Source organism: Peromyscus eremicus, chromosome 17 (genome assembly GCF_949786415.1).
Source record: "Peromyscus eremicus chromosome 17, PerEre_H2_v1, whole genome shotgun sequence".
NCBI lineage: Eukaryota > Metazoa > Chordata > Mammalia > Rodentia > Cricetidae > Peromyscus > Peromyscus eremicus.
In genome coordinates, this window is record NC_081433.1 from 5,836,350 (window position 1) to 5,908,438 (window position 72,089).

Here is a 72,089-nt window from a genome sequence, read left to right on the forward strand (position 1 = left end):
CACATCATGCACTACACACACACACCATACACCACACACACATGCACACACACACACACCACACACACATGCACACACACACACACCACACACATGCACACACACACACCACATACACATGCACACACACACACCACACACACATGCACACACACACACACACCACACACTCCCACAGAGCCAAGGCAGGGCGGCTGCTCTGCAGGTGTCACACAAGCCACTCAGCACCAGCCCCTGTCCTTAGGTCGCAGACTCTCGATGAATATTCATGAACACCTGAAGGAGAAACAGCTAGTTAGAATGTGTATTTTATCCTGAGTAAATGAATAAACGAAATCAGGGGCAGAACTTGACAAGTAAGATTTCACAGGAAGCTGACTCTCAGTAATTAGCTTGTTATCAAATTCACTTGTATAAAAATAACAGCAAATGCACACTGCTGGCTGGCGGCGTGCCAGGCATTCATGCCAGAGCCTTGCTCACCGGGAAGCGCGGCAGGCCGCACACCCCATTTCACAGATGAGGAAACATAGCCGGAGGAGGTTGGCTGTGTGCCTGGGACCTAGCGGGAGTCTGGCTCCCAGCAATCTGAGGGGACTGCCCTCCACGCCTCTGCTGGGAGTCTGCTGTCAGCACAACCTCATTAGAAACCTGGTGTTTTCTCGGCTGCCTCAGTTGCTCTGCACCTCATCCTGGCTGAATTCTGCAGGTTCGGTTTTCAGTGATCTGGCTAAGAGCTTCCCCAAAGACGCCTGGCTGTGATTTCTCTATTGCTCTCAGTGCCTCATTGCAAGGATGGATGATAACCCCCATCTCCTCATCCCTCAGTAACAGAATAGCTGAGATCGGAAACGTCCTACCTCAATGTATCTGATTGAGGAGGGGGATCGAACCCTCAGATGCCTGTCGGGGCCTTGAAACACAAGAATCCTGCCATTTGAGGTCTTAAAGATGTTTTTTAAAGGGGCTGGAGAGATACTCAATGGTAAAGAACACTAGCTGCTCTTCAAGATGATACAGATGATCCTAAGCTTAGGAGTTGTGGCCTTACTAGAAGCCTGTCTCTGGGGGTAGACTTTGAGGTTTCAAAAGCCACACACCATTCCCAGTTCACTCTTTGTTTCCTGTCTGTGGTTCCAGATGTGAGCTCTCAGCTCCCAGATGTTCCTGCTGCCGGGTTTCCCTACCTTGATGGTGATGGACTCCTATCCCTCTAGAACTATAAGCTCAAATAAACCCTTCTTTCTATAAATTGCCTTAGTCATGGTGCTTTATCATAGCAATAGAAAAGTAACTAAGACATGGTCTTCCCACATCAATTAAAGCAATCAAGACAATTCCTAAGTTGAGGCTCCCTGCTCAGGTAATTATAAATTATGGCATGTCGACATTTAAAACCAACCATCACATAGTCCTGTGCCATTCTCCGCAGACTGAGAGAACGGGATGCACTGGCCTTGTGTCCTCCACAACGCCTGATAGGGATGCTGCTCAATATGTACTTAATAAATCAGTGAACGAGCTGGTCTTCAGGAACCAGCCTGTAATCAGCATACAGGATACAGAGGCAGAGGGACCTTAAGTTCAAGGCCATCTGGAGATACATAAAGAAATGTAGTCTCAAAACAAAAGAGAGAAGGGGGGAAGAAGGGGAAAGTATAACCTAAAAGAATGGACTCTGTGGCTCACCTCAGGTGACCTGGAGTGACCAGACCCAGGTTCACTGTGAAGCTGTCACCACCAGCCAGTCCTGAACACATACTATTCATCCCACAGTGACAGCCATCTGGAGATAGTGACTTCCAGAGAACCAACTATAATTTTCTGTTTACATATGGCCATCTGATACCTTGCCAATACACACATGAAGTCATTCAATTTAAAAGCAAGACAAAGGATGGGATGTTCAGGACATACACAGATGTTACTATTTCAAGGAGCTACATGCAGTCCTACATGTTAGAAAAGCAAGCTCTCCTACAGAACTCTCTCTCTCTCTCTCTCTCTCTCTCTCTCTCTCTCTCTCTCACACACACACACACACACACACACACACACACACACCAACAAGACTGGCCTTGTTCTCCCAGACACTTCACTTACCCCCTCTAACTCTGGGTGGGAGATAATGTATGAAATGGAACTGACAGAGAATTTGTTATTGCCAGGGGTAGGTGATGGTGTGTCTCTTTACACTGTGCTATTTGCTTTTGTGTGTTACTACCCATTAAAAATGTTTTTAAATTAAAGGCTAATATCCACTGGGAAGTGAACATGCCCCTCAAAGTTGTTTAGAAGACAGTTGCCCCAAAATAGGTGAGTTTTCTTAGAAGAGTTTCCTACAAGGCATGCAAAACTGGGTAGGAAAGTGGCTAAATGTGCAGGCAGCTTGGGGGGGGTCACCTCCTAAACCAGAATAGGGGCCTCTGCCTTCCTTTCACCAACTGTAAAACATAGCACCAAAGGGGAACCTCCTTATTGCTTCTGGGAAAAGTAAGTTTCTTAACCCACAGGACAATGTATTATTCAGATGAAAGGTAAGGATTACATGACAGTGAAATTGGTGGTGTGTGCCTATAATCCAACACTGGGGAGACAGAGCAGAAGGTCAAGAGTTAGGGGTCAGTCCAAGCTCTACAACAAGACCCTGACTCAAAATCAGTCAATCAAAAATAAATAGAAGAAAATATCAGGCCAGTTCTATCCCTAGCACTACAAATTAAGATGATGATAGGGTGGTGGTGGTGATGGTGGTGGTGGGGTGGTGATAGTGATGATGGTGATGATGGTGGTGATGGTGGTGATGGTGATGATGTGATGGTGGTGGTGATGGTGGTGATGGTGATGATGGTGGTGGGGTGGTGATGGTGATGATGGTGGTGGTGGTGATGATGTGGTGATGATGGTGATGATGTGGTGATGACAATGGTGGTGGTGGTGATGGTGGTGATGGTGATGATGGTGATGATGGTGGTGATGGTGATGGTGGTGATGATGTGATGGTGGTGGTGGTGATGGTGATGATGGTGGTGGTGGTGATAGAGGTGATGGTCATAATGGTGGTGGCGATGAGGAGGATAATTATAGTGATGATCATAGTGATAATTGTGGCAAAGATAATGATGGTGATAACAGTGGTGATGATGATGGCAATGCTGCTGCTAATGATGATGATGATGATGGTGATGATGATGGTGAAGGTGATATTGAAAGAAAACCTAGCAACCATCAGTCATTCACCAAAGTTTTACAAGTTCAAGAGGACTGATACTATTTCTGCTTCCTATCAAAGTAGACCCCATACCCTGGGACGAAGATGGCTGCCAAGAATTAGCAGGGATGCTGGGCATTAACTGCTACATGTCCCTCCCCTGGGGCAGTGTGCAGTCCCACCCAGGGGACTTTGAGGTCTATCTTCTTTAACTGGTGGGGGACCAGCCCCACCTTTACCTAGGTACTTCTGAGGAGTGAGGGATAAGAGATTTAGATAGAAATATAGAAGGGAGAGAAACAGAAACACAGGATAGCTCGGGAGGGCCTGGATCCTTATCCACCAGCCCAGAACTTTATTCAAAAGGGCTTTTTATAACAATACCATGGGGCGAGGCAAAAGACCTCCCCCTTGCTAGATATAACCAAGTGCAGACCCTTCCAAACACCTGGTACCCAGGTCCACGGTCCAATCATCCTCTTATGCAGCCCTGCTGGGTAGGGAAAGCTCAGATCTCACTAGGAAACCTCTGTGGGCTCCCACATGAGCTAAAACACAGGGCAAAGCCTCTTTCAAGAGAACACTATCATTATGTTAGGTGTGGTGTAGGCCAAACCAAGTCCAAACCAGACATCATCACCTTGGAAGCAAAAGGAGCCTGTACAAAGCCTGTTTCCCACAGGGTGAGTGTATGCTGATGCCCCTGACTGGGGTGTTAAGAAGACTGAAACGGGAGACAGAGAAGAAAAACCCCTCTCACTGGAGCATCTGTGGCTACATTCCCAGGTGTGGTGTCAGATAACTGGAGAAACAACCCCGGAAACATTTGATTTTGAACTCATCAATCAATGTTATTATAATCCTCCTGACATTCATAACGGATTGAAAAGACTGACATGGCATACATGCACATCTATAGTGATACATTACAAGTACTATTGGCAACATAAAACCACTGTGAGTCAAGCCTGGTAGGCTGGTGGCTCCTCCCCAAAGCATGACAGATACCTGAGCAAACAGGTAACAGATGCTGCAATAGTATTTTAAGCTCAAAGCATAAGATACAACCTTCTTTTTTCAACGGCATGGTCCACCTGCACGTGGGAACAGGGAGCCCACAGATGTAGTTCCCACACTCACGCTGCCAAGGCAGCAAGCAGTGGCAGTCTCCAAGATTCTGCTCTAGACGAAATCGACGCCATTTGTAGCCAAGACACAGGTAGATAAACCAGATTTTAGGCTGAAATTACCGTGGTGAACTATGTTCCAGGGAGGAAGGTACTGAGGGCTCTTGGGGATGGAGGGCGCTGTCATGTCCATGGGGGCAGGCTTCCCTGGGCTCTAGCTGGATGGGAATGCAATGATCTGAAACTCAGTGTGTGATCAGGTTAAAATATAACAGCCCCCTCCCCTCCTCCAGCTCCTCTCATGGAGGTATTTTCTATCTTGGAGGCCCCTTGTGAAATGCAATCCTCCTGGGAGTGACCACACTTTAAATTATCAGCTAGCACTTGGGGAGAGATTAGCAGGCCAGGGCAGAGAATGAGATGGGATTGAGACGGAATGTTTGCGGTGTAGCCGAGGCTACTGCCGGGTAGACAGGACAGCCGGTCTACATAGCTTGATGATACCTTGATGGGTGGATGAGTTTCACCCACTCTACAGCTTTGGGGTCTGTAGTGGCAACGCAAACCTCCACATCCTGTGAGCCAGGGCATGACTCCCGGAGGTCTGCTTCATTCCTCAGTCTGCAGCTCCCACGTCATCTGGGAAACAATTTCCGTCAGCTCGGAAAAACAAATAAAACAAGGGCTCGCCTATGTATAGCTGGAAAGTAGTGGCTTTGTGCTTAGAACACATTCAGACCGTCACAGAGCAGGGTTTGTGTCGAAGATCTGAATTTTAAAGCCATAAATGCGTCATTTTTTTTTTTATAAATGCACAAGGCAGAGGGGGCAGACAGCAGCTCACGATCTCCACAGGAAAGATTCCTCAGATTCCTGAACGGTGCAAGGAAGAGGCTAAAAGAACAGGGATGTGGGACTTCTGTTGCAGGAATGTTCACAATCATTCTTGGTACCCTGAACACAATGAACTGTGCCCACATGGCCTGACGACATTACTTGCAAAGGCCTGCTTCTTGCGGGGTATTGCTCTAGGAGACGGGGGGGGGGGGGGGGGGGGGGGGGGGGGCCCTGTTACACTGCCCTGAGTTCACACAGTATCTCCCCCCTCAGATCATCTCTGGGTTGAAAAGCTAATGCTGCGCCCAGACTGTGCAAGTGTAGCTATACTGTGTGCTGTCAATTTGGTTTTGATTGTGCAGTTAATTTTAATGATCTAGTGTTTCTGTCTTCAGCCCACAGTTGTCTGGATCCACAGGAGCTGAGTGAGTATGCAGATGGCAGCACCTACCACGGTGGTTGGGACCTCAGTACCTGGAGGCGGCATAGCTCAACAATCCCTGAAAACTTTAATTGACCTCTATGGATCTACGACTGTGCTGGGGGACCCAGTGGCCTTAAATATCACCAAGAGCTATTGAGTAAGGATTTCATTAACATGCCCTTTGTTCAGATCATTTCACTGTGGCTCCTCTTGTGATGATGCAAACTCCTGGAGCCTACACAGAAGGTTCATGGGGATTCTGCCATGAATTCCCCTGTTTTCCTGGAGGTTGTCGTTTTCTGTTCCCATAAGGGTTTACAATCATTAGCTACAGGTAGCAAAATAAAAGTGAATTTCATTCCGACTGCAGCGGTGTGACTCAAGGGCTGAGGGTGTCTGTATACTTGAGTGAATATTAGACTCACTTTAAAGTGACCATGGGGACAAAGAGGCTTTTGTCCCGTGGTGCTTTAAGGACACACAGTTGAGCTCTGGGCTCCAGGCTCTATCCTAGGCCCTCAGGGGTCAAGGGGTAAAAACCGGCAACGGCCATCCACCACACAGCAACACTACTCTAATTGACAAGCGACTGCTGGAAACGGCCAAGTCCACAGCTTCCGGTGTGGCTGTGTGCTTGTGTGTGACCTTGGACAAGTCCACATGTCCCTCAACTGGAAGTCTGTCTCCTGTAAAAACTGTCAGGGGTCCACAAGGATATAAATCCTTTCTGTTCTTAAATTGTGTAGGTCCTAGTTGAGCAGGGCAGAAAAAGAGTAGGTAAAGGGTTGCTGCCTAGGTGATGGGTAATGTCTCTTGCAGCATTTAAAACCCTCCTTCGAGGAGTCCCAGTCCACACAACTCTCTCTCTCTCTCTCTCTCTCTCTCTCTCTCTCTCTCTCTCTCTCTCTCTCTGCCTTGGCCTCTCACTGCCCACTGAGGTATGGGGTGGCCTGTTTCTCACCTGGACTATTGAAAAAGCACAATTGTGTAAGTGAAGGGTGTGCATGGTAAAGTCAGACGTGTTTTCAAAGTGGGGTGGACGTGGAGGCTTCAAGTTCTTATGTTGTAACTCCTCCAGAAAGGAAGTCCTACAGGAGCAGTGTAGCACACAGCCTCCAGATCCACGGTTCAGTCACCCTTTGCAGCAAGAACCTCGCAGATACACAAGAGCAGTGGTTCAGGAAGGGTAATTAGAGCAATCCCTGGCTTGAAGATTTGCATTAAGGGGAGAACTTTGACCTTGTTTGTGCATGCTAGGCGAGGGCTCCACCCGGGTACTACATTCCAGCCCTCTTTTCTTTTGAGGCAGGGTCTCACTAAGTTACCCAGGCTGGCCCTCAACTCACTCTGTAGCCCAGGCAGGCCTTAAACTTCATTTTTTTTTAAGATTTATTTAGTTTCATTTTATGTGTATGAACTTTTTGCCCGCCTATCTGTGTGTGCACCACATATGCACCCGGTGCCTCCAGAGGCCAGAAGAGATGTCAGATCTCCCGAGACTGGAGTTATGGGTGGCCCAGTCTCCGTGTGGGTGCCGAGAATTGAACCTGAGTCTTTTGGAGGAGAAGTCAAATGCTCTTAACCACTGAGCCATCTCTACAGCCCCGGATCTTAAACTTTTGACTCTTCTATGCTTCAGCATCGAGAGTGCCTGGTATGGCAGACCTGAGACACCAGACTTGGGAAGACTTTTTACTTCAGGTGATGTTTGGGGAAAGTTCTGTTTGTTCACTTAGAAACACTAAACACCTACCATGGTGTCTCTAATAATTTAGTATGGTAATCTATGTATACATAAGGTCAGCCTTGCCAGGCGATGATGGTGCACACCTTTAATCCTAGCACTTGGGAGGCAGAGGCAGGCGGATCCCTGTGAGTTAGAGGCCAGCCTGGTCTACAGAGTGAGTTCTAGGACAGCCAGGGCTACACAGAGAAACCCTACCACAAAGAAAGAAAGAAAGAAAGAAAGAAAGAAAGAAAGAAAGAAAGAAAGAAAGAAAGAAAGAGAGAAAGAAAGAAAGAAAGAAAGAAAGGAAAAGAAAAGAAAGAAGGAAGGAAAGAAAGAGGAAAGGAAAAGAAAAGAAAAAAAGAAAAGGTCAGTCTCTGGAAAAAGCAATGCATATCAAATAAAAGAAATAGTAGCTCAGGGAAACTCACTCGCAAAGACCAAAGATTAGAATGTGAATCCATCACTATAGTAAAACAGCTACAGAATCGACGTCTCAAAGCCCCCAGCGAGGCCTGCCCAATGGGAAGACCCGTAGTTACCTGAGGGATGAGGTCAGGAAGGAGCTGAAATGTCCCATCCTCATAGAAACCCTCAGACCCACCCTCCACCAGTTTGCTGCCACTACCCATGACCCACACGACAAGGAGCCAGGCTGGCGCTGAAGCCACGCTCAGCCATGCACTGTGAACAGTGATCTATTCATAAACGGCCTGCACACAGCACCAGGCTGGCTTTGTTCAGATCACACTCATCGGCTGCCAGAAGTAACAACAGCGTATGTGCTTCCGATCTGAGGCCGTGGCTTGCCTGGGAGATCACCTTCTCCATTCAGCACAGCCTGGGCTTCGGGAGACTGAGATCTTGAGAGCCACAGGCCTCAACATCAAGACGCCTGACTTGGAGAACTTCCAGTTGTGGTGTGCTGCTGCTGGTGCTGCTGCTGCTGCTGCTGCTGCTGCTGCTGCTGCTGCTGCTGGTGCTGCTGCTGCTGCTGCTGCTGCTGACATTTGAGACACAAGAACAATTCACAGTGGGGACAGGCAGGGAGAAAGTAACACGCCATGACAGCAAAACCGGGAGGCCCTGGTGTCTCAGTGCTGCTGTGCCCATCCCCGGGCAGGTTCAGGCCCCAGCCCCAGATCTACAGGTCCCATTAAAGTGGGGGAGGGTTAACTCAGATGCCATGTTCAAAGCATTTTGCTGTTAAAGGCAGATAGCGCAGAGGTACTGGGCTATTTATTGCTGGGTTTATTGCGCTGTTGGGGCCACCTCAGAAGCCACCGGAAGTGCTACGGATTGGGTCAATTCTCTTATTGCTCACAGGACGTTGAGGTGTAGCTGGGGAGTCTGGTGTTCTGTCTTCTCCGTCACCACTTCCTCCCTGCCTTCTGTTTTCCCTCTGCACCTCTACACGTGTAATGTCCCTCTTTCAGTAAGGGTCCCCATCACATTGAGTTAGACCGGCAAGACCCTAGCTCCCAAATACGGCACTGGGGGTCCTTCAGTTTAGCACGTGAACACGGAGGAGACACAGTTCCATCGGTAGCACAGCTTCTGTGAACAGTAACCCAGGCAGTGGTGGCTGTACTTTCTAGAGCAGAGGACATTCACCTGGGATCTTTGGAAGTGAGAAGTTCTGCTTTGCTACCTTGAGTGTCCTGAAGGAGAAGTCACGCAAATAAAGAAAATGAGTGAATGGATGGGGAGCAGTACATGAGTCTTAATAGAGATCTCAACCCAACAATCCATGGTATACATGACCGACAGACCTCCAAACATCCAAGGGGAGCAACAGATGGGAGTGAGGGACCCAGAAGGAATCCGGAACGCCGTGATGGTAGCAGGAGTGGGAAAAAGCAAGCCGCAAGAGCAGAACTGAGGCCAGAGGACAGTGCCACAGGGCAGGTCCACATCCACCACCCACCTGCCACCTGGGCCACAGCAAATACTTCACCTCTGCAGCAAGGCCTACGAGCACACACTCAGGACGGAAGGCAGAGGGAGGTGAGGCACACAGCTCACAGCCCACACATTCCAGGCACACACAAATGTCAGAGGTACCTTTGCCCTCTAGGGAAGTCTAAGCTTCTGGACTCTTCCAATTGCCTGCAGCCAGCCAGGGTGGGGGCAGAGTCCTAGAGAGGCTTCTCTCCCCATGAATGTGTTTGTAGGCATGCAGACACCAAAGCTGGCCAAGTAGGGACCCAGGCCACCACCTCTTTCCGGGGGACCTCCTGAGTGAGGCCACCTGGGGGATGGATCCAGAAAACCACCCTGAGGTCAGATTGTCCTGAAACCTAATTAACTGGACAGCAGAAGAAACTGACTCCTGAGAGGAAATGGAGGCAGGGTGGATGTCGGCTAATACTTGGAGACTTTGATGTTCCGTCTGTTTTGTGTATGTTTACTGCCAGAGAAAATTAACTTTACTTTGAAGACCAAACCTTTTCCTAGGAAGTCATAATGCCAGTTAACACACACCCTCTGAAAAGCAAAGACTGAGTTATAACTCCCAGGTAAGACGGGAGAATGTCCTCTGAGGTCAGTGGGCACACAGCTCCTAAATCTAGCCACAGCTCCTGGCTGATTGTTGCAGGCAGGGCCTCTGGGCCACTTGTGAGTCCTACCAGGAAATCTCATGTTCTTTCTTTAAAGGAATTCTTGGAATTCCTCTGGGCCACTGCAGGTCCGGGGAACAGATGAAGAGCGGGGCTGATTAATGGAAAAGGGCTCCGGGCCAGCAGAGAGAGTGAAGGCAGCTTAGTGGGAGGGGACAGCCATAAAACTCTCCGGGGCGGATGGAGCAGAGCAGGCTCCTTGTCCTGTTGCTGCATGTGGCCTGGGTTACAGAAAGGACAACGATATCAATTTTTTTAAACACGGTTCTTGCTCTGTTTTAGAAATAGGGCTTTTTTAATCAGCACACGCAGTACAGTGGTCCCTGTGGCATTTTCTTACACACTCTATTTTGCTGATCATCCTCCCTGCATCCTCCCTGTGTACAGCCACCTTTTCCCTTCTCATGCTCTCGTTTATGGTTTCATGACCTGTATACATACACAGCTACACACACTATATGCACAGATAGGAAGCATTGCCATCTGAAGCAGGATTTATGACATCCCACTGCTGACCACTTTCCGCCTGATAAATTTCAATATGACCTCGGGTATACAGTTGTATAAGACAGGTATACACATCAGATACTTGTGGATAATAAATCATAATTTTAAGACAAGTCTTTGGTACATTTATTTTTACCATTTGTTAAAAGTGAAAAGCACATTTGCATGTTAATAAGATGGATATGCTTGTTCATTTTTACATAAAGACTTAAAACTTGGCTAAATATTTGACAAGACCTCATTGTGTAACCCTGACTGGCCTGGAATTTGCTATGTAGACCAAGCTGGCCTCAAACTCACAGAGCTCCCTGCCTCTGTCTCCCGAGTGCTAGGATTAAATGGTCACCACTCTGAGTTGATGGATACTTTGCTTTTATAAATGACAGTGCTGAGGGCACCACTTCATATAAATGTGTAGTGCAGACAGGGAGGGGTATGTTGGGACCACTTAGAAGTTATTAGAAATTCTGTCCTAATTTCAATGCACTGAACAATTTTTTCATGAAATTCAAGTCAACATCGCAAGCAGCAAGTTTTAAGATCTAACATTCTAGTACAATGTAGTCCAAAGGTATAGTAACCTGATGCTTACGTGACGGTAGGAAAATAGAAAAACCCTTTGTTTCCCATAATTAAAGTGTCACGTTTCTCTAAGGACAGAAAACGCAGTCAAAGCACGAAAATTCATAGCATGGAAGAGCTGTGAGAATGAACTGAGGCATTTCGGGAGCATTCTTTGGCACTGTGGGGTGTGAGGGCTTGCACTACAGAAGGTACACTTGCAGTGTGCTTAGAGCCAAGGCTGTAGTGAAGTTGATACAGGAGTAGGTATCATGAGAATCACCTCAGATGTGCTGTATGGTTGATTCTGAATGAACTTTTGGGCATTGCGTGTCCAAAGGTTTTTTGCTTTGTCAAAATTTTGCAATCCCAATGTTTACATTCATGCCCCATGCAGGTTCATGATCCCCAGTTTAAGGAGCTGGGCTTTGGAGTGTAGAAGGCCTCAAACAGTTCTATGGGCCTGAAAATATCTTAATTGTTTGTCTGTTTTCCCAGGGAGAAATCTCTGGAATCAACAGCCTAAACATGTCAAATATATTTTTGTTAGACAAATATTTTATTGAGATGAAAGGAAAGAAGTGTTTAAAGAAATGATATATCAATGGGTGTGCATGGGTATATATGCACACTCACAAAGTACTACAAGCCATGTCACATACATGTGCCACACATGTTAATAATCATTTTCTATACCAAATGTGTTTCTGATGCCCATGATCCCAACCTCAGGCCATGACCACTGAAGTGGAAACAGATCACGGTGTCAACTGCCACGGCCAAAGATGACACTCAAGTCATGGAAACGTTAGCTAGTCTCTCAAACACAGCATCCGATGGATGCTGAACAGTTCTCAATGAATGTTTACCCAGTGAGAGGGATAGTACCCTTTCTTAGAAGCTACTCGGTCCTTTGTATTACATTTGCAGGAACTTCTGATGGAGTCCAAAGCAAGAATTCATCGTTAGTGTTAAAGGAACTTGGTGCCGTCTATGTTAACTGGGCATCCTTACAATCTGCAGTGGGTTCTGTTTAAAAACCCGTGAAAAGAGACTTGCCCCAGGGTTCTGAAGGACCAGTGAGTTCATGGGAACAACAGCTGCCCTGCTGACCCTACTCCATCTTTAGGGGCTCCTGTTAGGGTGCTCATAGCTTGTTAGGCACAGAGCAACCTCACCAGGGTTGTCGGGCATCGGTGAGCCCAGGGGAAGGCTGCCAACGTGTGCACAGGGCTGCGGGTGTCTCTTTGGGGTCATCTCACAGCCCATCATGTTCTCCTTCCACACTGGCTAAAGCAGAGTTTTGCTATCTCTTTTAACCCAAAGTGCAACCACTTGGGCCCATTTCCACATCTGTTCATCAATCATTCACAATTTAGTCATTCACGCATCATGTTCAGGCTGTGGGAGAAAAGGAGGCAGACAGAGCACCCTGCCCCAGGGGGAGCTTCCTGCGCCATGGTGTGTCCGGAACTACAGATATCAGAGCACAGCAGAGGCATGTTCCCTTTTGCTATTTGATCTCCCAAACTTGAGTCCTGGACAGAGCCCACTTCCTGTCCCCAGTGTCAATGTGAGAGAAGTCGCTGAAGTTGGTGCCCTGTGCTGTGGTGGAGATAAGACTACTGTGTAGATTTTCAGAACCACGGAAGAGGTGAGCGAGAATTGGTGTGGGAGTGGGGCAGTGAGGCGGGGTCTCTGCAGGACTCTGAAGAAGAAGCAGTCCAAGCCTGCTAAAAGAAGGGGAGGACAGATCTGTGTCGCTCTCAGCTCTTCCCCACCCGGTCCACGGAACAATCTTGTTTTCCGACCTGTGCTTCTCAGCATCATTTGCTCCAAACATTTGTGCAAACGGGAAGAATTAAACGAGGCTCCTGGGTCGGTAATTAAAGACAATGATTTCAGTGGATAGAGAGTTTTGTTTTCATAATCTCCTCTTTGTCTGCACAGAGCCAGCTCTTGGCTGCATCTGCCACCGCTGGCCTTTGCTCTGTTTACTCTGAAGAATGAGGCACTGTTCTGTTTGCTTCTCGTTTTCAGTCTGTAAAACTCTGTTCTCTGGGTTCTCTATTCCAGGAAGGAAAAAAAAAAAATAAAAGAACAAAGCTCTTTAAATATCACAGCAGTGACTACTTACCCATACGCACAGCCTCGATATTATCGATGACAGACACTTAGGAGAATGTGCAAGAATTTCCCAGCTGCCAGCCTTGGCTGGCAGCTGGACCTCAATTGAGAAAACTACTTTTTATTCAGCTGTCAATCATTTGGTGTACCTGGCTGCATTGCACCACAGTGTGTGTGTGTGTGTATTTCAAAAGGTCATTCACCTGTCTCAGGGTTCAAAGGGATTGTTCTGTTCTCTGTAAGAGTCACTGTGGTGACATATTAAGACACAGCTAAGGAAGGTGAAATGCTGTGGATAAGCTTAGGAGTATATACACAAGATGCCAATAATGAAGAAAGGGAGGGAGGGAGGTAAAGAGGAAGGGAAGGAGGGAGGAAGGGAGGGAGAGAGGGAAGAGAAAAAAGAAAAGGAAGGAAAGATATAAGAAAGAAAGGGAGAGAAAGAAAGAAGGAAGGAAGAACATTTTTGTTTTTGAGTTCCAATTATTGTTGAAAATCAAGTAAGAGGAAACTAGGGTGTGTGGCATACTGGCAGAATGCTTACCTTGAATGTGCAAGGCATTGAGTTCCTACTCAAACTCCATTTTTAAAAAGACTCCCCTCCCTCCAAAAAAAAAAAAAAAAAAATTCACATAAGAACCACACTGAGGGAGCCTCACTGAAAATGAATCAGGCAGCTGCTGTCACTGGCTGGTTCGTTCAGTGCATGTCACCCCTCTGACGGTGTGCTTCAGCTGCCTGCTCAGATCACTGAGGGCGAGGCCAAGGCAAGCAGAGAGTCACGCCAACTTCATGGCCTGTGTGGGTCGTACACCATGATGGACTCCAAACTGACCTTCAGGATTTAGCTTGCTGGCTGGGTGGCCGTGTGTGAGGGTGAGTGTCCCCTCGCTTGGCAAAATCTACAGTCATCTGTGGATGGGTCTCTGAGCACACCTGTGAAAGACTCCCTTTGTTGTGTCCACTGATGTGAGAAGATTCAGCTTAACCTTGGGCAGGACCATTCCCGGGGCAATGGGAGCTGAGTGGCAGGCACCTGGAGCTCATCTCTCTGGTTCCTGGTTGTGGATACAGTGCGATCAGCTCCCTCAAGCATCCCTGCCTTGACCTCCTTGCCATGATGGACTGTGCCTTGAACTGTGAGCTGAAATCAACCCTTTACCCTCTCAGTTTGCTTCTGTCTCTGAATTCTAGCCCAGTAACAGAAAACCAAGGAATACTCCTCCCAGCACGGCTTATCTACACCTGGAATGAGGGGGCCCATGAAACAGTCCCGAGGGTCACCTCCCCCATCCCCACATCAGCTCACTTCTGGTGAAGAGAGAAACAAGAGGGCGGCTCCACAGCATGTTGCAGTCCAGGGAAAGCCAGCAGTACGGAGGGTAAGAGAGAGTGCTTACGAAAATGACAAGCTAGCTCTGTGTAATGACTGCGTGTGAGGAGGCGGGAGCTGCTGACCCTGTAATAAGCCTGCATTCAGATGAAGGGAGCTGCTGTCTGCTGCCGTATTAAAATATTTATACTTACGTGGGATTTTTATAATTATACAACCACGTTCACGCTGACGTTTATACTATTAAAATGCTGAAGTTTACAGTTGCCATGTCTCGACTACCTGGATGTTTAGAGGTTAGAGTTGGGGAGCCAGAAAGCCTTCAGCTCGCCTTCAACTCTCACAGGACAAGATTCCCAAATCCCAGTCCTTCCTCAAGGGTAAAAGTGGGGCCATCCTTCCCTGTCCCAACAGAGACACAAGCATGCAAAATAGGCTGCTCCCTCTGGTCCCTTCAGCCGGTGTGTGAGGGCAGGACACGGAAGTCAGACTCCTTGGTGTGTGCCATGACTGGCCACCCCTTGGCTGACTGTCCTAAGAGCTCTTTCTGGCCCCCAAGGCTGGCGCCTGCAGCAGCTCTTCACCTCCAGGACAATGCAGATGGAAGGGGTACAGGGCAGCCAGCCAGCCCAGCTTTTCCTGTCATTGACAGGCTCCGATAGAAGCAGATCTTGTTCACAAACACACATGGGCACCAGGACCCAGACCAAACAGAATCTCAGATAAAACCAGGAGAAAAGAAAAAAACAAAAACAAAAACAAAACCACCAACTCACACTAATTTGCAGAGCTCCAAACAGAGCCAAATTCAAAGGTTTTACTGTTGAAACTACAAACAGAACCTTGGATTCAAAAACACCAGGAAATCATTCTAAGCCATTCTAGTGGCTTTCCTTCTGCTTCTGAAACCATCAAGTTTGTTATGAAAACAATGGCCTACATAAGCTGGATAATTTTATTTAACTTCAAGTCTCTTCATCAAACAGAGATAGGATCAGGGTGATCACTCCAGGTATCACTTGGGCATCTGGTCCTGCAACATGGTAGATCTATGTCAGAGACAAGTGCATTGATTTTTCCACAGCAGAAAGTTTTTTTTTTTTTTTTTTTCCGGATCCGAGAATAGCTGAAGCCTGCAAAACCGAGCAGATGCCGCATGGACGAGTAGTCTGGCTGATAAGATAGTGGAAAAGAAAAATCACCCCTTTGCACATCCCGAATTCCTGTCGGAGTAGGTCACAGACGCTGTTTGATTGGACTCAGCCAAGGCGGTGAATGGATGGAATCCTCTGGAACTCACCAGAGGACTCACACCTCTCAGCCTCTCTCAGGCCTGAGCAATGGACACAGGAACTCTAGACTGTGTGATTGTGTGGTCTTGGGGGAGACCTATCAGTTCCACTCGGGTCCTTGCAGTTCTTATTTGACTGGGAAAACTGAAGACAGCACCGTGATTCTGTTTTTACTTTATTTTGCTTTTTATTGGTGGGAATTCTGTGTGTTTTGCGGCATGTGGATGTGCACCTGTCTGCACACATGTGTGTGCATGTGAGTGTGGAGGCCTGACACTGATGTCGGGAGTCTTCCTCAGTCACCTCCCGTCATATTTTTAAGACTATTCTTACTACATCCATTTACTTACTTTGTGTGGGGGAGGGATGACAGCTTGTGGGAGTCGATTCTCTCCGTCCACCACGGAGGCCCGAAGGCTTGAACTGAGGCCATTATGCCGGGCAGCACTAAACCATCTTGCCAACTCACGCACCTTATTTTTGAGACGGAGCCTCAGTGGGCCTGGAGCCCTCTAATTTGACAAGACTAGGTGGGCAGTGTGTGTGTGTTCCAGGGATCCATCTGTGTACATTTGCTTGTGCTGGGACTATAGATAGACACATGCTACTGTGCCCAGCTTTTACATGTGGGTGCTAGAGGTTAAACTGGGGGCCTTCTTGTATGTCAGGCTCTTTACCAACAGAGCAACACTCCCTGCTCTGTGGTTCTAAACAACAGAACGTGGGATGGCAATCCTCATTCCTCCCACCAGGTCTGAATGCACCCAAGTCATTTTGCGGGTGGTACAAAAAGTGAAGTCACATGTTTATCAGAAAAAAATTTAATATACCTTATTACAAAAAAAAAAAAACAAAAACAAAAACAAAGAAGGTGGGTGTGGTGGTGCACGCCTTTAATCCCAGCACTGGGGAGGCAGGTGGATCTCTGTGAGTTTGAGGTCAACTTGGTTTACAGAGTGAATTCCAGAAAAGTCCCTGACTCAAGAGAGAGGGGGCGGGGCTGGAGAGATGGCTCAGTGGTAAAGAGCACTGACTGCTCTTCCAGAGGACCTAGGCTCAATTCCCAGCACCGACATGGCAGCTCACAACTGTAACTCCAGTCTCAAGGGATCTAACACCTTCCCACAGACATACATGCAGGCAAAATAGGAATGCACATGAGCCTGACCTTGGAAAGCACTCATGTGCTGGTGATCTATGGTCGCTCCCAGTAAGCACAGACCCTCATGTCCTCCACGTCCATCACTGCAGGTAGATTTTCACTCTAAGAAGAGAGTATGTGGGTCTCACCTTGCCCAATGCCCATTAACGAGCACAATCCATGGGGTGTCCTCTGTCCCCAAATGTTCCTTTAGTCCTCACCCAGGTATTCCTCTGGGCTCCTCCCAGGTAAGGCTCACCTAATCATCGAGAGAGGAAGGGCAGTAAGTCAGAACCGGGCTGGACAGGGCAGGTTGTGCCTCTTTCGTCCAGATGCGGCCGGCATTGCTCACACACCCAAACTTGGCCCCCAGGGTTGAAGATCTAGCTGTCCCCAAACAGAAAGGAGATCTGACTTTGTCGTGGCTCTCGTTCTCGAGTCTGGGTTGAAGGACTCAAGTCAGAGCAGTGGTTCCTTGGATCGTCAGGCTGACTCACTTGGTCGTAAGCAAGAGGCAGGTGGCAAGCTGTTAAGGCAGGGAGCTTACACGAGGCCTGCAAAACCACGAAGGTGCTGAGTTTGTATACCCTTGACGTGTAAATCACATCCTGAGTATCTGTGCTAAGACAGGAAGCGGTATGGACAGGTTTCCCCTCAGACCACAGGGACTCACACCCTGAGACTTGAAGCACAGTTTCGATCTTCAGGCTAAGCCACCTGCTTGCCAAAGCAGCAGGACTCTCCAGTGGCCCATCTCAGATTCAGAAAGCAGGACAGGGCAGATGGGAACCAAGGGGCCTGCTTCTGAAGCTCAGCTGATTGCCCGCTGCTCCCAAGGAAAATGAGAAGGACGGTCCCGTCTCCCTTACTCAAATTCCAGCAGGAATTTAGTGCCAAAATCAGAGGTGCATTAGGCAGGGTTACCTGAGGCTTCCTCAGCGCTAACAGAGGCTGTGAACTGGATGATGGCCCCAGGCTCAGAGCAGTAGTTTGGGAAAATCACCCATGGTAACAGCTAGGGAATGAGTCTTCTCTAGCTGCCAAAACCTCACTGCGTGTTGGAGGGAGAGAACTTGTAAGTAATCCACTTTAGAAAAACATCCACAACCTCGTGTTCACGGTGGTTCTTGGTGGAGAAATCCAGACCAGGTCTGAGTAAACAATGAGTGAGATGTGGAGATGCAGGCAAGCCGGATACCCCCATTCCCAGGCGACATCATATATCCACCATGTGGCCCCCTGAGAAAACCTTTATCCTGTGGGAGCTTTGGTTTCCTGAACTGTAAAACTCAGCATTGACTTCACCGGCTTTATGGAGCTTTCCATAAAAAAAATTTAAACAGTCTCCCTCAGCACGGAATACATGTCCAGTGACAAAAGCTGTGGTGGCCAGCACCCTCCAGGTGGCTGTGCTCACAAGCTCCTGCAGCAAAGGATGCTGAGGGTAGAGGACTCCCTCCACAGACACACTCACCCTAAGGCCCCTGGATAAGCTTCAGCAGGAATGCTCACGAATGGAGTTCGGAGGGGTCCTGGAAGGGAGAACCCTGGGACTGCAATGATCAGCTAAGAGACAAGAAATGTTCTGTTTTGTTTGTCAACTTTTATATTTTATTGGACTGGAATTACGTGGCCCCTTTTTGTGTGTGAGTATATGATGTTCTTTGAGCATTCCCCCCCATACTCTCCCCTCCCCTCCCCTTCCCCTCTGGTTAGTCTCCTTTGTTCTCCCAGGCAGCTTCCTTTCTGCCTTTATGCCATCTGTACTATAAGATAAATGCAACCAGAGGAAGTGAATTTTACTCTCACATCATCCTGGAGATCGGGGAGAATGTGAAGCTTGGACAGAGACCATCGACCAGGGCAGATGGTGAAAGCCAGCCCTAATGTACCTCCTCAGCAGGAATGCTGGCACCCAGGCTGCCCGCACATCTCCAGCCACAAGGATGCAAGTATCTGATGGGAGGAGCTGCTTTGATGGATGGTCCTGGAATGTGTGCTTCATTTTCCCATGCAGAGCCTCTGCGCTCACGGAAATGGGTGGAAAGGGTTTGGCAGGCGCACTGGAGGCAGCAAGAGATGCAGAGCTCAGCGCGATCTGATCTCCACGCCAGTGTCTGCAGTGTCTGATGTAACTGGTGCCTTAGGGATAGATGGGGGACAACTCTGGCCGACAGGATGGAGAAGACAGCAGCTAGTGACTGGGAGCTCACAGCGACTCCCCGGACCAGAACCAGTGGCAGACAAGAGGCCAGAGAAAATGGAACTATGGAACTAAGGTACAGACAGTTCCTGGGTAGAAACCTCTGAAGAAGTATGAAGAAGCTTGCATATTTGTCAAATGGTTTGCTGTGCTGGGGATCGAACACAAGGCCTTGAACATGCTAGGCTAATGCTCCACCACAGAAATTCCCTAGGAAGTTTGATTCTCCAAGGAGTGTGTGACCTGGGGTAGATTCCTGCCTGTCTTAGGGCCTTAAGGGTGGTGAGTGGATAAGTTGGGGCTTTCCTGGCAATTAAGGGGGTGAGGTGGGCACAGGCTATTCTGAATTTCAGGATCTCAGACACACACGCTGCACGGAGGAGCCAGGAAGCTCACACAGGAAGCTGTAGGAGTGTTTTCATGGTGCTCACTGCCAGTACAGCGTAGAGGTTATCTGGCCAAGGGAAGAAAGCATTGTCCCTCGGGGTCCTCTATCTGAACTTGAACACTCCAGGATCTCAGGCAGATGTTGGCCCTGGGCACTGTACGCATCTCATGCCCTCAGCTCACGTCATTTCTGGACCTTAGCCCAATAGGTAAGCTGAAGGCTTAGCGTAGACGTGCGCAGAAGAGTTTTGCGGGGAGCCGAAAGGAGCCCCTGGTCACCCAGGCCAAAGATGACTGCCCTAGAGATGGGGTAAGCAGCAAGAAATGAGAGGAGAAACTGCCCCGGCTGCTACGTCCCCAACAAAACAGAGGGCACACTGGGAATGAAAGACATCAGCCTGCCGGTCAACGGGATGTCTTTAAGCACAGAGAAAGGAATGCACGGTGGGGGGCAGATCAAAGGGCCTTTGGGAAGCTGCTCTCACACAAAAGCACCTCTGTGGCTTCAAACAAGACGGCCTGCCTGCCTCTAAGTCTCCAAGGTTTCCTAACCCGAATGTGCCCTTACTGATGTGGTTTGGAAATTAACCTGGCTTTTCTTCCCACTGCTGTTTTACATATTAATTAAAGTGTTTTCTTCGGGACTGCCTGCAGGCTGCCTGGATTCTGCACAGACACTCGCTTTCTGTGGCTCTCAAGCATGCATATGTGTGTGTGTGTGTGTGTGTGTGTGTGTGTGTGTGTGTGTGTGTGTGTGTAGCTCACTCTGAAATCCCCATCCGCTCAGACACCTTACCTCTACGAACAGTCTTAGGCTTAATTGTGGCCTCTCCCCTAGGGATGCATGATACAGAGAGTTGAGCATGTGGTGGGGGTCGGAGGCTGGGGGGGGGGGGCACTGCTCCAGCCCTGCTTTCCTCAATGTTAGGCCTAGTTCTTTCTAGTTTTTTGTTTTTCTCATCCCCCAGCCCCCCAGCCCACCCCCGTAGTGCTTGGGGAAGGTGTGTGCAGGACTCACGCTGCAGGAATACTTGGGTGGACTTGTTTTATCTCCTGATTTTTGAGGGAGTCCTGGTGGCTTCATACTCGAAGGGCACAAAAGATCCGGCCAAGGGATGTGTGCAGTCACTCGGTCACCCGAGCAACCATCAGACTATGTCCCAGGTTGAAACTCAGCTTATTGTTCGGTAATGGAAGATTTGCTGTGGTGGTGAGGATGTAAACCATCTCCCACAATTAGCCCTCCTCTGAGGTCTACACAGGAAATGCTTCTGTGACCTAAGGAAGTAGTATCACGTCACAGTGATGTCCTCAGGTGTTGGGGTCATGATTTGGACCCTGTCATGGTCCCCTTGGGTTATCTTAAGTAACCATTTATTTAGAACTAAGGGATCCCGTTCTCTGTAAAACCAAGGGAAAGCCAGCAATGGTTTGTACCGGAAACCCCAGCTCTTGGAAGGCTGAGACAGGAGGATCATCAGAAGGTGAAGCTATACAGTAAGTTCCAAGCTAGCCTGAGATACAGAATAGAAGCCGGTTTAAAACAGCAACACAGAATAAACAACAAAACCCAAGTTCAAACGATAAAATGCAGTAATACAGTAATCTGCAGCAAAGGCAGGCTGACTTCATACGCCTAAGAAGAGATGAGTCTAAAATGTAAGCAACAGAGTCAGTCCCAGCACGTGGAGATAGTTGTCTGTGTAGCAGAGGGCATGGGACTCAAACTGAACTGAAGCCTCCAGCCTAAGACTGAAGACTGTAGACGGCTACACAAACGTAATGCTCCACCTTTTCACTGCATGAGGCTAGCAGAGTATTCAGTGAGTGTCTACTGTGTGCATGAAACAAGAGTGAACATAGCTTCCTCAACCAGTCAGGTCAAATTCTGATAGGCAAGAGACAACAAAGCTAGCCAGGCAAACATCTATGGTATGAGGAGTGGCCTATGTTCAACAGAATCAAATTCTAGCTTTGCTGGAAGTAAAACCAAAGGGCTGTTTTCTTCCTGTATTTACCTGTATGTCCTCGAAAGGCTTAATTATAACCTAAACTCCCCATGAGAGGAGTGTGGGGAAAGGAGGCCTCCTGCTTACCACATACCAGCCTGCCCTGAGGAATGTGTCTGTCACATGTCCACGTCCAGTATGCCGTCCTTTGACCTTTTCAGGCTCCTCTGAAAAGGAGATTAGTGAGGACACGTGATGGGCTTCATATGGAAGCCCAGAGTGCAGCCTGCAGTGGATGGAGGAGTTGAGAGATCCCATGTGTCTACACACAGCCTGGGCTTCATCCTCAGACATGCCCTTCCTGTGACACACACATACACACACACACACACACACACACACACACACACACACACACACACAGAGGCATGCACATGCGCGCGCACACTCGCACACGAATCATCTCCCCCACCCCACACCCCCAGCCAAACTGACTGCTGGCAGAAATCGAGCTGTGAGGAATGCACAACAGCCTGAATACGGAAGACCTCCCAGTCAGGCCGTGAAACCCTTCCCTGGGCCCCAGCATACCCCTCCCCATCACTGAGGCCCAAAAGAACAACAGGATGTCCAGGGCAGCACCTCCCTCCTCAGCAAGCGAGCTGCCTGCCTGCCTGCTTGCCTGCTTGGATGCAAAGTCTAAGGACTGAGCAGGATTAAGTCATCATAGAAAAAAACGTCATGAACTGAGTTAACTGACTCCTCTAACAGAGGGGTTGGCTCTATGGAAGAGCAAACCCCCACCCACAGAATAGCTGGGAGGAAAAGCGGGTCATGTGTCCGGTGTGCCTTCCCAGAATTCTGTACTCCAGAGGGCATGGGACTCCCCAACCCCAAGACTATTCACTATGACACCCGATGGAAAAGAAATGCCCAAGTTTTTTGTAACATGAAGCTAGCAAAGTCTTCAATGAGCGCCCACCGTGTGGAGAAACAGAAGGGAATCAAGTTTGTCCAACCGCTCAGGTCAAATTCTGATAGGAAAGAGACACGACCGATAGCCAGGCAAACATCCAGGACATTAGCAAGTGACAGATGTCCAACAGGAAAGGAGTCTGTGAAACAGAGGTGGTGGCTGGAGGTTCCACTGTTAATGAGTTATGAGGTTTTATTCCGAAAGAGCCATCTCCGTGTTACCCGCAATCATCCTCGTAAGTCACGTGGGAGGTGATTCCATTAAGCAACTGGGAAAGTGAGGCCAGAAGGAGACTTCTATGGAGGGAGGGTGTGCGCATGAGGGAGTTAGTCCAGCAGCAGTGGAATCTGCACCTTGCTGAGGAGTCTCCAGGGGGCTAGGAGGGGATGGAGAAAGTAAGCCCAGCTCTATAGCATGCTGGCCCATGACAGAAGGCCACAGAGCACAGCCCTGAAGGAGGAAGCTCATCCCTAGGACAGGAGCAACAATGACCCTGGTGGAAGTAGAGAGACCAAGGATGGAGAGCATGACAGGTGGCTACCGGTAGTCATGGAGACAGCAGCGCTGGCCAGAGGCATGATCAGGGTACGAGCAGGGACGAATTAGGATAGTCCGCAGGACCCGGTCAACTGTCACATCTGTCCTGTTGGCCCCGCTGCTGAAAGCAGTGAAGAGGGGAGCAGGGTCCCAGTGTGGAGCACATGGAGGAAGGGAGTTGGATTCATGGGTACACCGAAGCTGCTGTTAGTTCATCTCACGTTCTCCTCCATATCCTGTTGGCCTCAGCAAGCTGCAAGGCTGCTGAAAGGGACGTGCGTGCGTGCGTGCGTGCGTGCGTGCGTGCGTGCGTGCGTGCTACAGCTTCTCAGAGGGGCAGCAGCATTGCTGTGGGGGGATCCGTGGCAGGACCAGGAGAACAGGAAGCAGAGCTGTTCTCAGCAATTCGTCTGCTCACAGCTGAGGAAGGGCTGGGGATCCGTATGCAGTGATGGGGTGGGGGGACCCCTAGGCTCGGGATTTAGGGATTCTTCACTTCCAGCTCCTGCGAAGCCTCCCACAGGCTCCCAGCTGCTGTTTGATTCTGTCATCTGTCATGGAGCATGTCATTTAGTGAATTTGTGAAGGGCCTTCAGGGTTCCTTTACAGGATTATTTGAAAGCTTGTCACTTATCATAAAATCAATGACTTCTACGGAAGACCTCTACCTAATGTAGACGGGTGATCAAGGAGGACGTCTGCCAGAGACCGAGTTTCATTCCTGGGGAGATCGTTCATGTAGAAGAGAGGCCCTCCTGTGCCTGTTGCCACACAAAAGAACCTTCAGCCTTGCCTCCGCTTACCTTGTTTCAGTCTTTATCAATTAGGCTTTTGCAAGTGATAAAAAGAAAAGAAACCCCCAGCTACTCTGGAGGCTGAGGCAGGAGGATCACGAGTTCAAGATCATTCTGGGCGACACAGCGAGGCTCCATCTGGAAATAAAAAGTCAAAAGAGGGCTGGACAGGTGGCTCAGTGGTGGAGTGCTTGTCTAGCTTTTGTGAGGCCCTGAGCTAAACCCTAGCACTGTTGGGGGAGCAGGGAAGAGAGCACAGAGAAACGAGGCAGATTATGAGGCACTGCAGCCCGATTTTTGAGGGCTTCATCTTGACACACAGACAGACTGAGGGACCTCACTCCTCTGCCTGCTGATCACAGAGCCTGGGAACTTCATAAACAACTTTCTGCCTGGGTGTCTCTCCCTCAGTCCCTGTATCATCAATGTCCCCAAGGTTCAAAAGCAACATGCTCTGTCCCTCACTGGCCACTAGTTTTGAGTCTCATATAGATGGCTCTTCTTAGCTTCCTCCATATACAAGGTGGTATTTTACAAATAAAAATGAGACGTTCTTATCGTCTAGAAAACAACACAAAGGGGCTTAGGGAGATGGCTCACTAAGTGACGTCATAGAAGTATGAACCCCCCAGCACCCACATAAAAGTCGGGTGCAGCCGTACTGTCAGTAATCCCAGCACTAGGGAAGCAAAGACAGACAGATCCTTGGGGCTGGCAGGCTGACCAACCAGCCTAGCTGAATTGTGAGCCCCAAGTTCATTAAAAAATCCTGTCTCAAAAGAGTAAGAGGGTTAGCAATTGACACACACGGAGGAAAGGAGAGAGAGAGCGGAGACAGAGACAAGACAGAGACAAGACAGAGGCAGGAGGCAGAGACTAACTTGTAGTATGTACCACACTGCAATTGAAAGTCTCACTTATGCACCTGTTCTTGACCACAAAGGAAACAATGTTTTTTCCCCTTCTCCAAGATAGCTGGTAAAGGCCCTTAACAAAAGGCTGGAGCTCCAGAATGGAAGTGGCCATGTGAGGCCCCTTGTGGGTGGGAGCTTTCCTGAAACAGCCAAGAAGCTAACCATCTGGCCCCGCATCCTGACTGAGTCACCAGAGGAACAGCTGTGAGTGGAGGTGCTGTGAGGGAGCTGCCTAAAGCTGCTTATCCAGAGGCCTCGAGGCCTCAGGTGTGGCTGTTGACTCAGGCTTGCGCAGGCCGTTAGCCGCGCCTGGGTGCCTCCAGGTAACTTTCTAGGGAGCAGTGGGATGTCGGTGCAGGGTGGGGTGAACAGGAGGGATGGGCCACCATCCTGAGCCTGGTGGCTTTGCAGCCTTGCTTTGGAGAGTGCCACGCAAAGAGGCGGTGTTTGCCGTTTCTAATGTAACTGGTGCCTTAGGGATAGATGGGGGCAACTCTGGTCAACACCATTCGGAGAGAAGACAACAGCTAGTGACTGGGAGCTTCTGCCAGCTGCCTACTGACTTCCATCGGCCTGCCAGGGATGCCAGGAGGCAAGTTCAATTCCAGAGGAAGGCTGGGCTTTACATCGTGGAGGGCAAACCCAGGCACCTGTTGTCACTCCGACAAGTTGGGAGGCACACACTTGACTCACACCAAAGGCGTTATTCAAGCTTGACACTTCCCTGGGGGGAGGGGGGGAGCTTCATGTGCCCACCCTGCCTTCAGAGCCTTGGGGAGTGCACCCACCTTAATAACTCACAGGAGGAAAGCAGCACAAAGGGAGGAGCCCTGGCCAGAGGACCCAACGCTGGCCTGGCTGTGGCCCGCTGTGCTCCTGTGCTCGGAGGACAGAGGAACTCAGAGCTGGCTCGGCCGCTTGACCGGACGTGGTTGTGCCAGGCAGCGCAGCCGGAAGCAGGAGGCAAGGACAGTGAGCCAAGAGCTTAATGTCTTCAGAAAATGGCCCAGGCGGGAGGAAGGAGAATGTCTGCTCTGAGAGCAGTAAACAAAAGCCTGGCCGCTGGCCAGGGAGCTGCCGCAGACATGGACCGGACGACTCTGAGCCGATCCTAGAAAGCCCAAGAGCATCCATGCCGCCTCCCTCTGGGTCTGGAGAAGCAGTGGCGTGAGCCTGCTTCTGTCTGTGAGACCCCAGCAAGTCCAGCAGTAGGGCCAGACTCTGCCCAGGCCTGGCTGAGAGGGCAGGGCAGGGGACAGAGAGCCAGTGATGGATGGCTTGGATCAGTGGTGGAGGAGAAAAGAAAAAAAGCCAAGGACTTCACCCAGGAGTCATGGCAAGCCTACAGCCCCTGCTTACCCATGGGGTGGTTGTGATCCCACAGAAGTCATGGCCACAGACTCCTGAAGACTTTTCTCCTTCTGTCTCAGGGGCAAAAGGGCTGAACCAGGTTCGTTCTTACACACACAAGAAGTTCAGGAAGACGGGGCAGTGGCATCAGCCACCACCTAGTCTCTGTGTGTTCCAGGGAAGCTGCTCACCCACCGCCAGTGCCACAGCTCCGGGGCAGGTCTCAGCCATGTAGCACCAAGCAAGCATGGCAGTGGGTGGTAAAGATAAGCTGGGTTCTAACTTGAACCTTTGCTTTGGTTATTGTGACAGGAGGAGGCCACCTCCTCCTGACTCGGCTAATCATGTGTTCAGCATTCAATACCGAGACCAGGGAGCCGTCACTGGCTTCCCCTTCTCTGAGCATTATGGACCTTTCTAGAAATGTGACAGATGAGAGAATGGCTAACATGTACGTCAGTAGATAACAAAAAATGCAGCCTGGTACTTGGGCCATTGAAAGCATGGGGCCATGGTCCCATCAACATCCTGTTCCATTAGCATAGGTCCAGCTCCTTCGCTCCCAGTGACAGGTACACACACGGCGTCCTGCAACAGAAACCAGACTGGCCGTACACAGTACACAGGCACCAGGGCTGAAGTGCAGCAGGTCATCCCTGGGGGACCAGCAAGGCCAGCCTTCCTGCACACTGTCCTTGGGCATGCAAAGATGAGAGGCACCGGGGTCCTGCCTCCGGGTCTCTGCAGCAGTGCGGGGTCACCAAGGTAACCAAACCCTTTACCCAGGAGCAGAGAAAACTGGTCCCTAGGATTTTACCAATGCCTGGCCCTCAACCTGCTGTGGAACACACTGTCTACTCAAAGGTCAGTCCATCTGTGGCCTGCCCTCAGCCATGAAACAGACCCACCTCCACAGAGAACCCTCAGAAGAAGGGGCTCCTGCTTTCTGCCGAAGGCTGACCTTTCACCTCTAGCACCCCACACCGAGTTACAAAGTAGAGGAGAGGGAGGGCCAGCCACACAGAGGGCCAACTGTGATCAATTGCGTCTGTAATTGCTTCTCACCGGAACACAGAGGCTCTGGCCGGACAGCTGCGAAGAGTGGTGTGGCAGAGCAGAACTTGGTCCTTGATCTCCTTCCTGCCTCTTTGATTTGTTGAGCATGTCCCTGCCTCAGGGCCTTGGCACTTCCTGGACCACTCAATGAACCTTTCCCATCCTCTCATGCACACAACGGACCGAGCAAGCATGCCATGCCCTCTCCCTGTCCTCCACTCAAGCCTGGTCCGAATTCTCTGACTTGTGGCCCAGTTGACAAGACCCCAGCTCTGCCACGCCCTCTCCAGGGCCAGGGAGGCTGCACAAGGAGGAGGAGGAGGGTGAGGAGGGGCCTCTCTGATGCACACCAAGTACCCTGTCTCACCTGTCTGCATCCAAAGGCAGCCACCATTCACAGCCGGGAGCCCACGGCACACTTCTTTTCCTCGTGTCTCCTCAGCGGGAGAGCCTGAAAGGCCTCCAGAGTCTCGTGAATTTTCATTAACCAATCGCTCCATTGACCCAAGGCACCTGCGTAGAGCACCAAGCTAGGAGTTGCCTGCCAGAACCAAGGTGACTGTACCATATCTGTGCCCTCTCACTGAAAAAAGAGAGACGTCCCATAGCAGTTCTTTTTTTTTTTTTTTTTTAAAGATTTATTTAGTTATTATATATACAGTGTTCTGCCTGCATGCCAGAAGAGGGCACTGGATCTCATTACAGATGGTTGTGAGCCATCATATGGGTGCTGGGAATTGAACTCAGGACCTCTGGAAGAGCAACCAGTGCTCTTAACCTCTGAGCCATCTCTCCAGCCCGGACTATGCAGTTCTAACAAGACAAACCTCATGAGTCTCCTCGCCAGCAGTTAACTGTGCCAGGATGGTTATTATTTGGCCTCTTCTGTAACATGTCAAGTGCGATTCCCACGCATGTAAGACACTAATGGGTCACTAGGACTCAGTGGTGTTTATTTAGGACGATTCAGGGCTTTATTCCCTGAGTGAGGTCATCCTTCCCCAAAGCCAACAGATGAGATAAATGCTTATGCAAGGATGTATGGAGATGGAGCTCGGTTGGTAGAGTGCTTGTAGCAGGTATGAAGAAAGCTCCGGTTCCACCGTCAGCACCACATAAACCTGGCGTGAGTCTGAAGCCAGTCTGGGCTACAGGAGACCCGGTCTCAGAGCAAGCAGGGGTGGGGTGGGGCTGAGTGTGAGCACTGCAGCAGGACGGCGTGTCACAGACTGCACTCCGTCTCTGACGACAGTGAGGAAGAGCTGCGACTGCTTTCAGTCCTGAACCCATCACTAGCAGAACACGGGACAGGTCGAGACCCTCCTCACCCAGGTTTATTATCAGGGGTTTTCAAGTTTGAGACGGGAGAGGGGGGTGGTGTCTCTGCACAGTGGCAATGTGACAGGGATACGGTGTTGCCAGCTGCTGTGTCTCACGGTTGGTTCCTTCTCCCTCGAGGGCACTCACACCGTAAACCCAAAGATGGAGGTGGCACTCTGGAACCAGCTGGTGAGTTACCAGGTCTGCACTGAAGACCAGGGGTTGTGTGGATGTTAAAATCGTCGGCTTGCGGAACAGCCTAGTTTTCCTCCTCCAGGTGCACAGTAAGGCTGCTTCCTACTGCTTTTGAAGCTGTCTCCAAGGGCTCCACACTGGCCAATGAAAACAGCAGGTATGACAGAAGTCCCTTGAGTGTAACTCATAGGGTGTGCTAGTCAACTATGATTCCCACTCATGGCAGGGATCATGGAGCTAATGACGGTGTCTTCCTCCCTCCTAGGAGTCTAGAAGACTGTAAAGCAGAACGCTTTGCCGTGGCCAGCAACCACTGGGTGTGCTGTTTTGAGTTAAGCTTCTGGGATCAGGGGGTTGCACGTGTGGCAGCCTTGCCTGCCCATCCTGACTCATACGCCTGAGTGACTAGTTCTCTAGAACAAAAAACTTTCGATACACTAGGACAGCGCACGGTTGTAAAATGATTTTTATGCAAAGCACAGAGCTGTAAAGAGATTCAAATTTGGTGACATTAAAATAAAGAGCCACTTTACTACCACTGGGTCCTGGGGTGAGAGGCAAAGGTTGAGTCTGAAGAGACGGGAAAGGGAGAGGTTGTACTGTATCAGTTTAACCCGATCACTTCCATCAATATAAAATCAGGGTGGAGATGTGGTTCATGGTAGAAACCTCATTCAGCACGTGCAAGGTCTTGGATTGGAACTCCAGTGCTATCAAAATAAAAGACACAAGTTGAAATAGTTAAAACATAGTTTAGCAAAGGAAGGAAACTCCACTGTCCTAATTTCCTGTTGCTGTGACTAAAGCACCTTAGAAGAGATAAGGGTACCCGTGACTCACACTTCCAGGTCACAGTCCATCTCTGACGGAATTGAAGCAGAAACCATGGAGGCTTGCAGACTCCAGCTTAGCTTGCTTTCTTATCCAGACCACCTCCCCAGGGAAGCTTGGCACCCACAGTAGGCTAGGCCCTTCTACATCAGCTAAAAAATCACTCCCACACCCCACAGGTACGCTCACAGGCCATGTGATCTGGACAGTCTCTCAATTGAGACTCTTTTCTCAGGTGACTCTGTGTCAAGCCGACAGTTAAAGCCGAGATGGGAACCAACATTGTACAGTATTCATAAATACACTGGCCACAGGAAGATATGGCAGGCCCGGCCGACACAGGCACTGATCAGAGGCAAGTTGAGGGGATCCAGTGAACACACAGAGACGTGGATGGATGAACAGGTCAGGGGAAAGCCTGCGGGGAAACGGTCCCCATGGCGGGAAACGGTCCCAACTCAAAGATAAAAACAATGTTCCTTCGAACTAGGAAAATCCAGAGCCACACAGGGTTCCAAGTCTTCCCAATTAAATACAGTGACGTGCTCAGTGTTGAGACTCATGCTGGGTGAGCCTCAAGAGCAAAGGCAGAAAGCTGTGTGATGCACACACCCAGCAACCCCAGCACTGGATAGACTGAGGCAGGAGAACCCAATCTCCAGACAAAACAAAACAAAAAAGCAAAGGCAGAATTTTTCAAGCATTTAAACTAGTAGTTCTCAACCTCTGGGTTGAGATCCCCCTCCCTTGGGTTAGCAGTGTTCAGTGAGGGGAAAGCAATGGAGTAATGTCTGGAAAGTTCTTGAGGCCAGAGCACACGTCCCACGGAGTCTGATTCATGCCTATTCTCTAGTCTGAGTGAACAAAGCCTACAGAGAGGTTTTCTGAGGTAAGGATCGTTTAGGTTTTAGTAACTAACTGCAAGTGCTAAGTAGAGCCAAGTGGATGGATATATGCAGAGAAGTCACTTCCAGCAGAGGCAAAGCTGCCCTGGATAAAAAAATCAGTGAGTTATCACTGTCACTTCAGTGTCATCTGCTCCTAAGCCGCACCTCAGGTGTGACAGTTAGACTGTGTCTTCGTGTCTGAAGGGAGCACAGTGGCCTGAGGGGCAGACTCCACCGTGCTGTTGAGAATGGTTCCTGCCCCAATTGGCCTGCTTTATGCTAATTACTTCTCGCTCTCACGCGTGTGCGCTCTCTCTCTCTCTCTCTCTCTCTCTCTCACACACACACACACACACACTCCCCCCCCCAATCCATAAAAGAGAAAAACACAGTGTTGTGAGGCTGTGGTGAGCCAGAAAGGAATTAACACACTCAGAACAGCATCCAGGTCACCACAAGGACTCAGTATTTTCTCTCTTTAAAACAGTGGGTTTGTCAGCTTGACAGAATCTAGAAGCATCCGGGAGTTGGGCCTCTGAGAATGTGTGTGGGGGGTTATCTTGATTAGGTTAATGGAGGTGGGAAGAGCTGTCCACTATGGGCAGCACTGTCCCCTGGCTGGCATCCTGGGTTGTATCAACAGGAGAAAGTGGGGCTTGCAAGACGGTTGCAGGCAAGTCTGGCAAATTGAGTTCTATCCCTGGGCCCTACAGCGTGGAAGGAGAGAACCTGACTCCTGAAAGTTGTCTATGGCATACACACACACACACACACACACTTAAAACAGAAGGAAGGAGAGCTAAGTTGCAGCTGTGATGTGACCAGCGGCCTCGAGCTCCTGTTCTGACCTTCCTGCCACGGCAGACTGGACCCTCAGACTGTGAAAGAAAATAAAATCTTCCTTAAGTAGATTTTGTCAGTTTATGACTGAGGGGGCATTTTCGGTTTAGAACAAAAGTTTTAAAATCAAAAGGCATCCAAGTGGGGCGCAGGGGTGGTGTCATACGCCTTTAATCTCAGCAACCGAGAGGCAAAGTCAAGCGGATCTCTATGAGGCCGGCATGGTCTACAGAGTAAGTTCCAGGACTGCCAGGGCTAGGTAGAGAGAAACGCTGTCTCAAAAACGAACAACCACACAAAAGCCCAAACCACACACACACACACTGCTTATTAATGCCAGACATGCAGAGGAGACTGGTTTCAAGCTAAACTGGTTATGTATGCAGAAAAACATCCTCCAATCCGTATTCATTTCATAAATAATGTATTTTATTTTATTGCATATGGCTATTAAGGAGGGCATCCATGGTCAATACAGACTAAATACAGCACACTAATCTACTCCAGTTTATTCTCGTCTTCAGCGGCATCACGTGACCCCTATATACAGCATGTACAGCGGAAGACGACAGGGCGGGCAGGTCTCTTGTTGAAACACAATAGCGAGAAATATATTTAACATCTTGGTAATCCTGAAACAACATGTACCCAAAGAAAACACTGTTTAATAACTGTTAAAAGTTTATATAGCAAAAAATAGTTTAAATTTAAGATTAAGTCAGGCAAAATGTACAAAGACCCAATACACAGCACGAAGTGTGGCCAACCTAACACTCACACATTTTGGTTCCATTCTGTAAACTAAATTGAGGATGTAAATATTGCATATGCCTGCTCTTCTTGAAATGTACAGGATGAGGGGAATTTAGCGTACTCTCGTTTAGCTCATTCTGGCCGCAGCAGGGACGTGTGCCATCTGTGTCCTGTGGTGACCGCACACCGAACACGGAGGGCGCGTCACATCTGCTTAAGTGTGCTGTAGTCGGCTGATCGGCCCTCCTGTCCCTGGGGGGTTTAGTTACGAAGCAAACACGATGCAGGTTCCTAGACCCAACACGCGTTAAACGTTTCAGGGGATTCTTGAGCATCTTCATAAAGTACAGCACACACCCAAACGGACCTTCACTAGAGTGCTGTTTGCCCCGTGCACTGCTTTGATGTGTAACTACAGGAAGGTAAACCTTGAGAATTCGCGAGGGGTGCGGGCCAATTTACATTCAACTTTGTCTTGCAATCCAGCCCTCTTCTACAAGCTCAGCACAGAAGCGGGAAGACAGCTGCACTGCTGTTAAATATATTTTTAAGACATGGAATTTTTTGGTCGTCCTCTAAAAAGCCTCTTCCTACCAATGTATTATTCTATAGTGATATATATCTATATACTTATATATATATATATATATATTCTCCCAAACAAAAACAAAATGACAATAAAAAATTAAACCAGCAACTCACATTTCCAAGAATTAGTGTAGCCTCTACAGGACTATGAAGGAGACAGGCACTGGGGGGTGAGGGTGGGGGTGGGGTGGCGGGGGAGGCAGGGTCTCTAGCCCTGTGATGGAGCAGCAAGGTGACAGATATTCTGCTGGCAAGCTCAGCCCTTCTAGGTGACACACGAAACAATTCCACAACACTGACATTTTCAGAACACTGAAAACAGAACCGGGGTAGTCTTTGTCAAGAACTGTTGACAGGCGTGTAGGGAGAGAGGCGGGTTTTCCTCTTCTGCCATTAACAGGACCACGGCTGGAATGCCTCCTCTCCTGTTCAGGGCAGCCTTGTTGGCCAACAAAGCAACATTATGTCAGAGATAATATCTTTAAAAAAAAAAAAAAATTGCCAAACCCAAACCAGCCTTGAGCTTTGAGCATGCCTACGCTGAGTTTTTGGTTCAAGGAATGGGAGCTAAGGTTCAGACAGGAGGCTTGTGGGCAGGAGAAAAGGCTTTTACCATCTGAAGTACTTACATGAACATCTACAGAGAGAAGAGTCAAGAAACCCGTTAAAGGTACAGAGATCTACCCTTCCCTACCCCTACCCCCAAAGACGGCTGACGATTTCCAAAAGGAGGCTGCTCCAGTCACATTCAGGAATTACTAGGATTAATCCGTCTTCGAGTCCAATCCCATGGAGAATGAATTGTCAGTCCCACACCGGGCTCTGTGCATAAGTAAACATTTGCAGGTACCTGGACTGGAATCCACACCCACTTATCAGAGAGACGGAGGTCAGCATGTGACACACTGGGGCAGAGCTGCCCTGAACCCTGCCAAACAATTCGGCTTCACCTTGAACTGAGGTAGGACTGTGGTAGTTTTGACCATAAGCCAGTAAATACCAGATTTGACCACTTTCATGGGTATTGTAGCATCTCCTTGCATGCTGAGGGATTAATCCGCTTTGCCAAAATGAAAGTAACAGAGAACTGACAAGGATGGCCAGGATCAACGAAGGCCAATGGGAACGTCCAATCTCCTGGAGTGTACTCCATCAACTCATTTGTTCACAAACAAAACAAAACGCAACACAAACAGTGTGGTGGCGACGAGTGCCCCGTGTGGGAACAGGCAAGAGAAGGGGCCTTGCCTCTTGGTTCCTTATCTAATACAATTCACAGAAGTCTCAAAATGTAGAGTTGCTCCCGTTGAAAGGAAAGTGAGCAGCGTTGGTTGGAAACATGCTAAGCATCTCCTTCGAATGGATTCGGAGTTCCGTGTGGTGGTGATGGGGCCGGCAGCATTTCACTCTGAAAAAAAAAAAAAAAAGATCAGATAACTGGTGAGCCATGCTCCAGGGACCACAGCAACCTGAGAGCTCCCCCAAACCCATGGACCTGAATTTGGGATTTGGGCCTCTCCCTAGAAATGAGACACTAGGGAGATGTAAATTCAAGACGGCTGTCCTGGAGATGGGGCAGCAGGGTGCACTCAAATCCACCTGCACATAGGTGAGAAATGTCTTCCCCCACACACTTTGCCAAGCAATCCAGCAAAGAAGTCACAGGGGATGGGCAGGGTTCTGGCCTTCATGACAAGCATCTGTGCTGGAGGGACCGGCCTGCCTCCCCAGGCACTGGGGTGAATGACAGCCACCGCACACCTCACTGATCTGCTGAGGGGCTGTGCCACCACTGTCAACCTCTGACTCCTCCAGGGAAGAAGGGTTGCCTGGAGTCCACTCTTCTGCCCCAGGAAACTGCCTGTTATCTGGATCCCCTCTTCTTAACAAGACCCAGACTTGGGCAGGATGATACAATGTATGGAACATGTCTGCTGTGAGGTCAAACACTCCTACAGTCTACAGATGATTGTAAAACTAACACAGGGACCTCACACCTTTAATCCCAGCACTTGGGAGGCAGAGGGAGGAGGATCTCTGTGAGTTCGAGGTCAGCCTGTTCTACCCAGTGAGCTCCAGACCAGCCATGGCTACTCTGAGAAACCCTGTCTGGAAAAACCACAGCCTAAACTTGAAAGTTCTCACAGCCACATGTCTGCTGTCACACGGCTCTCAGCACACCTCTTAGCCTGTACACATCTCCTCAAGCACCAAAGCTACCAACTCTCCTGCTGAGCTGAGTGGCAGGAAGACTATCATGTGGTCATGTGACCAGCTGCATCTGTTTTCCCCTCCCATGGAGGGTCAGCACACCTTTACCACCAGTCTCCACTCTTAGTGTGAAAAGTCCCTGTTTACCTGTGTGTGTGTGTGTGTGTGTGTGTGTGTGTGTGTGTGTGTACATATACACTTATGTTCTTTCGTCAATGGACTGCATAACTTGGAAAACTGATGTCACATCACGATGACCCTGCCTTTTTATCTTCAAAGTTCCTTGGCTTTTAAAATAAACTGACATACTAACTTTACATCACTCATGATAGCAACAAGGCTGCACTGGGTCTTCAACTGGTCAGACCTTTCCTCTCTTAGCTCTAATACCATCACACAGCTAGACACACCTCTAACATCGAATGGAATTCTAACCTTTGACTCTTGAACCTCATTCTCTACTGAGAGAGAATGAGTGTGCATGTGCGTGTGGTCTTGAGTTCACAGGGTTGACTCAACAGGAGGGACATTTGCAGTGTGCTCTGAAGCTGAAAAGAAGCCCCTAAGGAACACCCAGCACAAACAAGAACGTGTGGCTACTCTCCAGCAAAGCACAGATCTGTACACACGGAGCAAACACCCCAACTCTTCTACCTCCCCTGAGAACTCGACACTTGGAGGCTGTGCAACCTCATGGCTGTTTGTTTTGTAAGCTTTATGTTCTTTCAACAACTAGGAGATACACATTATGCAAATGAAATCAACAGACACTGAGTTCAGTATTTCTTCCTAAGGAAAAGGTCGGCCATCTAGGTCCTGCCTTGACCACTGTGATTTTTTTCATCCCAAGAGACTCCAGGGTACAGTGGCACCTGGCTGCTGGCACACCTTAACAAGCAGGGCCCAAGTTTCACAACAAAATGACAGCATCTTGTCACTCAGGTGACCCTAACCCAGTGAAACTCCTACAGGAGAACACCAATCAAGGTCACTTATTTCTATACAACACTTAGGGAGAGGAAGCCGAACCCACAATCTTGGAAGGAGCTCTGGGAGTCCCTCCATGTCCCCACTACAACACGGGTGTGTTCAAGGGCCAGTGAGGACTGCACTTTCTTAGGGATGCCATGTGGCCGAGACATCCAACCCCAAGCATCATGTCTTTAGGAGTACATATCAAGTGAAACTGTATTTAAGGACAAAGATTGAGCTCAGAAGCAGGAAGAATCTCATTCACCATGTATAGTCCTTTCAATATGATTCTTTTTAAATTCTATCCTCGAGTAAGGTTTCTTCATCCAAAAACAGTATCTTAGGGGAAGATGAACGAGTGCCCAGCACACGCGCAACAGGACAGGGAGATGAGACAGCACCACACAGCCAGCTGAGACCGCTGTGCTCAGGATGGGCGCATCCCACATTTTCTCTCTCACATACACCAGGGCAGTACAAGGTGATGGAATTTGTTTGCTGTGAGATCAAACACTCCTACAGTCTACAAATGATCATAATACTAGTATGGGGACCTCAGGACTCCTTGAGGATCATGGGACTTTGTCTTTAGTGTGTCTACACACTGACAGAACCACCGTTACCAATAGTTCCTTAAGACAAGTCTTTGAGGTGGCCACAGTGCTGACAGAGACAGTGTGAGAGACCCGGGGAACCTCTATAAACAGGATGAGCCATCAGAAGCGATCCTGGGGGTAGGAGGAGCTGCAGAAACAGGGAAGCAAGGGGACTCTGGGAGCCTCACTGGACCTACATGTTGTAGACATTTAACTATGTAAAGATCTGCTACATTTGTTTCTGCTGTGGACTATTTAACTGTGTAAAGGTGTGTCACATTTGTTTAACGATATAAGGATGTGTTTAACTATGTAAAGATGTGTTTAACTATGTAAAGACGGGTTGCTGTTTCACCTTGCCTGCCTAAGGTACCTGATTGGTCTAAGAAAAAGCTGATCTGCCAATAGCTGGGCAGGAGAGGATTAGGCTGAACCAGCAGGCAGAGAAAATGAGGAGGAGAGAATGAGGGAGAAAGAGAAGGACAGGCCTCAAAGCCAGGCAGCTGCCAGCCAGTAATGAAAGTAGGATGTACAGAAGGAAAGAAAGGTAAAAAGCCCTGAGGTTAAAATGTAGATGAAGAGAAATAGGATAATTTAAGTTATAAGAGATAGCAAGAAATAGAAGCTAAGATAAGGCCACGTGTTCATAACTAATAAGTCTCCATGTCTTGATTTGGGAGCTGGTTGGTGGCCACAAAGTCTGCTGCACCCACTCCATGGAGCCCTAAAACTGGGAAGTACCACTGAAGAAGGAAGTAGAGAAAGGAACTTCCACTTGTCTATCCTTATGAAAAGAAGGCCTAAGACTGAAGATGGCTATCTTTACATCAACGTCCAAAACACCTTTCTCCAGTGTGAGCAGGCAGCAAAATCTATGTTGCACATGCTGGCCACAGCCCTGACCTACCATGCCTGAGGTGGGCCACATTCAGGAGGCTGGCCCAGGCCTGGGGGTTAGACACCTAAGATCAGGCCTCTGCCCTCACCAACCCTTTCCAGTCCATCAGTAGAGGAACCAGAGCTGGGAACTGACCCTAGTGGAAAGTAGGATGCGTGCCCTCTGCATGTGAACCAGGATGCGTGTGCCCCATGCCTTTCTGTTTACTTTGACTGGGCTGGTTCATATAGAATACAAGGAGGGAAAGTATTTTCTAACCCTGCTAATCTGACATCCCCAACCTTAAATATTTATAGTTCCTAAGGACAAAATGCCAGTATACATTTATTTATTCATTACCTATGTCAAATCCACTAGAGGCAACACAAGGATGATTAATTTATGGTCACTCTGCTCTGCATGTGCCTTCAGAAGGGAGAAACTTGGCGCTGCCCAGTCCCAGTGGTAAAACAGAGACCCAGGAAGATCCTGCACTGCACACAGAACAGACCTACAAACCCCTTGCAATTCTACACCCAAATCCATAAGATCAGAGACGAACCCTGCAAAGTAGCAAGTGCCTGGAGCCACAAAAAGCAGACAGGTAGCAACAGTGAAAGCCATTAGCAAAGCAACTTCCGTCCGTTTGCTCTGCCACAGAGCCCAGCTAATGCTTTACCTTCCCTCAGCTGTCACCGATGACTTATGTCACTGATACGCACCACGTGGGACACAGTCCCTGAGGACGAACCTTCAGGTCACCTTTTCCCAGGGACAAAAAGAATTCAATGAGCCCCAGTGGCTCCACCTCTAAAGACTGTGCTCAGATCTCAGGAGAAGAGCAGACGAGGGAGGAGAGAGGACATGGGACCGAGGTACAGACAGAGACAGACACACTGCTGAAAGTCCAGGGACAAGGTCTTCACAGTTCGTAGGACAAGTAGCAAAACAAGGAAGTCCCATTCCACTACCCAGTTGAGCACCAACCCCAGAGTCTGTTAGCAAGAAATCAGACAGACATAGGGGCAGCTGAGTCAGATGGACTTCCGCTGGGATGTCTCCTGAGACGCTGGGTTTCGCATGTTTGACATCAAGGCCTTTCACACGTCCATGTTCAAGATCCCAGGCATATACCCGGGTCAGGACAGCTCTGCCCTGGGGAGCTCAGGCTCTGTCTCCAGACCTCTGCAAGCCCTTCTCTCCCATGAAGAGCCACACACAGACCCTCACTTGGAGCCCCAGGAGGTTCTGTGAACTGCAGAGAAGAGCAGGTGTGGACTCCCTAACGCGCTCAGGGCTCTGAATCACTAGTGCTATTTAGATGAATATTGATTTGCATGACAAAAGAAAACCAGAGGCCACGCATTTTATTTTTCTAGTAGCAAACCAAATTAAGGAAGAAATGAGCCCTTTGGTGAGGTCCCATAACCTTCAAGCCCATCTCAATGCCCAGTTTAGGCTTTTTATTTAAACACAGAACTAGTTGGGAAAACAGGCTTTTCAGTTGGAAGAGAAATTCCTAGAAAAATATGCCTGATAATTTAGTATCTTCTTACTTTGCTAAGAGCATTAAAAAAAAAAAAGTCAGGTTGGGTGTGATAACAAAGCCGCCAGAGATTCTAAGAAAAGCAAACGGTTACTTAACCTTTCATCTAAATTGGAAAAATCATTTACAAGGAAAACATGGATGATTAAGCTCCCTGTGACGACCTGCTTGAGAGAGTCCGACTTTCTTTCACGTGAACGCTCACTTCCACCGACAATTACAATCCTTTCATTCTGGATGCTTGTTATTAAACAAACTCCCTACCTTCGAGTTGAAACTTGCTAACGACACAATCAATCCCAGACGGGAGATGAAGCCATGTAGCTTCCTCAAGGCCGGAGCCATCTGCCCTTCACGCAGCTTAATCCTTCAAGGAAGACAGCCTCTTAATGGCCCAGCCTCGGTGTGCTCAGAGGCCTCCGGCCTGTGAAGTACCCCACTTTAAACTTTCTCTACACACCCAAAGCTTTGCCCATGGGAACCTGCCAGCTCAGCCTTGGAGCTTTTACAAGCCAAGGTTTCAATGGCTGTTTCCTAATGTGGGCATCGGGCGAGCTTCTCCCTGACAGGAACCCTCAGCTGCCGGCAGGTGCAGATCCAACGCCACAGGGCCAAGCTGTTTTCATGTTCCAGCCCAGGGCCCTGGGAGTCCAGAGTCTTCTGGTCTAGTGGACCCTTTCTCTCAAACTAGGACACTCTAATCCCAGGTTAAAACCAGAGGGAGAAGTCAGAGTGATGAGGCCTCCCGAGTGAGCCGGGGGCAACTTCTCCCCAGGGTTGTCAAATGGGAGGCCCCTCTGGCCCCTGAGACAGATGTTTGGGGCCCAGCGGGAGTGAGGGAATAAGAAGAGTCCACCCAAGCACCATCTCCTCTTCTGCTCTGAACCATTTGTTCGGTTTTGTTTTGTAAGAGAGGAGGCTTACGGCAAGATGCTGTGGGGCACACTTACAGAGTAGAAAGGTTACCAGAAGTGGATTAACCAGTTCCCCGATGTCACCTCCTCTAGTTACATTTTGGTAGCAAGAACAGCTAAAGGTTACTTGTTTTAAAACAAAAACAATACTCCCTAATACAACTGTCATACGTTGAAGGTTCCAAAGAGCCATCTGCCCTACGTACTGGCTTCTTTGCGTCTGCCCCTCTCCCCTCTCCACACTTAACCCAGCCCATGACAACCAGGTTCATGGAGCTCTCTGCTCTCTGTACATTTAACCTGGATGGTTTTGTTTTAATAGTCTATGTATGAGATCATGCAATTTTTTCATGGGCTTTTTATAGAACTCTCTTCAAAGGACATTAAATACCATACTAGTATCTGATCCTATGTAATGAGTAAGACTAGGTGATATACACATGCCTTGAGAAAGCAGCTTGCTTGCTAGACTGCATGTGGCCATGGCCTTCTGGCCTTCATGTCCTCTGCACTCAGGACAATGTTCCTTAGTCAAGCTAAGTTCAACTAACAACAACAACAACAGACACCCTTACAGCTTACGCCACTTCTTGGGCAGAAAAGATAAATACAACCTCCAAAAGGTAACCTGAAGGTGGTGTCTCAGATACCTAGGAAGGGGAACACTCTCCATCTCACAAAGGATGATGGTGCACAGCAGGGGCCGGCCGCATCTCTGTAAATAAAGTCTTACTGGATCATAGCCACTGTCACTCACTTAGCACAGCTGGGTAGCTATGACAACCAAGCACTGTCCAATCCCTCACAGAACCAGCCCGCCAACCCTTCAAAGGCACATGAACCCACCAACATTTAACAAGAGAAGACACAGGCAGGTTTGTCAAAATAGCACCACACATTTTCCACCTGTGTGTTACACCTGAGACTAACCGATACCTCTGGAAATTATCTGCAAGCTTACGCTCTTCAGAAATGCAATACTGTCTGCTAAAGGCCAAGCTATCCTCTTACGGACCCTGCGAGTCATAAGACCGAGTGTGAAGCCGGCACTCTTTAGACCCAGCCTCTCTGGCTTCACAGCACAGCCCCGCACACAATCCATCTGGTCACCTCACAACGCAAGCTTTGTGGATACTCAGCTTCACAAAGAGAAACTGACACCTACCTCACCTGCAATTCATAATCAATCCAAATCTCTGTCAGGTCGCTCGAACATGTGATTCCAAGGGCTGCACTTCCATAGCTGGCATTAAAATGGCAGGTATCTTCTAAGGATACCTTTTTCATATGTAGCACATTTCTGTATGATGCTTACACAGATGTAAAAACTATGCTTTAGGTACACAATAAAAATGCTTACAATTGGAGTTATAAAACCTATTTTTTTCCTGTCAAATTATGGAGAAGTAGAATAAATATTCAGAGCAGATTCATGTACTTTCCTTCAACTAATAGCCAATCTGCTTGGGAGACATGAGGGCTCATACTGATTGAAGAGTTGATAGGATCTATAACCTCTGGAGCATGTCTGAGAAGAAATTTCTAGATTGGGTTAACAGAGCTGGGAAGCCCCACCACCCAGAAGCCTGCACAGCTTTCCCTGGTTCAATGGGATGTATGCTTGGGAGGCATGAGGTTACAATAGCCAGAATTAGACTGAAGGTGGACCGAGGACCATGGCCACCATCAACCAGGTGATTTCTCAGCTAGGTCAACCACACGCACTCCTGAAGATAGGGATATTCTCTCCCTAGCTCAGCTCCCCGCCAACCCCTGTATCACAGTGAAACTATCAAAGGAGATTTTATATAGAAACCATAATGACTACAAACAAAACATACATGAATATTGATTTTCTACATCAAGGAGCCCATGCTTCTGGCGTGACTCACACTCTGTGGCCAGACTCCTTCACATCAGTCATGAAGGCATGCAGCCACATGCCATGTTTTGAACTACAAAGACTTCTTCAGACCCCGAGGCCCTGAGCTTGCTGAGGAAGGCTGGCTCTTCTGGCTGTTGCGAGAGTCACAGGAGCAGGGCAAAGGGGACCTGCTGTCACAGCCCCATCCCCCTAAGATGCTTCCAGGAATAATGCAAACAAGGCCGGTTTCTAGCAGCCCAGGGACCACTGGGAAGCACAGGGAACTACTCAGGCAAGCAGGGCCTAGCAAAAGGAGAACCAGCTCAGTTGACAGTGTGAATGTAGTGGGGAAGGGGAACTCCTGCTGGAGGTAACTCCAGGCCACTGAAAGCTAGGAGCCTCAGAAGGCCAGGGCGTCTCTGCCTCCCTGCTCTCCTCAAACCCTGACAGACAGAACCAAGTCAAAACGTACTGTGTACCACCATGTGGCACAGCACCCAGCTAACACAGCCCTTCCCTGCCTCCCTCTAGGCCCCGCGGGCACACGGTTCAGCCAACGCCACATGATCCACGGGGACACTGGCAGCGCACGTGCTCTAGGTGACCAGCGTGCTCATAAGGTGACCCAAGCCCTCAAGTCCGTATGGACCACACTTCCAGAAAGACAACTTCAGCCCAGGCAGAGCCTCTACTAGCCACCCACATTAGGGCACTAAGGCTCAGGGTCAGAGAGACAGGGCCAAGGCTCCTGGTGACAGAGGATGAAAAGCTGGGCTGTGGGTACAGACAAAGCCAACCTCCTGGATAGCTAGATAGACCCAAAACAATGGTCTATTGGAGCCCAGGGGCAGACATCCTATGAACTTCCGTCTCCTGCCAAGCCCTCTGCACCAGCTGGAAGGGACCACTCAAGAGAAGGAAACCCAGCAGCACCCAGGCACGGCCCCTCAGAATGAAGGTCTGCAGGGAGACGGCCCCCATCTCACTGTCAGAGGGGATGAACTATGAAAGGATGCTATGAAAGGATGCTGGAGGGATGGGGACGAAGAGATGCCGCAGAGTGAGAATGCCTCTCTGTCAGAAGAGTGCCCTCGGGAACACCAGCTTATACGTTGATCTGCCTATGAAGAATTTTCTATGTGTATACACTTGGGAAATTCAGTTGACATGAACCATGGTAAAGAATTTTTCCCCTCGATTTCCCTTGGAAAGCAGCAAGTTATGCCTTGGCTTCCAGGAGGATGGCAAACCACGGAGGTAAACAGAGGGATGAGCCTCACGCCTAGCTTGCCAGGACGGACAGTGCTCTGAGGCATTGCCTCTACAATAACTCGTTAAAATGGAATTCAGCAAAGTGAGGCTGAACCACTTCCAAACACCAGCAAGCTTTTAAAACCACGTGTGCTGTTGGCCGGACACATCCATTGTGCATGTTCCGCACACCAACAGGCCGGAAGAACTCCAAGCTCACACTGGCCATCCTCCGCTCCATACTCACAGCAAGGCAAGCCAGGTCTCCACATCCAGAATAGCATCCGGCGTGACCACCAGAGCCTCCCATACCCACTGAGTACCACAGTCCTAAGCGGCTCCACTTCTGACCTCGTCACACAAAACCAGCTTCTCAGTGGTGCTGTTTAATCCACCACTGTGGTGAACCCACCCCGCTTGATGCTCCTGCTTTATTTGTACACTTTTAAAATCTAGCAGAGTCATCTCAATCTACTTCTAAGATTGCTCACCCCACGTCACTATTTCTCCATCTGCCAGGCTGGGCAGCCAAGATCCTGAGCAGGGGTGAGGGTAGGGCAGTGGCCCAGGGGGGCCTAACCCAGGGGAGAAGAGAAGAGAGGATCCCCCTGCTTCTCTGACAACTAAGAAGGCAGAGGACACCAGGGTCACTGCGGTAACAGCTGGTTTCCCCGGCATGCGCTCAATTACAGAGAGGCACAGGGCCGCGCTCAGGGAATCCACACGCACCATACTTGGAAAAGTCGTCTATGTTTGTGATAGCAAGAGCTCTTCACAGCATGCCAGAAGATGGAAAATGGAGTCCCCAGTTTTTACGACCAACTTCATAATTAAATACAGCTAGAAGCTACTTTAGCAAAAAAGTGTTTCCTTCTCATATAAGCCCACAAAGTAAGTAAAAACTGGGCAAAAGCCTGACATATTAGCTGTGTGCGTGTGTGTGTGTGTGTGTCTCAGGTTGGCTCAGAGTCCAGCCTCGTTCTGCCTAATCTATCCCATCCCCCCGACGCTGAAGGAACAGAGATAAGCTGCTGTTGTAGACTTTCAGCCACTTGTGATTCCAGGAACAGCAGAGACTCCCCAGGCAGCACCCCCACCCCCACGAGGAGGGCAATCACCTATGAACACGCAGGCAGCCCACCCCGCAGGAGCCAGCTGTCCCCTCAGGCAAGAAGTACTTCTCTGGACCATCCTGGAGAATCAGAACTGAGATAAGGATGACACAGCTCGGCAGGGGCTGCTTAATTACACAAGACCCCTGGCCCTAGCCCCAATTCTTCCTCTGTTGAAACTCAACACACAAGTCGGTGCCCCAAGATGGACCCGTGGCCACAAGATGCCCGGAACCATTCCTCCTCTATTGACGGAGCAAGTCTCTCTTTGCCTCTTTAACGGACTTACAGAGACAGTGGCTGGAACTGGTCTGTTAGGGCAGCCAGAGTCCATCTTCTGTCCTAAAAATTCTGTGTCTAGAGAGTGCTCCACAGACCCATGATGGCCGAGATGGTCAGCTTTGAACCCGACCCTCCCTTGAACCTGGAGAAGCTGCCTTGGTTCTGGTTTGCTTGTCCTGTGGAAGTCTCCTTCCATCAGCCCGCTCTGGGCACACACGGCTCGTGAAGGCAGGCTCCTGGCCCAGGGCTGCCATCAGCTAGTGAGAAGGAATCCTCTTCTATGATGGAGCCAGCATAAGCAAGACAATCGCCTAGGGCACTAGGCCTTCCAGCGCTCTCCCACAGTTTTAACTCTGAGCATCTAATGAATTCTTGGTGTGTTCTGCCTAAGTATTCTTTTATAATCACACCACCTCTGAAGGGGGGCAGCTTGTGTCCAATTCAATTTGAATGAAACCCATTTGTCATCATGTAAAAATCTAGCTAAATGATTTTCCCCACAACGTTTTTTTTAAGGACCTTAAGAACATTAAGACCCCATGGAATACTTGGCCCCCAAAAAGATAACCACCTCAGCAACAGATGATTAGCCACTAACTGGTTGGTCCTGAGGCTAATTCTGAATTGGTGTTTCCAAATCTACTCATCATTAACTGAGTTAATGACTCATCTCTTTGGAAGCTGCTAACGGGCTGTGAGAGGTATATGATATTCCAGGGATAGGACACCGAGGCTGAGACTATTAACCCAGCCTGCATCACTGGTCAGCAGGGCTGATTCTGTCCTGAAGAGCAAAGGCTTACAGGGTTGCCAGGTAGCCTCAGCCTTCACGTTGAACTAGCCTAGAAACATTTCTTCTTAACGACATTCTCCCCTCCCCCCATCTGTCCTGTGAGCAATCTTCTCACTAGGCACTTTGCTTTTCTCCCTCAAATACATCCTTGTCTCTACCCAAGCTGTTCCCTGAACGGGCTGCAACAGCAGAGGGGCCGGTGGGATCCGCTGCGCATGCTCAGCTGCTCTGTTATCCACAGGAGCAGGCTGACCCCAGGAGAGACTTACTGGACCACCTTCTCAATGCTCTCCTGGTGGTACTTCATAACTACTCTACCCTAGCTAAATCTGATCTTGAATCATTGTTGAGCAGTGGCTCCCATTCTGGCTCTGTGTCCTCAGATGCACTTCTGGAGCCCACCCCACATCCCCTACTGTTCCCACACTGAGCTGAAGGGGCTTCATGTAAGTGGATGCTAAATTTTGTATCAAGGACTATGTCTGTGTCCTGTGTTCTTTACTAAAACTTAAAAACTGCTAGAGGAATAGAAATGTTTCACTCAGGAGAGACCCGGGAAGCATGGCTGGACCACCAGGTGTTAAGCTCACAAATCCATGGACAAAAGCGGGCCCATTAAAAAAAAAGGGGGGGATTGGAAATTAACACCAAAGTTCTTCAAACTGACAGGTGGAAACTGGCTTTAAAAAAAAAAACACTAAAAACCGAGAGGGCTTTCCCACAACGTCCATCCTTCCATTCTTCTTCCCGAACTGTTCCCATTTTACTCTGAAATTTTAAGGAGGGAAGTGAGAGGGAAAAGGGGAGATTAACTCACTGCCACAGACAGAAACAGGAAACAGAAGATCAGCTGGGAAATTCTGAGGCAGCATGGTTTTTGTGCTTTCCAAGCTGATAATCCAACATAAAGAGCCTGGGCTACGGACTCAAGAGCCAACACTGCTCCCTCCTTTTGTCCTAATGACTTTGGACAGGTCACTTGACTCTCTGACCACCAGGTTCTGTAATTCCATCAAAAACTGAGTCGGGCTGGAGAGATGGCTCAGCTCTTAAGAGCATTGGCTGCTCCTTCAGAAGACCTGGGTTGGATTCCCAGCACCCACACAGTGGCTCACAACCCTCTGTAACTCCAGTTCCACGGGATCGGATGCTCTCTTCTGGCCTCCTTGGTCGGCAGGCAGACACACATGTGGTACACAGACATAAACAGACATAAATATAGGCAAAACACCCATACACATAGAAGCTGATTCTGCATATATCATAAGACGCATGAATGTCACATGACATTATACTTACAGAAATAAAAACACCATATGCAAGAAAGGTTTGAATTTCGCCCACTGTGCCCTGTGAAGTTACCGTTCAGTACTGCTCAGAATACGTTTCTTTTTCATCACACCCAACGGGTAGAATTCTTTCAGCATCATATTGTGTTTACCACGTTTCTGGACTGTTAATAGTACACTTTGGTCCCTGAAGATGGGCTGAGTTAAGTCCACAGAATGAGTAGAGAAATTTCGTGTCCTAGTAATAAATATTAAAACACTACATTGTGACCACGTGGAAAAAGCAGAGTCACCCCAATGCCAACATGTGGCTTTTGAAGCGATAATGAAAACGGTATTCCAGGATGAACTATAGAGCTTACATTTATGCTTTGAAAAAACCCCAAGCTTAAATACCATGATAAATCACTAGGAATTATACCAACTCGCTATAGAGTAAAAGAATAGAGGATCAATATTCTTGAGGTGACTGTATAAAGATTTGAATGTCCTCAGAAAATACAGATGCATTCAAGTCTCAATTAGGAAGAAAGGAAAAAAAAAAACCTATGGGTTTTGGGAAAAAAAAAAAACCAGTATGGGAACACAGATACCAGCTCTAAACAAGTGTTTCTGGAAAACTTGATGCTGTTTAAAATAAATATTAAAAGACTTGGTACTTAAAGTTCATGTAAAGGTTTATCTTTAAGATATATTGTGGATCCAAACGTTTGACCCAATTTCAGTAAATGTACAAGAAGAAATATTTTGCAAATGTCATTGCATAAATACCACACAAGAAAGTGGGACAGTGTTTAAATCATTTGTCTGCTCTTTTTTAGCACATCTTTGAACAAATAACTATGACTGTGTAAAACTCGGTACTTTTTCTAGTTTAGCAGAAAAAGAAATTGCAATTATTAAATGGACTGCTTTATCATCCATACACAGTCTGTGTATTTTAACCCAACTCTATTTCGGCATTCTAACACAATGAATTCAATTAAGTCTGCCAAGCCCAGGAGTGTCTGGCACATTCTGTACCCAGCAAGCAGCTCCTGGTGTGCAGCTTGCTTCCCTGTCTATTCCAACTTTGTTCTGCATGTGTTACTTCAGGGCACCCTCCGTATGAGCCCAGGAAACTACCCACAAAAGACCAGTGGCCACCACTGACCCCAGCATCCCCTACCAGCTCCTTCCAGAAACACACTGGCTTCTACCCTCCCGGTGCCACCCACCTCAACTAAACATCCCTTCCACTACGCCCCTTCCCCCTGCAGTCTTGACTGATAAATTCAGACCAATGAAAATAAAGAGTATTCTGTTTAGATCTGGAAAGCACTGCTGCCACAAAACCCATAGCCGGATAAGTAACACACCTCTGTAGCAGGTCAGTACTAAAATGGCAACATTAAAATGCTTGGCACATCTTGCATGAAAACATACACTTTTTGTGCTGGTCTAGGGAGACTGAAGAGACTCCACCCCTACCGCAGTTCTCTAGGCAAAGAGGCTGAATCTGGGGCTGAGCTCCCCTCTGAGTCAAAGTGGCCCCCACCCTAATTGGCAATGTAGATAGAAGAATAAAGTTACATTTTCCCTTAAGTTTCCAAGGTGAGCGGAAAACATTCAGTTCTGTACTATCCAATGCCCCCCTCCCAAAACTAAATAAAAAGCTGGCTGGCTTGCCAGATCTGATAGCGAAGTTACCTAGCTCTCAGAATATGCTTCCACAGAAAGATGTTAACAGGAATCTAACAGAACGCCTTTATGCCCAGCTGCTGCTATGAAAATTGCTCTTCTGGGGTGAAGAGCAAAGAATCCAGCATGTTCCTATCCTACAAACAGACGGCACAGTACTGAAATCAAAACTTCAGGAGTGACCCCCAAGTTAAGTCAACAAACAGAACTGAATCCCTGCTGAACTCCGGCTAATTAAACATCTAAAGTTTGAGGGCTTGGCTGTTAGTTAGCGCTTTCAGCATTAAGAGTCAGTTTTTAAAATGTATATTCTAATTACACATCCTCATCTTGTCAACAGCTTTTAATACCTGAGCACATCACAGACAGGAATGTAAAGCCCGCTTTGAAGCCAGGGCAGACAGCAGACCTGTTTTTCTTAATTGTTCTGCTACTATGTAATTGGAATCTCTACATTGTTACTTTCATTTTTTTCCCCCTTTCTGGAACAAATCTTGTTTTGTTTTGCTGTTCTCTCACACTGCTCTAAGGCTGAGCTACCACCTGGCTTTACGGAATTCTTAAAGAGCGGAGGTGGGTTTCTCAGAGCCCCGAGCACAACCAAGGAGGCGTCAGGGAAGGTAAGCATTTAAGAAGGCTTTGTCTCCACTCCCAGACTACTGAGTTTGGGTTGTCTTTATTAAGTTTTAATTCAAGAGCACTCATTTCCAAAAGTCCCTTCGCGGCGGCGGTGGCGGCGGCCCACATTCCTGACCGTACAGAACTGCTGTTTTCCTCACGCTCCCTCTGGAAGGGCTTAGGACACTCTTCTTTTCATGACTTTGTGACCCAGCAGGGGAAGGACCGGAATCCACTGTTCTGTAGACAACACAGCCAGAAGCGCGGGTCTGTGGCTCTCGGAGGAGATTAGCAACCAGAACCCCGGCTTCCTCGCTCTGCCCTCCTTCCTTCTCACTTCTGTAAAGGCTTTTCTTTCAATAAAGGAAGCAGAACTGGCCACGTGACTTTCATTCACCAAAGCCAGAGTGTTTTCCTTAGCACTTCAGCTGCCTCGGCCTTAGGAGGTGAGAGCCACCCGCACAGCACTACCTCATCCCCCAGGCACTAGGCCTAGAAGGCACCCACCAAGGCTGGCAAAGCTACTGTGCCCACTCCAGGGATCAAACACTTCCAAAGGCAGAACTTTCTAGACTAAACCAAGACACACACCCCACCCCGCCCCTTTGGAAACACCTCATTTATCTGACAACCTTGTTAGAGAAGGATGTGTGGATAGTCTTTTGAGCAAACAGAACTACATATAGACGCTTTCCACAGTACTTATCTACCCAATCAGCCTCTTCACCATCAGAAACTAACAGAATGAAAATCCCTCTATGGAGGAAAACTAACATTTTAAGGAGCACACCAATCTATAATCCTATTGTCAATAATGTGCACACTTTTATAAGAAGGAGTTTTAAAACACAGTTAATCCAATTAATTTCCAGTTCCCAAACAAGATAATTCTGACAGATTAATCAAACTACATACATATACACATACCTGGGGTTTACCAGCTTCTTAATAAGGAGTGTTTAAAACCCACCCCCATTCCCAATTCAACTGCAGTCGACTATGAAATACTGCCAGGACTTTACGTCTGAATTACTTATGTACTACATCTACCCGGGTTGAGCTAAATTATTCCATGTCTGTGTAACTAATGGGGTCTGTCCAGGAGAGTATGAGTGAGCAGCTTGGGGCAGAAGCACAGGGCACTGCTAAGAGCCTGGGCACAGCTTGGTAAGTGGCAAAGGCATTCTGCAGTTGAGTTTCACACTCTTGCTTCTAGCCTGGCTTCTACAAATCACGCTCTCAAAGCACACTGCTCTACAGACAACTTTTCATCTGTGCACACCACCAATTCTACCTTTTCAGTGGTCCTTTGTGGCTTGACCGACATCAAGCTCAGCTCTGTGAGGGAAGATTGCTGTTCACCCCCCCCCCCCATGCTGCTCTCTGTTCAAGTCAATTTGCTAGAAATCTAATTTGGCATACATGCCTCCTTTGAACATGTGGCTTTGGCACAATAGATGAATTGTAGTTATCTGTTCTTCCTGTAAAATACCCCTTTTTAGAAAGGAGTTTAGCATACTATCCACAGAATTCAGAATAACAACAGTAACCAAGATGTCTCCTGTAGGAAGAACTGTTTGGATTTCACATGTGTGAATCCTGCAGGCTGACAGGAATTTTATCCTGGTGGGAAACCCTAAGCAGGACTAGATGAACCAGGTGTCTAAACAAACTTAACCCCTGCAGATCAGCATTCTTTCTAATCTGCCAGTGAATCCTTTTTTGAATGTAGTGACTGTACCACAGGCTTCAGGCTTCACAGTGTAGACTTCAGTCTGGGTTTTCCCAAAGGTGGAGACCACCCACCCAACCCCAACTGCCTGTTTACCCACCCCCTCTACCAAGGACATAGAAGTTGCTAAATAAGTGTGTGGCGGGTGTGTGTGTGTGTGTGTGTGTGTGTGTGTGTGTGTAGGGGTGTGTGGGGGCTGACAGACTTTCCCTATTCAGTTACACCCTGCCGTGTTTAGATGGCCTGTGGCTTAGTTGATTCTCAACTCCCTAGCATTAGAAATTTTGTACTATTTAATAAAGCTTTGAAAAATGACCTTCACCTGAGAGACTGACCATGGAGGAGACACTTTGCGAACTTCTAGTTGATTTAATTAGATGTTGAAGCGCTGTACTACTGGTAATTCCTGGAGACTCCTCTTCCTCTGCTCCAGTTTTAATTATAATAGAAGAATTAGATTTTCATCCATTACCTTAGAATAATGGCATTTCCCCCAAGCTATAAGCCTGAAGCCTATGAATTAACAGCCCCAAATATACTAGAAAACACAGTCTGAATATAGATCGCATTCGATTGCTCCGGTTACTCTAAGAACCGAAAATGTACAGGTCCCTGTGAAACAGACCACCACCTTGCTTCCAAATCACACCAACCGGCTCCACCGTGGCCCCCAGTCTGTCCTGCCAGCAACCCCACATAGAAACCCAGGCGAGATGAAGAAGAGCAGAGCTCAGCACCCCAGCCCCCGACTCCTCTTACACTCCAGCCTTTCTGACACACAGGAGGCTTTGCCAGCTGCCCAGCAAGCCCAGCTCTATGCTGGTGGATATTTGATAACTGGGGAGGAGACTGTGCTGGGCGTCCTCCAGTCCCACTGTTTCTGGAAAAGACCTGCACTTCAATCCCTGATCCTGAAACACGGCTGAGTGTTACTGCCTGGGGTGCTCTGAGAAGCCCAGCCCATCCTGTCCCTATGCCAACCCTATTCCTTGTTCCACCCAGCCCACAAGGGCCTTCCAGTGGCTCCTGAGTTCCCAAACCTCCCCAGGGATTTACATCAACAGCTCCAGCATTACCTGGGGGCTTATTAACAATGCCATTTTGCCAAGTCCCGGACCTACAGCACCAGAAATCCTGGGAGGCTTACTTGCCTAGTAGTACCCACAGACAGGAAACCCTCCAGGAAACTCCCAGTTATGCTCAGGTGAGAACAGCCGCCATCAGGCTATGTAAGCCAAGCCCCACTACTACCATTTCCCTTACGAGAACCATGGTGCCTCTGATGGACAAACTTGTCACAGTCTACATGTGAACTTGAAGTGACAGGTGGCTCCTACGAGCAGCCACCAAGACTCATGCTCAATTCCACCAAGACTCATGCTCACTTCCTGAGGGACTCTTGGATATGTTTTAATAAACCTCAGGGCTGGGCAGCAGTGACCTGGGGCCCGGTCACTCACACACAGAGACAGTAGCTGGTGCCTCTCAGCATCAACTGTGAAGACCTAAACAACTTTCCTCTGGCGTGGCCACTCTGTGGAAACCCCACCCAGCCAGCAGACGGGAAGGGCAGGACCACACGGACCCAGGCCAGAGATGGCTGGCCAGAAAAAAAAGCTCAAATTCTCCTGCCCACAGGGAGGCATTAACTCCACTCAAAACCCAAGTCAATGTTCCTGATGAGCTCTTTGGCGAAAGACAACAATAACATGGCAGCCAAGGAACCACTGGGGTAGAGTGACATCCAAAGCCACCCAATACTCCACCCTCCCTCCCAGCCTCAAGGTCAAAGGACCTCACCTTTCACGACTGTGGCTTCCTTCAAGTGATGGGACAAGAAGTCGATGCTTGCGTAGGTGCTGGTAGAGGGCAAGGCTCCAGCGCCTGGGCCCCCACACACCCCGCTGGCGCCAGTGCTTCCGACGGAGCCGAGGAGCCCCCCAAGGCTACGGGTCCGGCCCCAGGAGCTCTTGTCTCCTGGCTGTGGATGCTGAGGCTGAGACGGCGACACGGACCCCTGCTCATCACTCACATCAATGGCGATATAGTTGAGGCCGTTCTGGAAACCCACGGAGGTCTCTCTGCGCATGGGAGAACTGCTGCCTCCGGGACAGCCAATCAAAGCTCCGGGCTGACCCGGGTTCCACGGCCTAGCCTGCTGCGCCGGTGGCACAGCCGGCGAGGGCTGTGCCTGTCCTGGGGATGTGGGTGGCTCATCACTTCCTCCCAGGATGCCACTGCCTTCACTGCTTTTCCTGAGAGAGACGTTTTCCACAGAGGCCGAATTGTGGCGCTTGGAGTTGTGGGCGAAGGACGGGGACACCGGGGTGACGGTGGTGGTAGAGGAGAAGGTCTCCGAACTGTGGCGACGTCGCCCCCCCTGTGGGTCTGCACGGATGACCTTGGCACCCCGGTGGGGATCAGGGGGCTGGCTGACTTGAAGAAAGGCCTCTACCCCAGACACCTGATCCATGAGACTTAGGCGCTTCAAGCCCGATGTGGGACTGGCCACTCGGGCACCTTCGGGCTTTGGGGGTGCCGCAATAGGTTGTGGCGGGGTGGCAGCCACACCAAAGGCCATCTCGGTATAGTCACCATTGTCCCCAGGCTCCGAGGACGTTGAGGGGCCAGCAGTAGTGGGGCCCTGGGAAGTGGCAGCGGGTGCTGGAGGCAGGCGGTAGAGCTCTCCTGGGGCGGGTGGCAGAGGCTGCTGCAGGGAAGAGGGGGAGGCCGAAGGACGTGGGGGCAGCGGTGGGTATGGGGATGAGACCTCGGGGGAGAGAAGGCCATCCATGGAGCCCACTGTATCCCCACTATGGGTACCAGGCTTAGGGGACTTGGGAGAACTGAAGTCCAAGTTCATATAGTCAGAGAGCGGGGAGCGCTGCCGGCTATCACTGCTGGTGCCCGGGGTACCCGAACCCAGGGACGAAGCAGGACTGCTGGCTGAAAGCAGCGAAGAGGATGACGCCGCCGATGCCAGCAGTGGGGGGGCAGGCGGGGACAGACGGGTACCCGCCTCCCCGAAGTCAATGTTGATGTACTCGCCAGGGCTCTTGGGCTCTGTGGGTAGAGGGTACTCTTGCATGCTAGGAAGGGTCTGCAGTCCCTCCAGCGATAAGCGTGTGGGTCTTACTGCCCGACAGCGCTGGCCCAGGAAGCCCTCAGGGCGGCCACCGCTACCACTCGGCCTCATGGGGGAAGGCACTGCTGAGTGATGAGGCTGGGTATGGCCACCCCCCGCTGCCCCAAAGGTGCCAGCCAACTGGGAGGTCCCTGGGGTGGCCTGGGGTTCCAGCCTCTCCTCTTCCAAGATTCGCCCGACAGGGGAGCTCATGAGCACATACTGGTCACTGTCCCCACTGCAAGAATAGGGGGCCTTGTAAGAGCGGGGCAAAGAGCTGTAGCAGTGGCCAGGGACACCTTTGAGGCCCTCGCCGCCTCCGCGCAAAGCCGCTGAGAAGAAGTCAGGTGGCGTGCCCGCAGCGCCAGCCTCGCTGGGGGACATATTGAGGTAGTCCCCGTTGGGGAGCAGCTTTGGGTCTGCGTTCTCCATGGACAGCTTGGAGCCACACCACATTCGCATGTAGCCGCTATCTTCTGGGGAGCTCTCCGCTGGGGAGTTGGCTTTGTAGTTGTTGCCTCCGTTCACTGGGAAGGTCCTCCCTGGCCCTGAAGGGGGCGCTGGCACTGCTGCTCCGGAGGGCGGCAAGGCTGCTGCCGCCGACCTGGGCTGCAGGATCTGCTTGGGGGCAGATACACTGGTGGGGCTCATGGGCATGTAATCGTCACTCTTGCGGCTACTGGGGCCACCACTCCTGAGGGCCGCCCCAGGGGTCATGGGCATGTAGCCATCATCTGCCCCCAGGTTACTGCTGGAACTCTTGTGAGAGCCAATCTCAATGTCCCCATAGTCCTCTGGATAAGGGTGGTAGGTCAGTTTGGGAGAGGATGCCGGGAAAGATGGGCAGAGGCGACCTGAACTCCCAGAGAAGGTGGCCCGCATGAGAGTATACTCATCCAGGGAGGCAGAGGAAGGCTGGGGTACTGGCCTCTGCCGGGCAGGCGTGGTCAGGGAGTAAGTCCTCTTCCTCAGCCCTCTGTCCAGGTCCTGGGCCCCATCCCCAGAGACCCTACGGTAAGGGCGGCCACAGTGGCTCAGGGGTCTATCCATGCTCATGTACCCATAGAACTCGCCCCCACTGCCATCCCTAGCTGGCGGGGTCTCCGCGATTGACTCGGGCGTGTTGCTCCTGTGGCTACTGAAGGCTCTCAGGTCGCCAGGGCTGGAGCCATACTCGTCAAGGGACATGAAACCCGGGTCACTGGGGGAGCCGGACGCGGAGGCACTGCCGCTGGACGGACGCTGGCCTTGGGGGTGGTGCAGCGGATGAGGCAGATGCGGGTGGGGGCCGGGAGGGAGCGGGTAGGAGCCCGAGCCGTGCCCACTGCTGGAGGACAGGCTGCCGGGGCTGGTGGCTGCAGGCGGCGAGTGCGCCACGGGCATAGACATGGAGCGGCTGTGTTGCAGGGCGCCCCCTGCCGGCGCCAGCGTGACTTTGCTCGGCCGGCCTCCGCAGCCGGCGCTCAGGGTGTGCGAGCGGCTCAGGGGCGCGCGCACCGGCCCGGGACTCAGGGGGCTCCCGGCCACCGACATCGGTCTACCTCCCGCCGTCCCGGCCCCGGCTGCCGCGCCTCCGCCGTCGCCCTCACTGGCCGTACGGACCCGACACGAGGTGCACTTGGCTGCTGGCGGGGTGGCCGCCAGGCTGTCGGTGCGCGAGCGGCGCACCAGGCCGGTCTGGCTAGGGGGCAGGTTGACCAGGTGGTGGTGGCGGCGCGCGCCCGGCACGCTGATGGGGTGCGTGGCCGACGACCCGGACGACTGGCTCTTGCTGCGAGGCCGGAACTCAAAGAGCTCCTTGAGCGCCTTCATGGCCTCCAGGATGGTCTCATGGATGTTCTGCGCCACCACCGAGTCGTCGGCTTGCATCCACAGCTCGCCGGGGCCGGTGACGGCCGAGCGGCCCACCTCGATGAAGAAGAAGCTGTCCGAGTGGCCGCAGCGGCGGATGTTCATAAGCTGCAGCGTCACCGACGGCTGCTCGCAATTGAGCTTCACGAAGCCGATGGTGCGCGCAGACAGGCATAGGCGGTATACACCCGTCAGGTTTTTGCTCTGGCCCAGACCCTTGGGCTTGAGGTTCACCTGCCACACCTCGCGGTAGACTGCCGTGGCGGGCGTTACGAGCCCGTAGTCATCGGAGCCAGCGGCGCCCGCCGAGCCGCCCAGGACGCCTGGGAGAGAGGCGCTGCAGGACCCGCCGGTGGCCGCGATGCCCGAGCCCCCATCGCCAGAGCGACCCTCGCTGACCAAGTCGGTGAGCGCGCGGTACCAGCCCTCCTGCTCCTGCTCGTTTTCCGCCGCCACGGCGAAGTACTCGTCCTTGGTGTAGAGGGCGATCAGGTACTTGTGCTTGGCGTCCGCGCGCTTGTTGATGTTCAGGCAGCAGTCGAGCGCGATCACTCGCTTCGGCGCGCCCGCCTTGCTCCTCCACTTCTTCTCGCTCTCGTAGTACTCCAGCCGCGGCGGCTGCGGTGGCGACCCCCCGGCCGCGGCTGCCTCGTCGCCGCCCGTGCCGGGACCGCGCAGCACGAAGAAGCGCTTGTGGCCGTGCTTCTGCTTGCGCAGGTAGCCGCACTTGCGCACGCTGTGGTTGTTGTTGTTGTTGTTGTTGTTGTTGAGGTTCGGGCCGTCCCCGCCCGCTGGCGCGGGGGGCCCAGGCAGGGGCGCGCTAGCCATCGCCGCTAGTTCAGGCCGCACCGCCCGGCTGGGCGCGCAGGGGATGGTGAGGGCCGAGGGGCGCGGGCGGGGGCGGCTCCCCGCCACCCGTCGCCCGGCCGCCCGGCCACGCGCGCGCGCGTCCCCCGGGCCCAAGCGGTGGGCTAGGAGGCGCGCGCGGCTCGCTGGCGCAGGGCCCTCCGCCGCTCGGAAGGATGCTCGGCGCGGGCGGTGGCCGCCCCCCGCTCCGACTGTCCGCGGACGCTGCCTCCCGGGCTCTCGGGCGGCGCCCGGGGACTGGCTGGCTGGGCCGAGAGTCGGGGTCCCCGAGCCGCGGGGCCGAGCTTAGGACGCGCGCGGCCGGCCTGCTGCTGCCGTTCCGCGCTGCGCGACGCCGGGCTGCGTCCGGACACTCGGGGCCCACGCCGCCGCCACTCGGGCCGCTGCTGCTGCTGCTGCTTCTGCTGCTGCTGCTGCTGCCGCCGCCAACGACGACCCGGGCTTGTCGCGGTCCCCGCCGCACAGTGAGTAACACATCGCGCACCGAGTGACTGAACTAAGAGCAAAACAACACGTGACTCTGCGTTACGCAGGCACACTCGCGCGGACGCCCCGCCCCACCGCCCCGCATTGGCGCCGCCTCCCCCGACGGACGGCGAGCCCGACCAATGGGCGTGAGGCGCGGGGGGGGGCGGGCCGACACCGGGGCCGCGTTTCCCGCCGTCCCCTCCCCCTCCCGCCGAGGCTCGGCCGGGGCTCGGCGGGGGCCGGGCCGGGCTCATTAATCAGGGGCTCGTTGTGGATGCGGGCGGGGGCGATGCCACCCAGGGCGGGAAGCTGGCCACGGAGGAGGCGCGTGCGGGGTTTGTGCTCCTGCCTCGAGCCCTACTAACTGGTCCCAGGCTTCCGCCGCGGAGGGGGGACCGGGGGCGGGAGGTCGGAGCCCGTGCGGGGCGGCGGGTCGGACCCCAGCAGCCGGGGTGGGCGCGCGGCGCAGGGCGGTGCCCGCAGTGGGTGGCAGGCGCGCGGCCCGGCTTGTTTACGAGCATCGCTGCCCCGAGCCCTGGGTCGATGGCAGCTCCGTGCTTTTTCCCCGGCCGCTCGCCGCCGCTCGAGGGGCGCCCCGGAACCGCCCCACCCTCCGCGGGCGCCCGCCCCCGCCCCCGGCCGTGGGCTCTTTCCGGGGCGTCATCAGAGCCATTCACTTGTCAGGTTCCCGGGAAGTGGAAGTCGCCTGTTCTGGATGTAATAGGAGAGAGGAGGAGGGCGTGTTGGCGTAGGAAAATGCGGTTTCCATAGTGCCGGGAAAGGGCGGGCCTGGGCGGGAGCGGGGAGCTGGGAGCGGGTGCTGGCGGGCGTCCTCCTCGCGCCCCGCGCCCTTATGGCTCCCGGCCCGCACCCCAAGCCCTGCTCACCTCGCACCCGGGTTGCTGGCGGGCGTGGCCGTACCTAAGAGCGCGGCCGCGGGCACAGAGCCAAGCCAAAGATGCCCTTGAACTACTGCTTTGAATTTCTCTATCTACGTGGCCTTTGTGACTTTCAAAGTCGAGGGCAAATAAGCACCCGCCCGTCACGTCTCCTAACTGACAGTGAGGGCCGCTAGAAAGGGCAGTGATCCGAGTTCACAGAGGGCAGGCTAGGAATCCTGATCGAGGTGGGTAAACAAAACAAACCCTTGCCCATCCGGGGGAAAGTATCTAAATGAAACAAATCGCGACAAGAGTTTATCTGACAATATAACCTTGGTTATTTTGTGCTGAGTCCTGGAGGTTCGCCTTGGAATGCCCTGCGTCATTTACAAAAATCATTACAAATACAATGACATGTTTAAGAAAAACAGTTGTGTATTGTGATTTTTGAAGACCATGGTTGCTTTAACCTTTGTATAAAATGTGCCCTAAACACTCTGATGGTGAGTTTTATGTGCCAAGATAACCCAAGCTAATATTGGACCTCTTCTGTTTATAGCGTGTATATGGTTATGATTAGGATTATTGATGAGCAGCAAAAGTTTGCGAAAAATCATCAATGTAGTAAATATCATAAAATTACCTTTACAAGGGTGCGTTGGATTTAGTCTTGCATTTTAAACTATACCCTTTAAGAGTAAGAGCAGCGAAGGCCGCTGCCAATGTGCGCTCCTGCGTTGTGCGAATACGTGTGACTGCACACCCATGTGTGTGCCCAACACCCTGTCTTGTGGGTGCTGGCTCTTCCTCTTCTATCACCAACTGTTATCTCTACCCAGAAGAAACATGACAACATGACAGGGTTTTTTGTCTTAGCGCTTGAAGAAAATGTGGCTCGATTTTATTGATTGTGATAATTTACATCCCACTTTATGAGACACATCAGTGGGCCTGTGCGTTCTGAAACCTGCAGTAGCAAAGGACAAGGAGGCCACTATGCCAGCGTCCTGTGCTTCCTTTTGAGAAAGTATCTTTGGTAACCGTGTTGTTTCCTTTCTTATTTTGACTCCATACAAAATTAGATTTTTAGGAATGCGTTCTGTGACGACGTTCTATGCCCACTGGAGCATGGCTAGCACCAACTTTGTTTTCCTTGGGGCTGTGTTAATGTGAAGTACCACAAGTCAGAAGCTCCTCATTGGCCAGTGGCCCGTTCTGTGTGCTGCCTCAGTGGCCAGGCTGACAGACACACAGGAGGGGCCAGGGAGAGGCACCACTACTTAGGACGTTTCTGCTCACGGAGGCGGCAGGGCTCTTTACAGCACGGTGTTTGTCATTCTGAAGCTCCAAGTGCAAAAATGAGAGGTCCCCTCAGCACATCTTGCCCTCTCCTTCCCGCTGCCAGATAAGTTGTTTATTTGCTGGAAACTGGTTGTGTAGCTTGTGATCTTCCAACTGTTCCCCTCACATCTGTCAACGTGCTGGGCTCACAGGACTGGGTGCCACTTACCTGGACAGTTGCCAGTGAACAGCCTGCCTACAGGTTTTCTCCCTGGTTTAGGATCTTTCCTCTTTTCCCTTTCACAGCTGACAAATAGCCATAAGGTTTGGCTTGGTTGGTTTTTTTTTGGTTTTTAGAGACAGGGTTTCTCTGTGTAGCCCTGGCTGTCCTGGAACTCATACTGTAGACCAGGCTAGCCTCTAAATCAGAGATCTGCCCATCTCTGTCTCCTGAGCGCTAGGACTAAAGGCACATGCCACCACACCCAGAGTCCATAGCTTGTTATCAAGGAAGATTTGGGATTTTCTTAACATAGATTCATGCAACTATGCTTCTTTTATTAAAATAAAAAAAATTCTTCCTGGAGTAATTTAAGTATTTTCATTAAGTTAGTAATTGTATAAGTGGGTAAAATGTGTTAAAAACCCCATGATATAAATACTATTACCAAAAAGGATCATAGATTTTTTTTTTCTTCATGTAGAGAGGCTAGTATAGGAGAGAAGTACATAGTTTTTCTTCAGTTCTTCTGACAGGCTTTTCTGTCTAGGTCAACTCTAAAAACTGACTAAGTGGAAAGCTACATGGCCAGTGTGGACAGCCCTCCCTTAAAACGTGTTCCAGGAAGCCTAACACCAGTTTATGTTGGCAGGTCTGTTTACTCTTTAGAAAGGATGGCGTGGTTTCGCTGGGCTCAGTTACTTGGTTCACAAGCTTATTCAAAGCTTTTGCATTTCTGGTGAATGAACCTTGCACAGACTTTTGCCCATCTAGGATTAATAAGAGGACTTCCGGCATTATACGCCCCCTCCCATCTCTTTGCTAGTATGTTTCAACTGAAATTGCATAAGAATTTTGTAACATGTGAACTCTGTGTTTGCAACAGGATAACTTCCCTGCAAGAATGTTAACTGTTGTTTACTCCACTTAGTATCTGTGCCTGGCAGTGCAAACAGTTCAACAATCAGGATTTGTAAAGACAGGCAGGCAGAAACAGGTGAATGTAGTTCAAGGCCAGCCTAGGTCTACTCATAGTGTGCTCCAGCCCAGTCAGGACTGCTCAGTGAAAACTTGTCTCAAACATGAAGGAAAACAAACAAATGGAAGGAAGGAAGGAAAAGGAAAGGAAGAAAGAAAGGAGTTTGTATAAATTGATTATATTAATCCCTTGGACATTGTAATGTCTTTCCACTTTAGTATTCATTCTGCTCATTAAAAATATTGATTCAACAGTTCTGATAGTCATAGGTGTTCATTCAGTGAGGGGTTTCCTAAAATAAAAGCTTATTGGATGCTAAAATCACCTTAACTTTCGAAGTAAGAACTGTGTTCCTGAGTCCACAGAGCGGATGTCGGTGACATTAAGAATGTCTCCAAAATGACACAGCTATATTTTCTGGATGCAGAGTAGAGACAGCTGGGAGTGACCTTCTGTCAGTCCAGCGCCTCAGGAGAACAAAGTCGACCTGTGCTCCTTGATGAGTGTTGTGTGTGGATCAGGAGTAAGCAGTTGGCCTTGGTTTGCAGGTTGCTTCCAAAGTAACAGACACAGCCAGCTGCCTCCTGCCAGGTACCCTGATGTTTGGTGGAACTATGCCCACCTCTGAAACCTGCCATGTCCCTTCAGCCGTTAGCAGGCTGCTTCTAGAGTCTGTATTTAAGGTGTTTAAACCAGCCTAAGGATAACACAGGAAATGTGGCTGCCTCTTACCCATACTGCCACCCACTGGCGACGTCTCTCCCCAAGACATCCAGTGAGCACAGCTATACCTCCACTGGTGGCTGGAGGGTTTTATGTGAAATTGCTTACCACCTGACATATTCACTTTGCTGGAATCCTGGAGGAAGGTAGCAGAAGTGATTTGAGATATAACAGACTTCTTGGAAACAGACCAGTAACTTTAGAACTAATCCGTGCACATTTCAGCACAGTCAGATGGAAAATGTTTATCAATGACGATTTAAAGTTTCAGAAAACAAAGCAACACAATCAATCAAGAATGTAGCTCAGGGTTATTCTATGCTTACTAGATCACACCTGAGTTAACAGCAAAACACATTTTCCCCTACGTTGGCCATTCAACCTCGGATTCTTTTTAGAATAAGCCAAAGTCACATAGAAAGATATCGAAATGAAATTTTTGAAAAATATGAGGGGAAAAGAAAACCTACCCTCAAAACTCTGAGTGACAAGTGTCAGGTCACATGTCTTCACCATGGCTATGTTTCTGAGCAAATTAATTAGAGCCGTATGCTAACACTTCCTTAGTTCATTCTCATATGCAACCATTTCTTTTTCGTTTTTGAATTGCTTAGTCTCAGTTTAGGTGATGCTGTGTTCTACTTTATGTTGCTAAATGATGGCAGTAGGAAAGTTAGTGGTGCATTCAGAGAGAGTGGTTCTTTACCTGGAGGGGAGGAACCCAGAGGCTCTTCCTTGATTGATGTGTGCACTGCCAATCACATGCTTGGGATTCTACATGTAAAACAAAAGCTGGCATACAGTATCAATAACAGCAATTGGGGCTGGAGAGATAGGTCAGTGGTTAAGAGTTCTTACTGCCTTCCAAAAGACCGTGACAGATGGTTCACAGCTGTCTACAAAGCCCTAGGGAATCCAATGCCTTTTCCTGACCTCTGAGGGCACCCAAATATACGTGACATTCACTCAGACATACATATACACAAATAAAATAAATTTTTAAAAAATTAATTACCAGGGCTGGAGAGACTGTTCAGTGGTTAAGAGCACTTCCTACGCTTGCAAATGACTTGAGTTCAGTTCCCTGCACCTACGTGGAGGCCAGAAACTCCCTGTAACTAGTTCCTGGGGATCCAGCACCTTCTTCTGGCCTCCATGGGCACCATTTAGGCATGTGGTGCACAGACATATGTGTAGATATTCACACATTTATAAAAATAAATCTCAAAAAAAGTCTCAGCAACAGTGAACTGGTAAGAGTGTTTCATTGCTGTGTCCACACACGATGACACGACGGACTTAGCAGGATGTGGGGACATTTAAAATTTCACCCTCTCAAGTGCAGGTGTCTTAAGTATTGATTCTTAGTCAGGGATGCTGAGCTGAAGTCTTTTAATTCCTGAACAGGGAATTTCCACCACCTGTCCTATGAGTCCGCAGATTCATAAAGGGTTAAAACAGAAGAATTAGGGCTGGGGATGTAGCTCAATGGTGGATCACTGACCCAGCATGAGTGGAACCCTGGGTTAGATTCCAGGCTGCAACCAGAAGTCAGAGCCCTTTGCCTCTTCACACATGTCTTACACTTTGGCCTTATTTCACACATGCCTAACACAAACGACAGTAACTATAGTGAAGTAACTGAGAAGTATGAGCATTCCCAATTTCCCAAACGCAAAGTGACCCAATCAGCTTGTGACGTGCAGGCGGAACCTTGCAGCCACAACTCCTGAAACCCTGAAACGGAAGAACTGAAGACTGGAGACTGCCCTATGGACAAACACATCCTAAGAATTACTACTGGGAGATCAATAGCAGCAGGCCTTCCATCATTGGCTGCTGCTTCTCAGTGTTTCAGAGACCACACCACTGCTGCCAGGCTGAAAGAGAATGACATATTATTCCTGTTTTAAAATGTTACTCCCTATAGAGTGGAATAGTGCCCACCTTCTAGGATCTGAGTTTGAACATTTGAAAACCCCGTTACGCGGTGTAATTCAAAACAAAACAAAACAAAAACTGAGATGTACCGATATTTGACCTTCATCTGCGTGAATACGAGCTGCATTTTAAGACTTCACAGCACCATAGAGGGTCCAGGGTGACATTCACATCCTGCACTGTGTGTGTTAGAATGGACCGGTGTACCGGCCATTAGTGTATCTTCAGCTCAGATCATAAAACCCAGCAAACATCAAGTGACTGAATGTGCTGTGGATACTTTGGGAGCCTCAATCTGTGCAATGATCCAGAGTGCAGATCTCTGCTTCTGCACCCTTCTGCCTCCATAAGGGCTCACTTCTTTATGTGGTTAGGACTTTGGTCTTCATACGCATCTATGGTTGTGACATAGAATTGGAAAACAGAAATTGTCACATGTTATTACGACATCATCTGTTATTTTTCTTAACTGTAGTTTTAATTCCTAGTGTTGCTGTTTTAGCCCATCCTTATCAACTTGTAGGTGGTTTCTATCTCCCCCACCCCATTTTCCTCTTAAGACCATACTTTATGTATAGCTACTAAAACATGGTAATAGAATGGTTTGATATGGTTTTAATCTTTGAACCTTGGGAGTTTCATTGTCAAATGTCACATTAGGGTCTACCTCTGGGAAGATTCCAGGAAACAATGACACAAAGTTAGAACGAGGAAACAAGTATGTGGTGTGATGGGGTAAGTAAGCTTGAGGTCTAGCCCTCGGCCAGCAGAGGCGGGAGAATCTGCAAAAGTTTGAGACTATCCTGGGCTATGCAGAATGATGCAGTTTCAGAACACAAAGACACAAAACAAAATGAAAGAGAAAAAGAGGGGAGAGAGAGAGGGAGGGGAGAGGGAGGGAGGGGGAGAGGGAGGGAGGGAGAGAGGGAGGAGGAGAGAGGAAGGGAGGGAGGGAGAGGGAGAGAGAGGGAGGGGGAGAGAGGGAGGGAGGGAGGAAGGGAGGTTAACTTCTTTCCTAGTTAAATAGATTTGCCTTTTGAAGAAAATTATGTGTGCACAGGAAGAGGAATAAATGTAGCCAAGCGGGAAGAGAATTGTGGCAACTCTTAAGACAAATCTTGTTCTCACTCATCTTTTATTTTATGGCATCAGTGTCTGACTTTGAGCACATCATGTTTAAATTGGTTTGGAAGCCGGCTGGATCTGTCTCGGGCACCGCGGCTTTAAAGAGGTGCCTGTAACCATCAGCCCGTGTTGTGGGAACCTTCCAGGAGTGAATGAATGGCAGGGGACGGGTAAAATGTAAGGATCAGCTCCATGTGTGACTCTTACAGTTACACACGGCACGACGTTCCCTTCCTGTCCAGGTGCTTCTCAAACGTAACTGGTTCACTGTCCACCTGCCTCTGGTCATTTCCTTCTCTAGGTTTGAAATAGGTTTACTCTTTCCAACAAAAATGATGTCCCTAGTCGCTACCACAGGAAGGGAACCCCTTTCTCTTAAGCCCTGGTGGATTACAGTTTCAAACATAATTGTGAGAGTTAACACATTTAATATGAGAACTGAGAGTGCCCATGTCACAGAGAGCCAACACCTGCTTCTCAGGTTAGGAGCTGGCCATCTCACAGGAATGGGACACTGCAGTAAAGCCTGTAAATGTCACTCAATCAAAAGTGATTACTGTTGTGTTTTGTGTCTGGTTGATTCCCCTGGACGACAGTACCAGGAACTGCCTGCGTAACTCATGGTCACACTTGACATGCTTATGAGTTATGAGGCCTGGCGGTGAAGTTGTACAGACCGAAGGACAAAGTGAATCATTTCAGGCTCATCAGACACAGGTGTGCTCAGTGGTCCCACAGCCACTGTGGGTGCTATCCCCAAATTCCAGGGATTTACGTTCTCCGGGGTTTCTAGGTCTCCCAGGTGTCTCAGTCCCCTCCCAGGTCTCTTGGTCCCGTGATGTATGTTGGTCTCCCCAGGATTCTTGGTCTTCCAGGGCTTTTGGTCCACCAGGTCTCCTGGTCCTCCTGGGTCCCTTAGTGTTCACTTGTCTCCTGGATAAAGCAGAGGCATACTAGATACGTCACGGTCTTAACTACTAGGCATTTAAAGGAACCCTTACTGGCAAACCCTGTCAGCTCATTCTGCAAGAGGCTCTTAGATGACCAGGTAACTCTGTTTCTGCTACAATTGGAACTAGTTTGACAACTTTAATGAGACACCTCACGAGGATTGCCATGAATTTAGAAATGTTGGACATCTTCAAAGACACCAAGTTCCCTACCTACAGATATGGCACATTTCCCCATTTGCTTAGGAGAGTTTCAACTTTCTTCATACAAAATCTTGTAATGTTTCCTGTAGAGGTCTCGAACAGATTTGGTTAGATTATGAAACTGAAAATATGACCCTGTCACCTTCTTTTATACCTTATGGCATGTGATAGCCAGTATTTCATAGAACATAGCGGAGGCATTTTCCAGAAGGGAAAAAAAATCAGAGGCTTTCAAATCTTTGTGTGTGCAGGTATGTATGGAGGCCAGAGGCCAGCCTCGGGTCAGTTCTCAGGTGCCCTCCATGTTATAGTTTTTGTTTTGTTTTGTTTTAAGGTATCTCCAGTTGGCTTGGGATTCACTGATTAGAATAGACTGGCTTCCCAGCAAGACTCAGGGCCTCATGGTTACAAGGCAATCACTTCTCCAACCAAATTATCACCCTACCCTTCAAGTATTAGAATTCAGTCTTTCAATCTAGGCAAGTGTTAGTTGGCTATTCCCTTTTACTTAGGAAGAACATAATACTTTATGTATGTCCTTCAAATAGAATTTGATATAGTGCTAAGCCACACTAATAGGTAGCAACATTAAATAAAATATATTTAACAAAGTTACTTTAAAAAAAAAAAGAAAGAATCCTAAAAGGGCAAATCACTTTCTCAACACATTGTATATGAATGGATGGTTATTTGCAAAACGAATTCCATGTAAATCATCCTTCCTTTACATTCAGATCAAAGCCTGATGTTGAGGGCTTCCTTGTGCTACTCACTTCTGTGTGGTCAAGACTGCCACAGGAATCCACACCAACCACAAGGTACCCCAACAGGTGTTGCACTGGGATGCGTACCCCAGATCCCTCTGTGAGGCTGCCTTCACCCCAGAAGTCACACTCAGTGACTCACTACATGGAATCAAGATGAGGTTTCACAAGACGGACAAACAGGACGACGTGCAGGAAGTTACTGCGTGAATGGGGTCAGCACAGGGTATGAGGTCAGCACATGGCATGGGGTCAGCGCAGGGCATGAGGTCAGCGCAGGGCATGGGGTCAGCGCAGGGCATGAGGTCAGCGCAGGCATGGGGTCAGCACAGGCATGGGGTCAGTGCAGGGCATGAGGTCAGCACAGGCATGGGGTCAGCGCAGGGCATGGGGTCAGCACATGCATGGGGTCAGCACAGGCATGGGGTCAGCACATGCATGGGGTCAGCACAGGCATGGGGTCAGCGCAGGGCATGAGGTCAGCGCAGGCATTGGGTCAGCACAGGCATGAGGTCAGCGCAGGGCATGAGGTCAGCACAGGCATGGGGTCAGCACAGGCATGGCATTGAGTGTTTGGGGGTTGCTACAGCTTTGTTGACTCTTAGAACTCCCTCAAATCCTTATAAACTTAGTTTGCATGACAAAGTCAACAGAACACATTGCCCAAAGCCAAGGACAGCCACAAAGTGGCATGTTCACTCTGGTTTCCCACTACTGCCCCTTTAGCCTACCTCCCCTCCCCCCGAGTGAGGTGACATCATTTCGTTTCATTTTTCCTTCTCTTCTCAGGGAGCTGTAACATTGCCTGAACTCTGTACCACACCAGGTTCAAGACAGGATCAGTAAATGCTCCATCCCACTTCAGCCTCTCCCACCTGCTCAGGAAGAAGGCCCAGGTCTTGTGTATAGGTACATCCATGGATATGGCCCTGCCCTCTCTAGAGGCTTCAGTCATGCTTTTCTCCGGCTACCACCTGCCTGACTCAGCAACAGCGACCCCACAGCAAGCATCCCTCCCTGGGAGGTGATGGCCTCCTACTGGAGCCTGCTGCCATCAGCCCTCTGGCCACCACAGCGGAGTTCTCCAAGGTCCTGAACCCAGAAGGGCTTCTCCAGTCTTGGAGTTTATGGATCATAGTTCAAGGGTCGGACGCTCTCCAGGAATTGAATATCTGTACCCACACTTGCACCCACTTAACTGTGGGAGCTTCCTGAGCAAGGCAGGCAGATTTGGGGTTCCGCTGGCCACCTGCCATCCTGGATCTGCCTGTGAGGGATGCGCTTCCAGCCACCATAGGGACCTCATCTAATGGCTGTGCCCTGTTCTGCAGATGCACAGGACACTTGCGCGTCTTCATTTTCCTGCAGTTAGGTATCACTGCTTTTAGGATTTATTTTGAAGTCACATACAGCATCTGAGTGGATGTGTTCTATACACTTTTTGCTTATATTTTACATCATTCCCATACAGATTTCTACCCACAGGAGTGATGATCCCCAGGTACTGAAGAGCAGAGAGTGTCCCATACACGGCTGAATGGCTTCCAAAAAGATCTGTCCCAATTATGTGTGAGAATGTCCCTCTCTTCACTCTTCTTCACTGCAAGGCTCGAATAGTCACAGTTGTACCTGGTGACATATCGTATACTTTTCTCTGGTTGATGACAAAGTCAAGTGTTCTCAGCAGAGGAGCACCTGTATATCCTCTATTCTCTACCTATCCCATTAGGTTTTTTTTTAAAAAAAAAAGGTTTATTTTTGTGTACATGTGTGTGCCTGTGTGAATTTATGTGCACTGTGTGCATGCAGGTGCCCTAAGAGGGCGCTGAGTGCACTGGAACTGCAGTTAAACACAGTTACACGCCTCAATGTGGGTGCCAAGCATCAAATTTGGGTCCTCTGCAAGAACAGCCTATGCCCTTAACCTCTGGGAAATCCCTTCGGTCCAATTCCTGCAGTTTTACAGTCTTTTCTTGGGTTGCCCAAGCTTTTCACACACGTTTATTACTATACCTTTATTACCATATCACTTCATGATACATCTACTCTAGGTGTTTTCTGAATTTAGGTGAACTGTAATTTTGTTCTTTTCATGTCTTAACCTAAGAAAGTAAAAATTTCTTAGTGAATGTGAAAATTGTTCTCTATTTTACATTAACATTTATTTAGTGGTCCTGCATACTTTAAGATTTCTTATATAGTCAGACATCAGAATCACATGTTTTCCTATAACTTACTGTTTTTATTCTTTAATTCTCTTATTTTGGTAATTGATATAAAAATCTAAGCTGTCTATTCTCATTATACTAATACTAAATGTCAATACCTAATTGTAGCATGAATTGTTAGAAGGTCTTATTAATAAAAACAAACCTGGAGCCAGGTATTGGGGTGAATTCTGGAAGATCAGAGAAACAGAACAAGCCACAGCCACCTCACCTTGCCAATTCCTCAGCTGATCCTGTTCCTCAGACTGGAAGCCTCTGTGTCCTCATCCAAATGGATCTCAGCTGAACTGTGCTGCTCAAAGCCTAAAAGCTTAACAGGCCTAGTTAAGTTCCTCGTCCTCACGCCTTAAATACCTTCTGCTTCCTACCATCACGTCCTGGATTAAAGGCTCTTGTTACCACGCCTGGCTGTTTCCAATGTGGCTTTGAACTCACAGAGATCCAGACGGATCTCTGCCTCTGGAATGCTAGGATTAAAGGGGTGTGTACCACCATTTTCTGGCCTCTATATCTAGTGGCTGTTCTGTTCTCTGACCCCAGATAACTTTATTAGGGTGCACAATATTTTGGGGAACACAATATCACCACACCTAATATTTAATAATCTATATTTTCCCTACTGGCCATATTATTTCTGTTGCTTTCAAGTGCAACAATGGACTTTTCACATGAAGGTATTGTTATTGACATTTTCCTGTGTACCTGGGGAAGTAACCAGCATCAGCAGGTGTCTTCTTTCTTTCTTTTATTTTTCTTTCTTTCTTTCTTTCTTTCTTTCTTTCTTTCTTTCTTTCTTTTTCTTTTTTTTTTTTTTTTTGCCTTTTAAATATAATTTATTGCCGGGTGGTGGTGGTGCATACCTTTAATCCTAGCACTCGGGAGGCAGAGGCAAGTGAATCTCTGTGAGTTCAAAGCCAGCCTGGTCTACAAAGCGAGTTCCAGGAAAGGCGCAAAGCTACACAGAGAAGCCCTGTCTCAAAAAACATATATATAATTTATTTATTTTTATTTTATTTGCATTGGTGTTTTGCCTGCATGTATTTCTAAGTGAGGGTGTTAGATCTTGGAGTTAAAGACAGTTGTTAGCTGCCATGTGAGTGCTGGGAATTGAACCTGGTTTCTCTGGAAGAACAGTCAGTGCTCTTAGCCACTGAGCCATGTCTCCAGCCCCACACAGGTGGTTATATTTTACTCACTTAAAAGTTATGTTCAGTAAGTGTGTCTCTGACTCTTGGCCCTGTTCTTGGGACTCTTTTTCTCCTGTTGGGTTGCTATGTCCAACTTCAATATGATAGTTTTTGCTTCATTTTATTTTATTTTATTATGTCATGTTTGATTGTTATATCTTAGAAGCCTGTTCTTGGGGCTGGAGAGATGGCTTAGTGATTAAGAGTATTGGCTGCTCTTTTGGAGGACCAGGGTTCAATTCCCAGCACCCATATGGCAGTAGGCAAAACACCAATGCACATGAAATAAAAACAAATAAAATTTAAAAAGAAGCCTTTTCTTTTCTAATGAGAGACAGAAAGGGAATGGATCTGGAGGGGGTTTGGGGAGGAACTAGTAGGAATAGAGGAAGGAGAAACTGTAATCAGGGTATATTGTATGAGAAAAGAATCTATTTTCAATAAAAGGGGGGGGGAGTGAAAAAAGTTATGTCCAGGAATGTTGCTTGTGGCTATTTAAAAACCTATTTTATTTAATATTCACACATGGATATAATGTGTTTAGCGCCCTTCCCTTCCCATTCTTACCTTATCCCCCTCCCCCCACCACACACTTTCCCCTCCCAACTTAGTGTTTTCTCTTTAAAAACAAATACCCACTGAGTTCATATAGTGCTGTCCACATGTGCACGGGCCTAACAGGTATTTTAATAGTAGCAGAGACTGGAATTGAGCTCAGTCTGTCTCCAAACAAGATGGGTGATAATTAGGAAACTTTGTAGAGTGGATCATTGTACACCAGCAGACATGAGCACATCCCTTGAAGGGAATAAATAAGGAACAACAGTGGGAAATGGACTGAGGACCAACTTTCCCCCATCTCTCCTTCCTGACTGTGGACACAATGTAACCAGCTGCCTCGGATTCCTTCTGCCCGCCATCCCCTCAATGATGGACTGTATCCCTTCAAACTGTATGCCAGGGTTAACCGTTTTAAGTTGCTTTTATCAGACATTTTGTTACACCAAAGAGGGGAAGTAACTAATCAACTCGATGTCACATTTGGTGACGAGGACTCAGGACGGCCTCTGTCTGCAGTGTTCTAGAGAGGAAAGATCCACATAAGCACCAGCTATGATTTGTTACCTCAGCCAGTTTGAACACCCTACTCTGTCGACCTGAGTAATGGATAAATGATCTGTGACCTGGCCGGAGACAGAGAGGGAGGGGGGACTCCCCAGGAAGGTGGGGCTCCTGAGAGAGATGTGGAAGGGAATTGATGGCGTCTCCTAGGCTTGGTGGAATGTTTTGCAGGTGGAGAGTAACCAGAGCCTCTGGGGGTGAATGGGAACAGTAGAGCCAAGGACACAAGGAAGACACCATGAGAGACAAGACCCTTGTCAGGTGCCTTGGGCATCAAGTTCACTGCTGAGCCTTTCTCCTTGTGGCCACAAGCTCTATTTTCTATCTCATCCACATAGAGTTAGAGTTGGCCACTGGGACGAGGCTGATGAGCCCCAGCCTGGGCAGTGCAGTGTCCTCGGCTGACTCCTGGGACTCCAGGATAGCCAGCAAGCTACACTTCCTGAGAGAAGCAGCTGGAAGTCTCTCAGTGACTTTTAAAGTGGTGTTTAGGTTTAATACTCTCAAATTATCAACCTAGTAAAATAGATTAATTTGTCTTTTAGGGAAATGGAAGTGCTTAATGGAGTCAGACAGAACCACGAGTACTCCATAAACCACGGAGTGAGACAGGAGTGTCGGACCAGAGGCTGTGTGTCTGGCCCTCCCGGTCCTCTCTCCTCTCCTATGCATCCTCCCTTTGGACCGTGAAGAGCCCTCCTCTCTCACCCAGCTCCCCTCAGAGGCTGTCAGCCTGGTTCTGTGCCATACTGACTCTGATCTAAGCCCTGAGTCACATGTAGTTCCAGCTCCAGCATTGAGATACAGTTATGAAACATCTTTTGCTGTGGGCTGCTCACTAAACACCCTACATCATTATCCCAAGCGCCTCAGTATGATCCTCCAGGTGAAGCACTCCAAATTGTCCCCTAACGGATAGGTGTTGGTTTTCTCAAAATTTCCTCTTCTCGATGGATGCTTCGCTTGCTGACCTGTTGTATCAATACATAAATTCTTTTAACAACAAGAATGGGGACCCAGATCAAAGGGGTCTGACCTCCCCAGTCCACCTCCTGTCCAACAGACTAGTGGGAGCTCTGCTTCTTTGTTCCCTAGTCAGCAGGTGGCACAGGAACCCACTAGAGCTGCATGGGTACGGAGTACATCACTTCTACTAGAAGGCTGGTGGCCAGGATGCTTCATGTACAGGGAGATGTCGTCTTCTCCCAACTGGAAGAAAGGAGGAGCAAGCAGGCTAAATGTCAGCCTGCAGTTGTGGAAGTCAGTGTGTCCACATTGTGGATCCAGCAGGTGCTGGAAGTTGCAGGCCGACACCTGGATCGAGGAGTACAGCTCTTCTCTCTGCATTTGTTAAACGTGAACTACCCATAGGAATCTTGGCTACTAAGAGACCCAGGATCTGGCCTCTTCACTCGGAGTCATTAACTAAAGGATGTGGGGGTGATCGTTGCCATACAAGTGACTCTTTGGGTCACATTCTGGGTGTTCTCTGGAAGCCCCATGTCACACACGGCATGGGGGAAGCACAGGACTCATGAAGCCCCAAACCGGCCAGGTGGGAAGAGTTGCCAGCGGCTTGCTTTTCTGCATGCTGTAATTTGCTGAGCCAGAGGTGGGAGCTGGGCTGTGTGCCACCATCTGTGTGCCATGCACAGAGCCACACGTTGGGCATGGGGGAGGCAATGCTGGTCCTCAGTGTCTGCCTTAGGAAGCTGGATGGGAAGCAGACACCATAGTGACAGCCACACATGGGTCACTGGGGCTATAGTAACGTCCCCTCCCCTCTCCCCACCCCACGGAGACACAGAAGGAAGTCATCGACCTGAGGACATTCTCAGCCCTGTGCTTCTTGAAGGTCCTAACGGTGTCCTTCATGTTGGAGGGTGGCTTCTATTGCTGCCAACACAGCAGCAGCTGCAACCTAGAGGGGTACCTAGAATCTAACCACCT

At 49.5% G+C, this 72,089-nt stretch overlaps 1 protein-coding gene across 1 annotated transcript; it reads right to left on the reverse strand.

Moving 5' to 3' along the window:
• Positions 1 to 31,553: 31,553 nt before the first annotated feature.
• Positions 31,554 to 56,027, reverse strand: Irs2 (insulin receptor substrate 2). Its single transcript, XM_059244798.1, has 2 exons — positions 52,025 to 56,027; positions 31,554 to 33,895 (listed from the first exon to the last, which is right to left on the reverse strand). The coding sequence occupies exons 1-2, from the start codon at positions 56,025 to 56,027 to the stop codon at positions 33,891 to 33,893; spliced, it is 4,008 nt and encodes a 1,335-aa protein (XP_059100781.1). The 3' UTR covers positions 31,554 to 33,890.
• Between the last annotated feature and the right edge of the window lie 16,062 nt (positions 56,028 to 72,089).

Coding starts and splice junctions, on each gene's coding strand:
- Irs2 (XM_059244798.1), bottom strand. CDS start 56,027: ATGGCTAGCGCGCCCCTGCCTGGGCCCCCCGCGCCAGCGGGCGGGGAC.